Source organism: Protopterus annectens, chromosome 5.part0 (genome assembly GCF_019279795.1).
Source record: "Protopterus annectens isolate FY-2018-M chromosome 5.part0, PAN1.0, whole genome shotgun sequence".
Classification (NCBI taxonomy): domain Eukaryota; kingdom Metazoa; phylum Chordata; order Ceratodontiformes; family Protopteridae; genus Protopterus; species Protopterus annectens.
The window spans coordinates 108810018-108882106 of record NC_056735.1 but is presented as its reverse complement, the minus strand read 5'-3'; positions in this window follow the sequence as shown (position 1 = coordinate 108882106).

The window sequence follows — 72089 nt, the reverse complement described above, 5'->3', positions numbered from 1 at the left end:
TCTGTTATTGAAAGAGAATAGTGATCCCAAAAATCCAGACAATTATAGGCCCATATCATTGTTGAATATTGATATGAAAATCATGACATCTATTCTAGCTAGTAGATTAAAAAAAATAATAAACTTGATAATATCAGAAGAACAGGTGGGGTTTATAGATGGGAGACAGACTATAGACAATACATTAACTCTTCATACTTTAATATCTTATGCAAAGTATAAAAATATGAACATATATGCTTTAATAATTGATGCTCAAAAGCATTCGATAGAGTTAATTTGGCTTATTTATTTGAAACATTATCATATTTCAATATACCTCAGCTTTTTATTTCTATGTTAAGAAATTTATACAAGAATGCATACACTAGTTTATATATAAATCATGAATATTCCAAAAGGATTCAAATTAAAAATGGAACTCGACAGGGGTGCCCATTGTCTCCCATACTGTTTAATCTGTATTTAGAACCTTTATTTCTTCATATGAAACAAAAAGTTTTTTATAATTCTCCTGTACTTCTTGGGATAAAGGTTAGGATGGCTGCTTTTGCAGATGATTTAAATATATACAGTACCACACCGGTGTCAGATACGGAAAAAATACTAACAGCAATACAAACCTTTGAGAAAATTGCTAATTACAGACTAAATTTAAAAAAAAAACAAAATATTCCCTCTAAAGACACCTACACCTTTTTCAATGCTACCATTGATAGGACGAATAAGGACAGAAGAAAGAATAAAATATTTGGGGATTGACTTTTCAACTGAAAATAGAGAATTTTTTATCAACAATATTAAGGCAACTGGAGACCGAATAACAATGGATTTGAAAAGATGGAGTAAGTTGAAGCTACCGATGATGGCAAGAGCAGCGATAATAAAATGAGCGTTCTCCCAGAATGCTATATATTTTAGAGCAGCACAACTTAAAATCACGAAATCCTTTTCAAGCAATTTCAGATAGGACTGGGGAAATTTCTGTGGGGACCCGGAAAAACGAGAATATCCTATGAAAAACTGATGGCTCCTAAAATGAGGGGGGGTTGGATTTACCAGATTTTGAGATGTATTATACAGTGATTCAGGCCAATAGGATTTTAAGGGTGTCTTACTTGGATAGTGAAAATAGAAAATGGATACCCAAATGGGTACTGCTAAATTATAAACATATAAAAGGGAAGAGAATTAATGTTAAAGCTGTACCATTTTTGAATATAAAAACATTGAGTAAATATGAGTTAATGGAACACATCAAGGTATGGGCAGTGGCGACTCAAACTCTGTTTGCCTCCTTGAACCTTTTAAAATATATGATGATGTTTCAACCGTTTGATGGAAATCCTAATATAACTATTGGTAATCAACTGATAGACTTAAAGAAATATCCATTTATTAAGGAATTAACTGTAAGGGATTTATACCCCTTCCTAGGAGTAGCGGTACATGATATCTTAAAAGAGATGAATCTTCCCATCTCTTATTTAATTATAATGAGGCAGTTAAAAGATTTGGCCATAAATTATTTTACCAGTTCTGAAATAAAAAAAGAGGAACTAGTTATTTCAGGTCATCTGCGGGAAGCATTGCAACAAGATAGAAAATATATATCCTCAGCGTATAAAATGGCAAAAGAGAGAAAATATAATAATCATATTCTGTTATCCAAATACTGGAGAGAGAAATTGCCATCCCTAGACGACAGTAAAATAGTAGAGGCGTTTAACTTAACATTAAAATCCGTATCACTTCAAAAACTGGTCTTTACTCAACTGATGATATTTAACAATGCATATTATACCCATCTTACACTTCATAAATTTGATTCAAAAAAGTCACCTAAATGTCCACAGTGTGTAGATCAGACAGCAGACCTGTTACACATGTTCTGGAGTTGCAAGTGCATTTATAAATTATGGAATTCTTTAAAGTTACAACTACAAAAATGGGTTACCAAAACTCAACACTCTCCTGGGAATTTCTGATTTTACATATTCCACGGAGAATTTGGAAAAACAAAAAAGATTGTAATTATGAATATTAGTTTACTAATGAAATTATATATAGCCACAAATTGGTTGAACCCAGCACAGGTGTCGTGGCAAAATTTCAGGCTGTTCGCGATTAAGCATATATTAGCGCACAAATTGTTAATTAGAAATAATAAGAAAAGTATAAACAGCACAAAAATTTGGGAACAAATCTTTAATATTATTTTGGTGTAGCGGTTCCTATCCACTTTCCGTCAGGACATTCTGTATGTGTACCAACACATTCTTGGTTTAGATAGAAAATGTAGAAATAATACAAATTATTGGCTTGAGTTGGTTTATAATTGTCTATTGTAGATGCTTTTATGTTTATTTTTTTGTGATTTTAATTTCCTGTACTTGGTTAAAATGATATTTATTCTTAATGTATTATAGGGAAATTCAAAATGGAACTAAAACATTGGAAGCAATATTGTACATAATGTAAATAGTGTGTGAAATGTATAATGGTTTGGCAAAACAATAAAAATGAGTATTGAAAAAAAATAAACAGATTTTATTAGTCGTAATATGTTTCACATACATTATATACCTGCAAAATTCCCCATAATGATTTACACTGAATATTATCATAGGCTTTACTTATATCCCCTATCATAACCTTTGCTTCTACATTTTTATTTGATATCATCAACTATTTCTCTTATTATCCATAATAACTCTTGACTTCCTTTTCCTTTTCTTCCAATTACATTTGGTCATATATTCTATCCATTTTGTTTGTAACCTTTTTGTTATTATTCTCATAAAAAATTATAATCCATATTACTCAATGTTATAGGTCTCCAGTTTTTTATCTCCACTTTATTTCCTTTTTTTAGATAAAAATTTTATAACTCCTGTACATATCTCTTTCTCTTTAATTCCAGTTTCTAACCATTCATTCATAACTTTTATAAAAATATTTTTGCCACTCTTTCATTGATTTATATGTACAATATTCCATCCAATCCTGTTGCAGAATTCATGTTAATATATTTTAGAATTTTATTCAATTTTTTCATAGTTATTTTTATTCTTAATACCCATTATCTTCATTATTTATTTTTTCACCTTTATAAATTTGTTCTATGTTTTCTTCTATTTTAACAAATCATTTCAATACATATTCTTTAATTATTTTGTATATTCCTTCTTACTATCTTATTTGCTTACCTTCCTTATTTTTAATTATCTTATTATTTTCCTTCTTTTATCATTTTACTCAAATATGGTGCTACCTCTTCTTTCTTTCCTTGTAAACAACATTTTTGTTTATATAACAAGTTGCTGATTTTAATTTGATTTATTTCCTATATTTCTCTTTCTCTCTCATAAAAGGAATTTTTCTTCTCTACTAAGTCTCTAAATGTTTCTTGACTTAATATCTTGTATCTCTCTTTTTCTTTTCTTCTTTTCTTTCTTATACATTGTAAAATACATTTTTATATTTCTGTTTTAAATTAAGCCACCAAAGAGTCCAATTCTCATAAAACCTTCTCATATGATTTTTTCCATAATTCCATAAGTTTTTTCTCTTCTAAATCTAATTCCGTTTCATTAATTCTCTTTATTCCTTTTCCTATTCTTATATATTCTTCATTTTCCTGTACTTCAACTCATATAGCCCCATGACCTGAAAATGGAGCATACTTAATTCAATTTCTGTCCTAATTTAATTCTTTTTGTAGGTCCAGTGGTTATTCTCCGATACACTTAACTTTCCACTTCTCATAATTTCTTTAGCCATTTTAACATCCCAATTGCTCTTACCTTTTCTTAAATTACAGTTAAAATCACCCACCACCATATTGTCCATATTTACACAAATATATTCAAGAATATTTTAAAACATACTTTTTACCTCTTTTTTGCGTTACATATGGATATCAATTCTATATGCATATTTTTCCATCTCAAGTCTATTATTGTAATTCATCCTAGTTCCACTATGGTTAAATCTAATATTTGAATGCTTTCTTGACATATTATGCATATGCCTGATCACATTTCTTTCTCCATGTTCCAAACTATTGCACCATTCCAAAGTTTTTCAGTTTATGTTCTTTCTTCCTCTGTTAATAATCTATCTTCTAAAACAATATGTTCATCTACTGCAGCACACCATTGTAATATACCTATTCTACTCTTAAGATTTTCATACTGCTCATATTTAAAGCTAGTATTTTCAGCTTTTAAGAACAGTTAGTATAATAAAATGTTTACCCCTTTCCTTTCTTATTTTCTCTAAGCATTATATTTTTGAATTTTCTTTTTTTAACTCTTTTCCCTATCAAATTCATTTTATTTTTTTACTGTGTGCACATCAGCTTCTTCCTCACTTGTCTTCTCTGTTTCTTTTTCTTGTTACTTTCTTTAACTTCGTGTATAAGCTCTATATCAGTCACATCATTTTGTACATTTTCCATCTCTTTCTCCTTTATAACTTCATTTTTATTTTCATTTTCTTGTGCATTCATTTCAGCCACGAATGTCCAGCATTGCCACATTGTTTGCACTTTAAATCCCATGTTTTTACATTATGCCTTGTTTTACCACATAAATAACATATTTTTATCACATTCTTTGATTAAATTATCATTTTTTTCCACAAAAATAACAAGTCTTTGGTTGACCCCTGCATTTCACAAAACCCCTATTATCATGAACATTAATAATACTAGGTACGTGCATAACATTATCGTTTTCCATTTTCAATATTACTCTGCATTCCCATCCCCTAGTCCATAGCCATCTTTAATCATGTATTTTGTAGTGTCCATTACTTCTTTACATATAGTTAACAAATGTTCTTTCAGTTCTTTTTGCTTCAACTTCACTTCTAAACTGGATCATTATTCTTTTATTGTTTGTCTTAAAAACCTGAACCACATATTCTGACCATGGATAAATATTTTTCTTTTGTTCATATGCACCCTGCACAGTCTGAAATATAAAGTCACAAAAAGTCTCTTTATTAATTAAAATAAATGCTCTTACCTCTTTTACAAAGTCCTAAACCTCACACCTGACCAAACTTTCGCCTTTTTTACTGCTCACACATACCGTATACTTCTTTTTTGTTTCTTTTATTTCATCTTTCTTCTTTGCTCCTTCTCCAACATGAGTATGAGTTTTTGTCTCTGGAACTTTTCCTGGCATAGTCTCTTCTTCTCCCTTTTCTTCTTCTATTTTTTCCATGATTTTTCTCCATGAAATTACTGCTCCTCTTTCTGGCTCACTTAATCATCCCGTAACCCCACCCCCAATTGCAGGGTTGTAATTATGCATTTTTCATAGGTAACTGTTTCTCCTTCAAACAATATCCTCTGAAAGTTTTCCTCTGAATCCATCTCAGTTACAGCTACAGTCTCCTTTTCCTCCAATTTCACTGTTTTCTTCTGCACCGACATCATCAGAAGAAAAAAAAAAACTTATGGTAGCAATTCTACCATTTCAACTATATTTCAGCAACTTTCACTCCATTTTCAGCAAAAGCAGAATCAGCCATATTTTCTCCCTGTTCCTCCTGGCTGCCTCCACACCTGGACAGTAAACAGGAAGTCAAGATGTGTAACACACAAAGCCTTCCCTGACCACCAAGAGTAGGGGAAGTTCCCTGATGCCCTTGTGAAATCTCTCTTAACAGTATAAGTACCAACTCAGGTCTCCCCTGAAAAGAGCCTATTAACCTAGTGAGACTAACATGTTCAGCAAAGGATAAATAAGAAAAAATCACCCCAAAAATTTATTCCAAGTAAACAGTCTGTTTATCATCATACCTCCAGCATTTGCAACTACCTAAGGGGAATATTCTCTGAAGTCTGCTTGGGGTATAAAAATACCTATGCAAACACCGCCAAGCAAAAACCTTAAACTCTCTGGATTTTGTTTGTTCCTTTGTAAATTGCCTTTCCCATCTCTCTTCCCAATCTTTTCTAATCTCACCTGATTGGTTCTTATAGTTATCATGCCATGTTTATATGCCCCACTAATTATCCCTTTTTAACAGCAGCTTTTACTCCATACTTAATTAAAAACTCTGTCAGAGATGTTCTTTCACTTTGTACACGTAACATACCACTATGCCATTTTCTTTACTTATACCCTGATATCAGTTTGTAGAAAGGGAGGGAAGGCAGCATCTAACTTGCAGTCCAAACTTCTCTTGGGCCTTATCCCACTCTATTACCTTTTCCTTTCCAGTTATTTGCTTCCATTACCTTTGTTTCTTTGTTAATATCCTCCAATAAATTTCAGATGTATTTATGCTATAGTTTGCTCAGCTGAGTATGTTACTGTAAAGTGTAAGCCTGACTGTGATCCCTAATTCCTCCTTTTGATGATGGAATCACCATCCAAAACCTTCTTCTGTCTATAATTTTAAATATGTAATGCACATTAGAAAAAAGGGCAATTTCCCAGCAGGAGCATCAGATCATTGCTCTGCAGAGTTACAGTAGTCAATCTAAACACATTTTCAAGCACAGCAAATCCTTATCCTGCTAAACTGCCTTTGTGATATATGACTGTAGTGGATAACATCAGGCATTTGATGATTTCATCGTCTTTGCTGCCTGAGCAGGCATGAGAATACAGAGAATGTGAAGTAAAGTGGCAACACATGTTCCCAAGCACACTTCTATTTGGAAACTTCCAAATTAGGTCACATGCTAAAGCCCTAACATTTTGATGTAGCATTTTTAGCACTCCAGTAAGGTATTCTAAGCTGGCGCTGGAGATGTTTGAGCAATTTAAGAATGTAGTTAATAATGATTTAAAAGTTATTTACCATATATACACATTCTGAGTGCATTTTAAAGATTGTACCGCCACTGTAGTATAGTTATGATTCTCAGTAATGTTCAAGAATAACTGGTACTTGTGTTACACCCTGCCTGGTTTAATGTGCAAGAATAATGGGTACTGGTGTTACACCTTGCCTGTTTTAATGTGCAAAAACATTGGGTCTGGTGTTACACCCTGCCTGTTTTAATGTGCAAGAATAATGGGTGCTGGTGTTACACCCTGCCTGTTTTTATGTGCAAAAACATTGGCAAAATTAATGGGTACCCCCTGCCTGTTTTAATGTACAAAAATAATGGGTTCTGGTGTTACTCCCTGCCTGTTTTAATGTGCAAAAATAATGGGTACTGGTGTTACACCCTGCCTGTTTTAATGTACAACCAAAATGGGCACTGGTTTTACACCATGGATGTTTAATGTGCAAAGATAAGGGGTACTGGTGTAACACCCTACTTATTTTAATGTACAAGAATAAAGGGCACCACTAATGCACCCTGCCTGCTGTAATGTGCAAGATGTAATAGGTAGTAGTGGTGTTACACCCTGCCTGTTTTAATGTGAAACAGTAAGGGGTACTAGTGTTATCCCTTCCCTGTTTTAAAGTGCAAAAATAATGGGTACAGGTATTACACCTTACCTGTTTTAATGTGCAAGAATAACTGCTACTGGTGTTATACCCTGCCTGTTTTAGTGTACAAGAGTAAGTGGTACTGGTGTTACACCCTGCCTGTTTTAATGTACAAGAATAACAGGTATTGGTGTTTCACCCTGCCTGTTTTAATGAGCAAGAGTAAGGGGTACTGGTGTTATACCCTGCCTATTTTAATGAGCAACAATAAGGGGTACTGGTTTTACACCCTGCCTGTGTTAATGGGCAAGAATAATGGGTGCTGGTGTTACACCCTACCTGTTTTAATTTACAAGAAGAACAGGTACTGGTGATACACACTGCCTGTATTAATGTACAAGAATAACAGGTACTGGTGTTTCACCATGCCTGTTTTAATGTGCAAGAGTAAGGGGTACTGGTGTTATACCCTGCCTATTTTAATGTGCAACAATAAGGGGTACTGGTGTTACACCCTGCCTGTTTTAATGTAAAAGAATAACAGGTGCTGGTGTTACACCCTGCCTGTTTTAATATACAAGAATAACAGGTACTGGTGTTACACCCTGCCTGTTTTAATGTACAAGAATAACAGGTACTGGTGTTTCACCCTGCCTGTTTTAATGAGCAAGAGTAAAGGGTACTGGTGTTATACCCTGCCTATTTTAATGAGCAACAATAAGGGGTACTGGTTTTACACCCTGCCTGTGTTAATGTGCAAGAATAATGGGTGCTGGTGTTACACCCTACCTGTTTTAATTTACAAGAAGAACAGGTACTGGTGATACACACTGCCTGTATTAATGTACAAGAATAACAGGTACTGGTGTTTCACCATACATGTTTTAATGTGCAAGAGTAAGGGGTACTGGTGTTATACCCTGCCTATTTTAATGTGCAACAATAAGGGGTACTGGTTTTACACCCTGCCTGTGTTAATGTGCAAGAATAATGGGTGCTGGTGTTACACCCTACCTGTTTTAATTTACAAGAAGAACAGGTACTGGTGATACACACTGCCTGTATTAATGTACAAGAATAACAGGTACTGGTGTTTCACCCTGCCTGTTTTAATGTGCAAGAGTAAGGGGTACTGGTGTTATACCCTGCCTATTTTAATGTGCAACAATAAGGGGTACTGGTTTTACACCCTGCCTGTGTTAATGTGCAATAATAATGGGTGCTGGTGTTACACACTACCTGTTTTAATTTACAAGAAGAACAGGCACTGGTGATACACACTGCCTGTATTAATGTACAAGAATGGCAGAAATTGGTGTTACACCCTGCCTGTTTTAATGTGCAAAAACATTGGGTCTGGTGTTACACCCTGCCTGTTTTCATTTGCAACAATAATAGGCACTGGTTTTACTCCATGCATGATTAATGTGCAAGAGTAAGGGGTACTGGTGTTACACCCTGCCTGTTTTAATGTGCAAGAGTAATTAGTACTTGTGTTACGCCTTGCCTTTTTTAATGTACAACAATAATAGGTACCGGTATTGCACCCTGCCTTTTTTAATGTGCAAGATGTAATAGGTACTGGTATTACACATTGCCTGTTTTAATGCACAACAGTAAGTGGTACTGGTTTTACCCCTTCCCTGTTTAATGTGCAAGAATAATGGGTACTTGTATTATACCCTGTTTTAATGTGCAAGAATAACTGGTTCTGGTGTTACACCCTGCCTGTTTTAGTGTACAAGAATAACAGGTACTGGTTTTACACCCTGCCTGTTTTAATGTGCAAGATGGAGCAGGTACTAGCATTACACCCTGCCTGTTTTAATGAGCAGCCATAAAGGGTACTGGTGTTAACCCTTCCCTGATTTAATGTGCAAGAATAATGGGTACTGGTATTACACCCTACCTGTTTTTATGTACAAGAATAAAAGGTCCTGGTGTTTCATCCTGCCTTTTTTGATGTGCAAGAATAAGGGGTACTGGTGTTATACCCTGTATTTTTAATGTGAAAAAATAATAGGGACTGGTGTTACACCCTGCCCATTTTAATGTGCAACAGTAATGGGTACTGGTGTTACCCCCTGCCTGTTTTAATGTACAAAAATAATGGGTTCTGGTGTTACTCACTGCCTGTTTTAATGTGCAAAATGAATGGGCACTGGTGTTACACCTTGCCTATGTTAATGCGCAAGAATAATGGGTGTTGCTGTTACACCCTAACTGTGTTAATTTACAAGAAATATGGGTACCGGTGTTTCACCCTGCCTGTTTTAATGTACAAGAATAACAGGTACTGGTGTTATACCCTGCCTGTTTTAATGTACAAAAATAATGGGTACTGTTGTTACACCCTGCCTGTTTCAATGTTCAAGAATAACTGGTACTGGTTTTATACCCTGCCTGGATTAATGTACAAGAATAATGGGTACTGGTGTTACACCCTGCCTGTTTTAATGTGCAAAAAACCTTGGGTACTGGTGTTACACCCTACCTGTTTTCATGTGCAAAAACACTGGGTTCTGGTGTTACACCCTGCCGGTTTAAATGTGCAAGAATAATGGACACCCTGTCTGGTTTCATGTGCAAGAATAATGGGTGCTGGTGTTACACCCTGCCTGTTTTAATGTACAAGAATAGTAGGTACTGGTGTAACAACCTACCTGTTTTAATGTGTGAAAACATTGGGTACTGGTGTTACACCCTGCCTGTTTTTATGTGCAAGAGTAATGGGTACTGGTGTTACACCCTGCCTGGTTTAATGTGCAAGAATAATGGGTGCTGGTGTTACACCCTGTCTGTTTTAATGTACAAGAATAGTAGGTACTGGTGTTACAACCTACCTCTTTTAATGTGTAAAAACATTGGGTACTGGTGTTATACCCTGCCTGTTTTAATGTGCAGGAATAATGGGTACTGGTGTTACGCCCTGCTTGGTTTAATGTGCAAGAATAATGGGTGCTGGTGTTACACCCTGCCTGTTTTAATGTACAAGAATAGTAGGTACTGGTGTTACAACCTGCCTGTTTTAATGTGTAAAAACATTGGGTACTGGTGTTAGACCCTGCCTGTTCTAATGTGCAAGAATAATGGGTACTGGTGTTACACCCTACCTGGTTTAATGTGCAAGAATAATGGGTGCTGGTGTTACACCCTGCCTGTTTTAATGTACAAGAATAGTAGGTACTGGTGTTACAACCTACCTGTTTTAATGTGTAAAAACATTGGGTACTGGTGTTACACCCTGCTTGTTTTAATGTACAAGAATAGTAGGTACTGGTGTAACAACCTACCTGTTTTAATGTGTAAAAACATTGGGTACTGGTGTTACACCCTGCCTCTTTTAATGTGCAAGAATAATGGGTACTGGTGTTGCACCCTACCTGATTTAATGTGCAAGAATAATGGGCGCTGGTGTTACACCCTGCCTGTTTTAATGTACAAGAATAGTAGGTACTGGTGTTACAACCTACCTGTTTTAATGTGTAAAAACATTGGGTACTGGTGTTACACTCTGCCTGTTTTAAAGTGCAAGAATAATGGGTACTGGTGTTACACCCTACCTGGTTTAATGTGCAAGAATAATGGGTGCTGGTGTTACACCCTGCCTGTTTTAATGTAGAAGAATAGTAGGTACTGGTGTTACAACCTACCTGTTTTAATATGTAAAAACAATGGGTACTGGTGTTACACCTTGCCTGTTTTAATGTGCAAGACTAATGGGTGCTGGTGTTACACCCTGCCTGTTTTAATGTACAATAATAGTAGGTACTGGTGTTACAACCTACTTGTTTTAATGTGTAAAAGCATTGGGTACTGGTGTTACACCCTGCCTGTTTTAATGTATAAGAATAAGTGGCACTGGTGTTATATTCTGACTGTTTTAATTTACAAGAGTAACCGGTACTGGATTTACACCCTGCCTGTTTTAATGTTTAAGAATAACAGGTACTGGTGTTTCACCCTGCCTTTTTTAATGTGCAACAATAAGGGGTACTGGTGTTACACCCTACCTGTTTTACTGTATAAGAATAATGGCTACTGGTTTTACACTCTACCTGCTCCAATGTGCAACAATAATTGGTACAAGTTTTACACCCTGCCTTTTCTAATGTGCAAGAATAATGGGTGCTGGTGTTATACCCTGCCTGTTTTAATGTATAAGAATAATTGGTACTGGTGTTTCACCCTGCCCATTTTTAATGTGCAAGAATAATGGGTACTGGGTTTACACCCCACCTGTTCCAATGTGCAACAATAATTAGTACAAGTTTTACACCCTGCCTTTTCTAATGTGCAAGAATAATGGCTGCTGGTGTTACACCCTGCCTGTTTTAATGTGCAAAAACATTGGGTCTGGTGTTACACACTGCCTGCTTTAATGTGCAAGAATAATGGGTACTGGTGTTACACCCTGCCCATTTTAGTGTGTAACAATTATGGGTACTGGTGTTATACCCTGCCTGTTTTATTGTGCAAGCATAAGGGGTAATTGTGTTATACCCTACTTGTTTTTATGTGCAAACACATTGGGTACTGGTTTTACACTCTACTGGTTTAATCTGCAGGAAAAATGGGTACTGGTGTTACACCCTGTTTGTTTTAATGTGCAACAATAATGGGTACTGGAGTTACACCCTGCCTGTATTTATGTACAAGAATAAAAGGTACTGGTGTTACACTCTACCAGTTTTAATTTACAAGAATAACAGGTAATGGTTTTACACCCTGCCTGTTTTAATGTGCAAGAGTAAGGGGTACTTGTGTTATACCCTGGCTGTTTTAATGTATAAGAATAAGTGGCACTGGTGTTATATTCTGACTGTTTTAATTTACAAGAGTAACCGGTACTGGATTTACACCCTGCCTGTTTTAATGTTTAAGAATAACAGGTACTGGTGTTTCACCCTGCCTTTTTTAATGTGCAACAATAAGGGGTACTGGTGTTACACCCTGCCTGTGTTAATGTGCAAGAATAATGGGTGCTGGTGTTACACCCTACCTGTTTTAATTTACAAGAAGAACAGGTACTGGTGATACACACTGCCTGTATTAATGTACAAGAATAACAGGTACTGGTGTTTCACCCTGCCTGTTTTAATGTGCAAGAGTAAGGGGTACTGGTGTTATACCCTGCCTATTTTAATGTGCAACAATAAGGGGTACTGGTTTTACACCCTGCCTGTGTTAATGTGCAAGAATAATGGGTGCTGGTGTTACACCCTACCTGTTTTAATTTACAAGAAGAACAGGCACTGGTGATACACACTGCCTGTATTAATGTACAAGAATGGCAGAAACTGGTGTTACACCCTGCCTGTTTTAATTAATTGTTTCGCTAGCATTACTATAGCTGTAACACCCAGCTTATCTAGCCTCTCCTGTTCTCTTACTGTCTCCACTCTACCTCCCTGGCTGTTGCACTCCTTTCTCTCTTGTTTCCTACATTTTAATTTCACCAATTGACTGTATCCTAATACTCCTGCTTACTTACTTTTTAGTACCCCTCTCAGGGTCCCATTGCAAACTGTACACATCCTACACACACCCTGAGCCTGATTTACTCTTGTCTTTTACCTTCTCCTTTCCATCTTTCTCTACCTAACTCTCCCCAACTTCCACTTAAACTACATAGCTTAGGAAAATGTACTGTTCAGCTTCCCTGCTAAGCTGATTGACTCACTCTCTTCTCTGACTGTTTCTGCCCCGCTTCGCTCCCCTCCCTACCCCCTTATCCCACCCACCCCACGTACCCTTAGCCTTATACCTCACACACCACACCCCCTCTACATCTACACCTATCCAGTCCTCCTACCATACTAGCAACTCCCTACCATTTATACCTCCCACTCTTACCCCTCCTATCTTCCCTCCCCACCCTAAGTTAAATACTTACTCTAACTTATCCTGCCAACCTTTCTTACTTATTATATTATCTGAGTCTAATTCCTTTGATTCTTCCTTTCCTTCTCTCCACAACATGTCCATCAAAGCTTACAAATCATCTTCTAAGACCTCTGTAACAGAAACAACTCTTTTAAAGCTAACACTTCTACTGAGTATTTCTCTTGTTCTTACTCTACCTTACTTCCTGACCTGGTATGAATCACACCTTAACTGCCACCTTATCTACTCTCCCAAACATACAGCCTCTGACTTTGAAAGCCTAAACTTTACTCACGCAAATATTACATCTACCCCTAGCTACCTTCTAGCTAGATATCATAGGCTGTCTCATAATAAAACCCAGACTCCCTTGCTCAGGAAACTAAAATACTTACTGAACTCCTCTAACAAAGCCTACCTTGAATATCACCACTCCATCTTGGCAGATGGGGACATTCACCCAAACCCAGGACCCTTAGCCTCTATATCTGATGCTTTACCTGTTACACTAAACTCTTCCCTACTAATACCAACCTCCAATGCTAATACTCTACTTATAGGGCACCTTAATATACGAAGTGTCAATAACAAAATCACCCATCTCCACTCCCTTCTTGAACAACACTCCTTTGATATTCTCTGTTTAACTGAAACCTGGTTAAAACCCTTTACTACAGATAATGAAATCATTCCTCCAGGTTACAACATCTTAAGACTCGACCGCAAAACTAAAAAAGGAGGAGTGGCAATATTATTCAAAACTGAACTAAATGTAACATTAGTACCCTCTGAGAACCTAGACATTACCAAGACTGAACTTCTGATCTCAAAGCTTCAACTAAACCCAAAAAAATCCATCTATATTATCTGTATTTATCTACCTCCTGGAAATAACTCGTCTACCATTGAAAATATCCTCAGTTGGGCCACCTCCACCTACCCACAAGAAACCATAATACTTGGTGACCTTAACCTCGACTGGTCCTGGTTAAACACTAACAACCCAACCTCTCATATTAACCTCTATGGCTTCACACAGACAATAGACACCTCTACCAGGACAAACAAACTCAACAACAAAGAAAGTATTCTTGACTGGATTCTCGTTAACAAACCACTTCTAAAATATCAATCTGGAACTTTACCCGATGACTTTAGTGATCACAAACTAACCTACATTCTAAGACAAAAAAACGCCGCTAACAATACTCCCATCTATAGGACCCTCCGCGATCTGAAACGATTCAACCCTATTCAATTTAAAAGTGAACTAAATGCCTGCAACTGGAATCCTCTAAAGACACTTCCTCTTGAAGAAGCTGTCCTTTACTTCAATACCACATTCCTAACAATTCTAGATAATCATGCTCCAAAACGCTCCATCCGAATTAAATCTAAACCTGCCCCTTGGCTATCTAAAGATACAAGACAAAAAATGTTACTTAGAAACAAATCCTGGACGAAATGGTGAACTAGCAAATCTCCAATAGACCATCAGACATTTAGGCACCTAAGAAACACTACCAAAAAAGCTATCTTCTCTGATAAAAGGAGTTATTATAGTAATCTCCAGCAAGCAAATCACAATAACCCTCTAAAATTCAGGTCAACCCTAAATAAACTTCTTCACCCAGGACAGACTACCACTCCATCCCCTTCCGGGTCTGAAAAGTATTCCGCCCTTGATACAGCCAATACCTTCAACTCATTCTTTATTGATACTATTAATTCCTTGGCCTCTCATCTCTCTAGTGACAACACTAATATCCCTGACCTTCCATCCCTCAAACTACCAACCTTTAGGCTACAACCCATCCCTACTTCCTTTATTCTGAAATGTATCCACAAACTCAAACCTTGCTCCCCCTTAGCTGACCAACTGCCATCTGAATTCCTTCAAAAAGCAGCCTCTGAAATAGCCTATCCTATATCCATTCTCATTAATAGAACTGTTAATGAAGAAACCATACCTGATATCTGGAAAATCTCTCACATTATACCCTTACATAAAGGAGGGAACTCCTATGACTATTCTAATTATAGACCCATAGCTCTCTTATCCCCACTAGCTAAGATCATGGAAAAATGTGTTCACCATCAGTTAATGAACCACTTAATAAAAAACAACATTCTTACAAACTGTCAACATGGCTTTAGGCCTTTTCATAGCACAACCACCGCTCTCCTCTCCTTCACAGACTTTATTAACAAAAATCGCAATAATAACATCCTATCTTCAGCTCTCTTTATTGACCTGTCCAAGGCCTTTGACATGGTCAACCACTCTCTCCTCTTAAAAATTCTCGAATCTCTTTCCTTAGAACCTAACGCTGTCCATTGGTTTAGTTCCTATCTCACTAACAGGAAACAGGCCGTCCTCTGGAATAAGGAACTCTCATCTCTTCTCCCAATCTCACTCGGAGTCCCACAAGGCTCTATCCTTGGACCCCTTCTTTTCTCCCTCTTTATAAATGACCTACAAGTAGCTATTCCCCAGGCTACTTGTATACAATATGCTGATGATTCCACACTAATTTGCTCTGCTAAATCCATTTCTGAACTTCAAACAAATACTCAAACTGTATTTTCAAAAGTTGAAACTTGGTTCTTAAATCGTTGCCTACTCCTAAACGCAAAAAAAAAACAAACTCTTACTCTTTAAGCCTACTATCAGATCCCCAGCTTTAGATTTCACTATCTTATCTAACAATGGAACCATTATAACACCCGACCCTACTACCAAGCTGTTAGGTGTCACAATTGACAACAATCTTACCTTTGACTGTCATATCAACAACACCATTAAATGTGTAAATAGGAAACTCGGCTCTCTCTATAGAATTAAGACTTTCTTAACCTCCCCAGCCAAAACTACTCTTGCCCACTCTCATCTCATTTCCACTCTTCTCTACGCTTCTCCCATCTATACTAACCTCAAGAAAAACAATCTTTCCAAACTGTCTACTACCTACAATAACATAGCTAGATTTGTTACTGGGAAACCTTTCAGAACTCACCACTGTCTGAATCTGCAGCAACTGAACTGGCTTGAACTGTCAAACATGTTACTTCTTTCCCAACTTACATTTGTCCAAAGAGCTTTCTACCAATCTCTTAACACGCCTGTACTTTCTAACCTCTTAACCCCATATGCTAATCTAAACTCACTCCGCTCATCTAGCAAACTGCTAGTTACCCTAACCAAATCTAATAACCTAGCTGGTGACTCCCTCTTCTCAAACTCCATCGGTAAACACTGGAACCAACTTCCTACCGAACTTACTTCCATTCCAACTACTTTTCTGTTTAAACAAAAACTCAGAACATACCTCAAAAGCCACTGGATGTGTCCCTGCTCTAATCCTGACTAAATATTGTTTCCCCCCTCAACCCTCTTTTCTCTCCCTTCTGTTGTGCCTCCTCATTTCTCCCCTTAGCTTTCCTCCACCCTACATACCTCTCTCATATTTCTCTCCTCCCTATTTGGCTATGACTCTTTTCCTATATACCTGTATCTCTAATCTCTCTCTCTATTGTTGTCTCTCTCTCCTCCTTGGTCTTCCACTTTCTTCACCTGCTGTTAAACTTAAGCAAAAATGTTCAATATGATGTTATTTTAGATTATCCAGATAGTTAAACTCCTTTCCTTTTGGTAACAATGTACATTTCTCTGTCCTTGGTCTTTCAATTTTTGTTTCCTTGTTTTTAAACTATGTAATAATATTCATTATGATTGCATTTAGATTGTCTAGAAATTTTTAACTCCTACTCTTGTTTGGATAACAATATTCCTTGTCTAAGTACTACCAGTCTGTAATCTGTAATCTCTATATGTGGAGCTTTTCTCCCCGGGCCTCTACTGAAAATGGAAATATATCCAGCTAGACTAGCCCGGTTAACAAATGTAAAATAAAAATAAATAAATAAAAACATTGGGTCTGGTGTTACACCCTGCCTGTTTTCATTTGCAACAATAATAGGCACTGGTTTTACTCCATGCATGATTAATGTGCAAGAGTAAGGGGTACTGGTGTTACACCCTGCCTGTTTTAATGTGCAAGAGTAATTAGTACTTGTGTTACGCCTTGCCTTTTTTAATGTACAACAATAATAGGTACCGGTATTGCACCCTGCCTTTTTTAATGTGCAAGATGTAATAGGTACTGGTATTACACATTGCCTGTTTTAATGCACAACAGTAAGTGGTACTGGTTTTACCCCTTCCCTGTTTAATGTGCAAGAATAATGGGTACTTGTATTATACCCTGTTTTAATGTGCAAGAATAACTGGTTCTGGTGTTACACCCTGCCTGTTTTAGTGTACAAGAATAACAGGTACTGGTTTTACACCCTGCCTGTTTTAATGTGCAAGATGGAGCAGGTACTAGCATTACACCCTGCCTGTTTTAATGAGCAGCCATAAAGGGTACTGGTGTTAACCCTTCCCTGATTTAATGTGCAAGAATAATGGGTACTGGTATTACACCCTACCTGTTTTTATGTACAAGAATAAAAGGTCCTGGTGTTTCATCCTGCCTTTTTTGATGTGCAAGAATAAGGGGTACTGGTGTTATACCCTGTATTTTTAATGTGAAAAAATAATAGGGACTGGTGTTACACCCTGCCCATTTTAATGTGCAACAGTAATGGGTACTGGTGTTACCCCCTGCCTGTTTTAATGTACACAAATAATGGGTTCTGGTGTTACTCCCTGCCTGCTTTAATGTGCAAAATGAATGGGCACTGGTGTTACACCTTGCCTATGTTAATGCGCAAGAATAATGGGTGTTGCTGTTACACCCTAACTGTGTTAATTTACAAGAAATATGGGTACCAGTGTTTCACCCTGCCTGTTTTAATGTACAAGAATAACAGGTACTGGTGTTACACCCTGCCTGTTTTAATATGCAAGAATAAGGGTACTGGTGTTGCACCCTGCCCATTTTAATGTGAAACAGTAATGGGTTCTGGTGTTATACCCTGCCTGTTTTAATGTACAAAAATAATGGGTACTGTTGTTACACCCTGCTTGTTTAAATGTTCAAGAATAACTGGTACTGGTTTTATACCCTGCCTGGATTAATGTACAAGAATAATGGGTACTGGTGTTACACCCTGCCTGTTTTAATGTGCAAAAAACCTTGGGTACTGGTGTTATACCCTACCTGTTTTCATGTGCAAAAACACTGGGTTCTGGTGTTACACCCTGCTGGTTTAAATGTGCAAGAATAATGGACACCCTGTCTGGTTTCATGTGCAAGAATAATGGGTGCTGGTGTTACACCCTGCCTGTTTTAATGTACAAGAATAGTAGGTACTGGTGTAACAACCTACCTGTTTTAATGTGTGAAAACATTGGGTACTGGTGTTACACCCTGCCTGTTTTAATGTGCAGGAATAATGGGTACTGGTGTTACACCCTGCTTGGTTTAATGTGCAAGAATAATGGGTGCTGGTGTTACACCCTGCCTATTTTAATGTACAAGAATAGTAGGTACTGGTGTTACAACCTACCTCTTTTAATGTGTAAAAACATTGGGTACTGGTGTTACACCCTGCCTGTTCTAATGTGCAAGAATAATGGGTACTGGTGTTACACCCTACCTGGTTTAATGTGCAAGAATAATGGGTGCTGGTGTTACACCCTGCCTGTTTTAATGTACAAGAATAGTAGGTACTGGTTTTACAACCTACCTGTTTTAATGTGTAAAAACATTGGGTACTGGTGTTACACCCTGCTTGTTTTAATGTACAAGAATAGTAGGTACTGGTGTAACAACCTACCTGTTTTAATGTGTAAAAACATTGGGTACTGGTGTTACACCCTGCCTCTTTTAATGTGCAAGAATAATGGGTGCTGGTGTTACACCCTACCTGATTTAATGTGCAAGAATAATGGGTGCTGGTGTTACACCCTGCCTGTTTTAATGTACAAGAATAGTAGGTACTGGTGTTACAACCTACCTGTTTTAATGTGTAAAAACATTGGGTACTGGTGTTACACTCTGCCTGTTTTAATGTGCAAGAATAATGGGTACTGGTGTTACACCCTACCTGGTTTAATGTGTAAGACTAATGGGTGCTGGTGTTACACCCTGCCTGTTTTAATGTACAATAATAGTAGGTACTGGTGTTACAACCTACTTGTTTTAATGTGTAAAAACATTGGGTACTGGTGTTACACCCTGCCTGTTTTAATGTATAAGAATAAGTGGCACTGGTGTTATATTCTGACTGTTTTAATTTACAAGAGTAACCGGTACTGGATTTACACCCTGCCTGTTTTAATGTTTAAGAATAACAGGTACTGGTGTTTCACCCTGCCTTTTTTAATGTGCAACAATAAGGGGTACTGGTGTTACACCCTACCTGTTTTACTGTATAAGAATAATGGCTACTGGTTTTACACCCTACCTGTTCCAATGTGCAACAATAATTGGTACAAGTTTTACACCCTGCCTTTTCTAATGTGCAAGAATAATGGGTGCTGGTGTTACACCCTGCCTGTTTTAATGTATAAGAATAATTGGTACTGGTGTTTCACCCTGCCCATTTTTAATGTGCAAGAATAACGGGTACTGGGTTTACACCCCACCTGTTCCAATGTGCAACAATAATTAGTACAAGTTTTACACCCTGCCTTTTCTAATGTGCAAGAATAATGGCTGCTGGTGTTACACCCTGCCTGTTTTAATGTGCAAAAACATTGGGTCTGGTGTTACACACTGCCTGCTTTAATGTGCAAGAATAATGGGTACTGGTGTTACACCCTGCCCATTTTAGTGTGTAACAATTATGGGTACTGGTGTTATACCCTGCCTGTTTTATTGTGCAAGCATAAGGGGTAATTGTGTTATACCCTACTTGTTTTATGTGCAAACACATTGGGTACTGGTTTTACACTCTACTGGTTTAATCTGCAGGAAAAATGGGTACTGGTGTTACACCCTGTTTGTTTTAATGTGCAACAATAATGGGTACTGGAGTTACACCCTGCCTGTATTTATGTACAAGAATAAAAGGTACTGGTGTTACACTCTACCAGTTTTAATTTACAAGAATAACAGGTAATGGTTTTACACCCTGCCTGTTTTAATGTGCAAGAGTAAGGGGTACTTGTGTTATACCCTGGCTGTTTTAATGTGCAACAATAAGGGGTACTGGTTTTACACCCTGCCTGTGTTAATGTGCAAGAATAATGGGTGCTGGTGTTACACCCTACCTGTTTTAATTTACAAGAAGAACAGGTACTGGTGATACACACTGCCTGTATTAATGTACAAGAATAACAGGTACTGGTGTTTCACCCTGCCTGTTTTAATGTGCAAGAGTAAGGGGTACTGGTGTTATACCCTGGCTGTTTTAATGTGCAACAATAAGGGGTACTGGTTTTACACCCTGCCTGTGTTAATGTGCAAGAATAATGGGTGCTGGTGTTACACCCTACCTGTTTTAATTTACAAGAAGAACAGGTACTGGTGATACACACTGCCTGTATTAATGTACAAGAATGGCAGAAACTGGTGTTACACCCTGCCTGTTTTAATGTGCAAAAACATTGGGTCTGGTGTTACACCCTGCCTGTTTTCATTTGCAACAATAATAGGCACTGGTTTTACTCCATGCATGATTAATGTGCAAGAGTAAGGGGTACTGGTGTTACACCCTGCCTGTTTTAATGTGCAAGAGTAATTAGTACTTGTGTTACGCCTTGCCTTTTTTAATGTACAACAATAATAGGTACCGGTATTGCACCCTGCCTTTTTTAATGTGCAAGATGTAATAGGTACTGGTATTACACATTGCCTGTTTTAATGCACAACAGTAAGTGGTACTGGTTTTACCCCTTCCCTGTTTAATGTGCAAGAATAATGGGTACTTGTATTATACCCTGTTTTAATGTGCAATAATAACTGGTTCTGGTGTTACACCCTGCCTGTTTTAGTGTACAAGAATAACAGGTACTGGTTTTACACCCTGCCTGTTTTAATGTGCAAGATGGAGCAGGTACTAGCATTACACCCTGCCTGTTTTAATGAGCAGCCATAAAGGGTACTGGTGTTAACCCTTCCCTGATTTAATGTGCAAGAATAATGGGTACTGGTATTACACCCTACCTGTTTTTATGTACAAGAATAACAGGTACTGGTGTTACACCCTGCCTGTTTTAATATGCAAGAATAAGGGTACTGGTGTTACACCCTGCCCATTTTAATGTGAAACAGTAATGGGTTCTGGTGTTATACCCTGCCTGTTTTAATGTACAAAAATAATGGGTACTGTTGTTACACCCTGCCTGTTTAAATGTTCAAGAATAACTGGTACTGATTTTATACCCTGCCTGGATTAATGTACAAGAATAATGGGTACTGGTGTTACACCCTGCCTGTTTTAATGTGCAAAAAACCTTGGGTACTGGTGTTACACCCTACCTGTTTTCATGTGCAAAAACACTGGGTTCTGGTGTTACACCCTGCCGGGTTTAAATGTGCAAGAATAATGGACACCCTGTCTGGTTTCATGTGCAAGAATAATGGGTGCTGGTGTTACACCCTGCCTGTTTTAATGTACAAGAATAGTAGGTACTGGTGTAACAACCTACCTGTTTTAATGTGTGAAAACATTGGGTACTGGTGTTACACCCTGCCTGTTTTTATGTGCAAGAATAATGGGTACTGGTGTTACACCCTGCCTGGTTTAATGTGCAAGAATAATGGGTGCTGGTGTTACACCCTGTCTGTTTTAATGTACAAGAATAGTAGGTACTGGTGTTACAGTCTACCTCTTTTAATGTGTAAAAACATTGGGTACTGGTGTTATACCCTGCCTGTTTTAATGTGCAGGAATAATGGGTACTGGTGTTACACCCTGCTTGGTTTAATGTGCAAGAATAATGGGTGCTGGTGTTACACCCTGCCTGTTTTAATGTACAAGAATAGTAGGTACTGGTGTTGCAACCTGCCTGTTTTAATGTGTAAAAACATTGGGTACTGGTGTTACACCCTGCCTGTTCTAATGTGCAAGAATAATGGGTACTGGTGTTACACCCTACCTGGTTTAATGTGCAAGAATAATGGGTGCTGGTGTTACACCCTACCTGATTTAATGTGCAAGAATAGTGGGTGCTGGTGTTACACCCTGCCTGTTTTAATGTACAAGAATAGTAGGTACTGGTGTTACAACCTACCTGTTTTAATGTGTAAAAACATTGGGTACTGGTGTTACACTCTGCCTGTTTTAATGTGCAAGAATAATGGGTACTGGTGTTACACCCTACCTGGTTTAATGTGCAAGAATAATGGGTGCTGATGTTACACCCTGCCTGTTTTAATGTACAAGAATAGTAGGTACTGGTGTTACAACCTACCTGTTTTAATATGTAAAAACAATGGGTACTGGTGTTACACCTTGCCTGTTTTAATGTGCAAGACTAATGGGTGCTGGTGTTACACCCTGCCTGTTTTAATGTACAATAATAGTAGGTTCTGGTGTTACAACCTACTTGTTTTAATGTGTAAAAACATTGGGTACTGGTGTTACACCCTGCCTGTTTTAATGTATAAGAATAAGTGGCACTGGTGTTATATTCTGACTGTTTTAATTTACAAGAGTAACCGGTACTGGATTTACACCCTGCCTGTTTTAATGTTTAAGAATAACAGGTACTGGTGTTTCACCCTGCCTTTTTTAATGTGCAACAATAAGGGGTACTGGTGTTACACCCTACCTGTTTTACTGTATAAGAATAATGGCTACTGGTTTTACACCCTACCTGTTCCAATGTGCAACAATAATTGGTACAAGTTTTACACCCTGCCTTTTCTAATGTGCAAGAATAATGGGTGCTGGTGTTACACCCTGCCTGTTTTAATGTATAAGAATAATTGGTACTGGTGTTTCACCCTGCCCATTTTTAATGTGCAAGAATAACGGGTACTGGGTTTACACCCCACCTGTTCCAATGTGCAACAATAATTAGTACAAGTTTTACACCCTGCCTTTTCTAATGTGCAAGAATAATGGCTGCTGGTGTTACACCCTGCCTGTTTTAATGTGCAAAAACATTGGGTCTGGTGTTACACACTGCCTGCTTTAATGTGCAAGAATAATGGGTACTGGTGTTACACCCTGCCCATTTTAGTGTGTAACAATTATGGGTACTGGTGTTATACCCTGCCTGTTTTATTGTGCAAGCATAAGGGGTAATTGTGTTATACCCTACTTGTTTTTATGTGCAAACACATTGGGTACTGGTTTTACACTCTACTGGTTTAATCTGCAGGAAAAATGGGTACTGGTGTTACACCCTGTTTGTTTTAATGTGCAACAATAATGGGTACTGGAGTTACACCCTGCCTGTATTTATGTACAAGAATAAAAGGTACTGGTGTTACACTCTACCAGTTTTAATTTACAAGAATAACAGGTAATGGTTTTACACCCTGCCTGTTTTAATGTGCAAGAGTAAGGGGTACTTGTGTTATACCCTGGCTGTTTTAATGTGCAACAATAAGGGGTACTGGTTTTACACCCTGCCTGTGTTAATGTGCAAGAATAATGGGTGCTGGTGTTACACCCTACCTGTTTTAATTTACAAGAAGAACAGGTACTGGTGATACACACTGCCTGTATTAATGTACAAGAATAACAGGTACTGGTGTTTCACCCTGCCTGTTTTAATGTGCAAGAGTAAGGGGTACTGGTGTTATACCCTGCCTATTTTAATGTGCAACAATAAGGGGTACTGGTTTTACACCCTGCCTGTGTTAATGTGCAAGAATAATGGGTGCTGGTGTTACACCCTACCTGTTTTAATTTACAAGAAGAACAGGCACTGGTGATACACACTGCCTGTATTAATGTACAAGAATGGCAGAAACTGGTGTTACACCCTGCCTGTTTTAATGTGCAAAAACATTGGGTCTGGTGTTACACCCTGCCTGTTTTCATTTGCAACAATAATAGGCACTGGTTTTACTCCATGCATGATTAATGTGCAAGAGTAAGGGGTACTGGTGTTACACCCTGCCTGTTTTAATGTGCAAGAGTAATTAGTACTTGTGTTACGCCTTGCCTTTTTTAATGTACAACAATAATAGGTACCGGTATTGCACCCTGCCTTTTTTAATGTGCAAGATGTAATAGGTACTGGTATTACACATTGCCTGTTTTAATGCACAACAGTAAGTGGTACTGGTTTTACCCCTTCCCTGTTTAATGTGCAAGAATAATGGGTACTTGTATTATACCCTGTTTTAATGTGCAAGAATAACTGGTTCTGGTGTTACACCCTGCCAGTTTTAGTGTACAAGAATAACAGGTACTGGTTTTACACCCTGCCTGTTTTAATGTGCAAGATGGAGCAGGTACTAGCATTACACCCTGCCTGTTTTAATGAGCAGCCATAAAGGGTACTGGTGTTAACCCTTCCCTGATTTAATGTGCAAGAATAATGGGTACTGGTATTACACCCTACCTGTTTTTATGTACAAGAATAAAAGGTCCTGGTGTTTCATCCTGCCTTTTTTGATGTGCAAGAATAAGGGTACTGGTGTTATACCCTGTATTTTTAATGTGAAAAAATAATAGGGACTGGTGTTACACCCTGCCCATTTTAATGTGCAACAGTAATGGGTACTGGTGTTACCCCCTGCCTGTTTTAATGTACAAAAATAATGGGTTCTGGTGTTACTCCCTGCCTGTTTTAATGTGCAAAATGAATGGGCACTGGTGTTACACCTTGCCTATGTTAATGCGCAAGAATAATGGGTGTTGCTGTTACACCCTAACTGTGTTAATTTACAAGAAATATGGGTACCGGTGTTTCACCCTGCCTGTTTTAATGTACAAGAATAACAGGTACTGGTGTTACACCCTGCCTGTTTTAATATGCAAGAATAAGGGTACTGGTGTTACACCCTGCCCATTTTAATGTGAAACAGTAATGGGTTCTGGTGTTATACCCTGCCTGTTTTAATGTACAAAAATAATGGGTACTGTTGTTACACCCTGCCTGTTTAAATGTTCAAGAATAACTGGTACTGGTTTTATACCCTGCCTGGATTAATGTACAAGAATAATGGGTACTGGTGTTACACCCTGCCTGTTTTAATGTGCAAAAAACCTTGGGTACTGGTGTTACACCCTACCTGTTTTCATGTGCAAAAACACTGGGTTCTGGTGTTACACCCTGCCGGTTTAAATGTGCAAGAATAATGGACACCCTGTCTGGTTTCATGTGCAAGAATAATGGGTGCTGGTGTTACACCCTGCCTGTTTTAATGTACAAGAATAGTAGGTACTGGTGTAACAACCTACCTGTTTTAATGTGTGAAAACATTGGGTACTGGTGTTACACCCTGCCTGTTTTTATGTGCAAGAATAATGGGTACTGGTGTTACACCCTGCCTGGTTTAATGTGCAAGAATAATGGGTGCTGGTGTTACACCCTGTCTGTTTTAATGTACAAGAATAGTAGGTACTGGTGTTACAACCTACCTCTTTTAATGTGTAAAAACATTGGGTACTGGTGTTATACCCTGCCTGTTTTAATGTGCAGGAATAATGGGTACTGGTGTTACACCCTGCTTGGTTTAATGTGCAATAATAATGGGTGCTGGTGTTACACCCTGCCTGTTTTAATGTACAAGAATAGTAGGTACTGGTGTTACAACCTGCCTGTTTTAATGTGTAAAAACATTGGGTACTGGTGTTACACCCTGCCTGTTCTAATGTGCAAGAATAATGGGTACTGGTGTTACACCCTACCTGGTTTAATGTGCAAGAATAATGGGTGCTGGTGTTACACTCTGCCTGTTTTAATGTACAAGAATAGTAGGTACTGGTGTTACAACCTACCTGTTTTAATGTGTAAAAACATTGGGTACTGGTGTTACACCCTGCTTGTTTTAATGTACAAGAATAGTAGGTACTGGTGTAACAACCTACCTGTTTTAATGTGTAAAAACATTGGGTACTGGTGTTACACCCTGCCTCTTTTAATGTGCAAGAATAATGGGTACTGGTGTTACACCGTACCTGTTTTAATGTGCAAGAATAATGGGTGCTGGTGTTACACCCTGCCTGTTTTAATGTACAAGAATAGTAGGTACTGGTGTTACAACTTACCTGTTTTAATGTGTAAAAACATTGGGTACTGGTGTTACACTCTGCCTGTTTTAATGTGCAAAAATAATGGGTACTGGTGTTACACCCTACCTGGTTTAATGTGCAAGAATAATGGGTGCTGGTGTTACACCCTGCCTGTTTTATTGTACAAGAATAGTAGGTACTGGTGTTACAACCTACCTGTTTTAATATGTAAAAACAATGGGTACTGGTGTTACACCTTGCCTGTTTTAATGTGCAAGACTAATGGGTGCTGGTGTTACACCCTGCCTGTTTTAATGTACAATAATAGTAGGTACTGGTGTTACAACCTACTTGTTTTAATGTGTAAAAACATTGGGTACTGATGTTACACCCTGCCTGTTTTAATGTATAAGAATAAGTGGCACTGGTGTTATATTCTGACTGTTTTAATTTACAAGAGTAACCGGTACTGGATTTACACCCTGCCTGTTTTAATGTTTAAGAATAACAGGTACTGGTGTTTCACCCTGCCTTTTTTAATGTGCAACAATAAGGGGTACTGGTGTTACACCCTACCTGTTTTACTGTATAAGAATAATGGCTACTGGTTTTACACCCTACCTGTTCCAATGTGCAACAATAATTGGTACAAGTTTTACACCCTGCCTTTTCTAATGTGCAAGAATAATGGGTGCTGGTGTTACACCCTGCCTGTTTTAATGTATAAGAATAATTGGTACTGGTGTTTCACCCTGCCCATTTTTAATGTGCAAGAATAACGGGTACTGGGTTTACACCCCACCTGTTCCAATGTGCAACAATAATTAGTACAAGTTTTACACCCTGCCTTTTCTAATGTGCAAGAATAATGGCTGCTGGTGTTACACCCTGCCTGTTTTAATGTGCAAAAACATTGGGTCTGGTGTTACACACTGCCTGCTTTAATGTGCAAGAATAATGGGTACTGGTGTTACACCTGCCCATTTTAGTGTGTAACAATTATGGGTACTGGTGTTATACCCTGCCTGTTTTATTGTGCAAGCATAAGGGGTAATTGTGTTATACCCTGCTTGTTTTTATGTGCAAACACATTGGGTACTGGTTTTACACTCTACTGGTTTAATCTGCAGGAAAAATGGGTACTGGTGTTACACCCTGTTTGTTTTAATGTGCAACAATAATGGGTACTGGAGTTACACCCTGCCTGTATTTATGTACAAGAATAAAAGGTACTGGTGTTACACTCTACCAGTTTTAATTTACAAGAATAACAGGTAATGGTTTTACACCCTGCCTGTTTTAATGTGCAAGAGTAAGGGGTACTTGTGTTATACCCTGGCTGTTTTAATGTGAAAGAATAATGGGTGCTGGTGTTACACCATACCTAATCTAATGTACAAGAATAATGGCTACCAGCTGTACACCCTGCCTGTTTTAATGTACAAGAATAATGTGTTCTGGTGTTACACCCTGCCTGTTCTAATGTGCAAAAATAATGGCTACTGGTTTTACACCCTGCCTTTTCTAATGTGCAAGAATAAGGGGTACTGGTGTTACACGCTGCCTGCTTTAATGTATAAGAATAATGGGTACTGGTGTTACACCCTGCCTGTTTTAATGTGCAAATACATTGGGTATGGTGTTACACCCTGCCTAGTTTAATGTTCAAAAACATTGGGTACTGGTTTTACACTCTGCCTTGTTTATTCTGCAAGAATAATGGGTACTGGTGTTACACCCTGCCTGGTTTAAAGTGCAAGAATAATGGGTACTTGTGTTATACCCTGCCTGTTTTAGTATGCAAATATAAGGGGTACTAGTTTTACATCCTGCCTGTTTTCATGTGCAACAGTAATGGGCAGTGGTCTTACATCCTGCCTGTTTTTATGTGCAAAAACATTGAGTGCTGGTGTTACACCCTGCCTGGTTCACTCTGCAAGAATAACAGGTACTGGTGTTACACCCCGCCTTTTTAACGTACAAGAATAATGGGTATTGGTGTTACACCCGGCCTGTTTTAATGTGCAAGTGTAACTGGTACTGGTGTTACACTCTCACTGTTTTAATGTGCAACAATAATGTGTACTAGTGTTACAGCCTGCCTGTTTTAATATGCAAGTGTAACGGGTTCTGGTGTTACACCCTCACTGTTTTAATGTGCAATAATAATGGGTACTAGAGTTCTACCCTGCCTCTTTTAATGTGAGACAATAATGGGTACCGGTGTTACATCCTGCTGTTTTTAATGTGGAAGAGTAAAGGGTACTGGTGTTACACCCTGCCTGTTATAATGTGCAAGAATAACAGGTACTGGTGTTACACCCTGCCTGTTTTAATGTACAAGAATAACTGGTACTGGTGTTACACCCTGCCTATTTTAATGTACAAGAATAATGGGTAATGGTTTACACCCTGCCTGTTTTAATGTTGAAAATATTGGGTGTGATGTTAAACCCTGCCTGTTATAATGTGCAAAAACATTGAGTGTGGTGTTAAACCCTGCCTGGTTTAATGTGCAACAATAATGGGTACTGGTGTTACACCCTGCCTGGTTTAATGTGCAAGCATAGCGGGTACTTGTGTTATACCCTGCATGTCTTCCCGGATTTGTAAAGGGTTTTTTTTTAATCCTTTAACTATTAATGATATAGTATGTAAGGACAAGAAAATGTACGGAGTCTGGTTGGTATTCATTGTCCCAGGATTCACACTTGTGTTTCAGTTATCCACAATAATCACCACTATGCTTTTATCCAAATACTGTAAGTGCAGGTTATTCACCTTAAGTAAATGTGAAGGCATTTTAAGGATCATGTCCACTTATGGAAAAAGTGCAAAGTACCTGAAGTTAATCCTTAAATTTCTGTGAAGGACTAGGTGAAAACCTTAGGTTTTGCATGATTTTGTAGATACTCAGACACAGATGATAACCATGACAACATGCAGTCTCCCTTGAAAGACTTACAATGGGAGACTCTGCACTTTTCATTATTAATATTTAAATAATAAAGGGGTTAATATGTTTTATATAGGCAGCAGTTTGTTTATTGCTTTAAAAATGCGAAGGTGAGATAGGGAAGATCGAAAAGGGAATACATAAAGAGGGCCGTGCAGAAGAAAAAACATGAAGATGGTTGTGCTGGAGGATGTGGGCAATGAGGAATGCTTTGCTTTTGTCAGGACATAGCCCACTATTTTTTTATACAAGAGGGTGGTGTGTGTGTGTGTGTGTGTGTGTGTGTGTGTGTGTGTGTGTGTGTGTGTGTGTGTGTGTGTGTGTGGTGGGAATAGGTAATAGGGTGTAGGAAAAAGGATAAGGGAAGGAAGGGGGTAAAGAAGACTCCATCCCAACAACAATCCCCAATTCACTAGACCTCAAACATTTTCACTGGCTGATGGTGTTTCAGTGGAGGATGTGATGTTGAGGAAGCAGGGGTCTTTGTTGGCATGGAGTAGGTGCTGATAGGGGAAGCAAGTCTTCTACCTGTTGAGGAGAATCCTGGACTAGCTGAGCATGTCTGTCTACTACCTGTCCCACTACATCCTCAACCAAGTCCAAAAGCCCACATTCACTGAGGCTTGCCAGGCTATCTGCCAGGACATCTAAAGAATTGGTGCCACTGCCCTAATCCTGTATGAACATCCCTCCGTGGGCAGAGGGTGAATGCTAACTGATCTGGGAGGCAGGCAGCTGGGCTGCTCCAAAATATTTTGGACCTGTAGAAATGTAATCCACAAAAAATAAATACACAAATAAATAAATAAATAGATAAATAAATAAATAAAACACTCCAGGTGTGCTGAAAGTTACCAGTCTCAGAACAATTATTAGCACTCTCTTGAGAAAGCAACCACAGAGTAACAATGAAAAGTTTTTAATGGTTTGTTTTTCACAAAAAGTACAGATTTTTTCAGAACCAAATATTAGGTGATCTGTTAGATCATGTGACTACAAAACAAACCACATAGTACATTTAAAGGTACATGGACAAGAAAAATACATTGAATAGAAATACATTTCTAACTAAAATCAGTATCCTGGCAGGTAAACAAACTCTGCTGCCACTTCACCCTGTCTACTGCAGAAATGATGTTTTTTTTGTCACTGAGGCCACAAATTATTGTTTATAACTCTACTACTAGCCTGTAACCTATCTTCTCTCTCTTCCTTTACATTATTACTCTGCCAATAAATGTTGTAAATGTTATCTTCCACATTTTTATACCAATGGTTTACTTTAAAATGTTACTTTAATTCCTTCCTAATGGATGTGGCATTGCTTATTATTTTGCTTTTTTATATATTACTATTATTAAGTAAGTGGAGCTTTTCTCCCCGGGCCTCTACTGAAAATGGAAATATCTCCAGCTAGACTAGCCCGGTCAACAAATGTAAAATAAATAAAATAAATAAAAAATAAATAATATAACAAAATTAAATAGTCTGATGAGAATTACCTTAACAGAAGCATTAAATCAGTTAAAATTTGTAATAGCCAAAACTGAGGAAACATTGCATGATATGAAAAAAATATACATTTCCATTCAACTGCAAATAATTAATTCATTTTAAATACTGAAATAATAGTTTTTATTAAATGTATTATTTCACAAGATTCTGTACATGCATACTTAGGTACACCACCTCACCAGAATGTATTATGCAAAGCAGTTAAACATTTTTATTTTTCATCATCTGCTGCCATATAAAATCATTGAACAAGAGTCAATGAGCACCCTGGCATGACATTTACAAACAATAATATGAACACATGTTCTGAAATAAAACAAAATATTAATGAAAGCTGAGAGGGAATGTCAGATGAACAGTGACAGAAGGCCGTGAACCACACAGCATAGCACACATATATCACTACATGCATCAGTTTTACTCTATGTGTCTTTTGCAAGAAAGGAAACAATAACCTAAATGTCATGGTCCAGAGTTCTGGACTAGACACTGCTTCTTTACCTGTTCAGCCATATGCTGTGTACAACCCTGCCACATGTGGTCCTATACTACTGGTGCCAACTGGTCATCATTAGTCATGGTAGGACTGGAACTGGGAGCTGCAGTGACAGCATGAGTCACTTCACCACCAGATGGGTGCATAATCATATTGTGCAGAATATAAATAACATATATGTAGTAGGAATGGAACTGGGAGCTCCAGTGACAGCATGAGTCACTTCACCACCAGATGGGTGCATGATCAGGCTGTGTAGAATGTAAATAACATACATGTAGTCGGACTGGAACTGGGAGCTGCACTGACAGCATGAGTCACTTCAACACCAAACTGTTACATGATCATGTTGTGCAAAATGTAAATATCCTACATGTTGTAGGATTGGAACTGGGGGCTGCAGTGACAGCATGAGTCACTTCACCACCAGATGGGTGCATAATCATATTGTGCAGAATATAAATAACATATATGTAGTACGAATAGAATTGGGAGCTGCAGTGACAGCATGAGTCACTTCACCACCAGATGGGTGCATAATCATGTTGTGCAGAATATAAATAACCTACATGTAGTAGGAATGGAACTGGGAGCTCCAGTGACAGCATGAGTCACTTCACCACCAGATGGTGCAGGATCAGGCTGTGTAGAATGTAAATAACATACATGTAGTCGGACTGGAACTGGGAGCTGCACTGACAGCATGAGTCACTTCAACACCAAACTGTTACATGATCATGTTGTGCAAAATGTAAATATCCTACATGTTGTAGGACTGGAACTGGGAGCTGCAGTGACAGCATGAGTCACTTCACCACCAGATGGGTGCATGATCATGTTGTGCAGAATGTAAATGCCCTACATGGAGTAGGGCACCCCAAACTCATCCAGGCACCTAAAATGACTCTTCAAGTGTCAAAAGACCCTGTTGTTGACAATATGGGTCTGGGACAGGGCTGTGTTGTAATTGTCTTCAGCAAGTTCCACATAGATTTTTTGCTGGTGTCATGAACCATGACTCCATTGGATACCCAGAATTACCTGAAAGAATAAAAGAAAAGGGGTGAGACAAAACAAAGGAAAAAAATAATTACTTAAATAAAATAAAATTAAAAAAGACAGAAAAATATTTTTCTACTTACCAACAAGATGCCCATGGGGCATCCTACCATGCAAGATGAGGTGGCAGAGTGATCTAGTGTGCCAGATATGGGAATCATGTGCTCTGCCAGGAAATTGGCAGACACATTGGTGATGCACCCCATGAATCACATGCTATCTGGCAATTTATAGAATGGCAATCCTTCCTAATGCATAACTACTCACCCAGATGTGTCCTAATTGCAGTATGGGTGCAATCTATCACACTGAGTACCTCAAAAAATGAACCACCTCATAAAAGGCATGCATAGTCTTGCTTGGTCATGAGAAGACACCAAGAAATAGATGTACTGATCCAAATGTGTAAAGTGTATATCCGGGAACTGCCAACATATCCTCAAGGCAGAAGCCTGTGAGACACCCACTGTGTCCATCCTCATTTTGTCTCTGGAAGATCTATGTGGTGCATATAGTCAGGGCTATACATACTTTTGTACTGTGAAGGATAAGAAGCCACACATCCCGCCAGTCCCCCTGTGGAGACCATACATACTCATTAAGATCCTTACAATAGCCCTGCCCATGCTGAGCCTCTCAAGCATCTCTTGATTGTGAAAATTATGGTCAGTTATTCTCTGCCTGTATCACTGATTTCTTGCCTAATGAGTACTGCTGGGCAGAGATTGTTTCAGCTTGGCCAAGACAAACAGCTCACACCAAGAAATAGCAAGGTTAGCAAAAAATGACAGCATCATCATGGATTGCAAAATATATAGAAAACATATGACTCTGCCTTTTATAATAAATCTGCAGAAGGCACAACAATGTTCATAGGTTTGTAAAGTTGTGTAGTAGTTTCTAAATGAAGACAGATACATTTCTTTCTCTCTTTCAGTGGCTTTTATTAACTAAAGTGCACATGTGCGGGAGCCTCATGGAAAGTACCAGGGAGACTCCCAGAACAAAGAAATAAACAAGCTTATATACTGGTAATATTGCTGACAGTACAAAAATATAAAACTGAACCAATAAGATCATTACACAGCGCAATTAACCAAGCAAAGGTTTACCCATAAACATAAGACAATTCACATCATCATATCTCTAGGCAGAAGAGAAGATCGGATATACTTCCATAAAAGGCATATTTCCTGCTTTCAGGCAGACTCTTGTTTGTTCAGTATTTTTCCATTATTCACAGTTCAGAGTTCACAGTACTCAGTATATCTCAGTTTATACAAACTGTCACATACTCAATTCCCTTGAAACACATGCTTTGGCTGTTCATATTCTATAATCCCCCATTTGATGCTGTGTAAGCATCATCATTTAATCTGTCATACATTTGCCACAAATCTAGCATAACCATGCTACTAGTCTTTTCATCATTGAGAGACATTGCCATTTCATTATCTATAGTCATAGTTGCAGGCATATAAAATTTAGGCACTTTCTTCACAGTTTTTGAAGACATTAATTTCAAGACCAGTGCTTTGATTAGAAATAAGACAATGAAAGCAACAATTGCTAATACTGCAATTAACAAAATCAGTTTCAACAGTCCACCACCCCAACCTGAGAATAGGTTGGTTAACCAAGCCCATGTTGAGCTATCAGCCTCTTTGGCCTCTGAGAGGTTGGAAATTCTCTGAATCAGTTCAAGGTGGCTTTCAATTTCGTGCTGATTGTCAGGAATAAATGTACAGCACTCCTCCTGGATTAAAGTGCAAGTTCCCCCTTTCGCCACTAGGGTGAAATCGAGGGCCATACGGTTTTGGAGTACTACAGCCCTCATAGCAGTCAGTTCATCAGTTACTAGATCTAAGGCAGAAAATGTAGCATTGCTCAAAATTTCGAGCAGTTTAGATAACTTTCTCAGTTCCCAAATTGATTTCACTGCTCCGTATGATGGAATTATACCAGCCCATGATATTACATCATCACCCAAGTCCATATGAGACAGTCCTTTGGTACTAGCATGAGCCAAGTCATGATGATAAATCCATGAAGCATCAACTTTGCCTACCGGATTGGCAGGCTTCTTGACCTCTCGAACGTTCCGAATTTTTCCCTTAGGTAATGTAGATACATGTCGGATAGCTGGAACTAGGTAACCCAGGAAACAGCTGCCGGACCAGTTTCCTGGTAGCCATTTATATGCTTTTCTTCCGCACATAAAATAACAGTTCTCTACTTTGATGGTGATATTGATAGGCTTAAAGCGATTCTCAGCATTCTGCCACCCTTCAAATATTTTCCAGTAGACAGTTTCTATTTTCCGGGAAAAGTTAGCTATAGAGTTTTTTTACAATTCTTGATATATGTGAGAAATCGGTTACACAACCCCATGCAGTGCAGTTATATACCACTGTTTTGTTGCAATGGCACCACCCTACTCTGATTTTATCAAGTTTCTGGAAACACACAGTTTCATTTTGACGGACAGACAACTGTAATGCTACTTTGTTTTTCGAAATAACTCTTGATGTGTCGTAGATCAGATTCGTCCATGTCTCTTTAATCCCTAAAGGAACTATATTTAGCATCAATCCCCCATGAACCGTAGGAATGGCAGTGCAGATCCAGCAATTAGAGACATTAAGGGATGATGCATAAGTATATATTATAGCTTGGTAGGTATTGAATGGTGGATGCCATGCAGTTCTTTTGGCATGAGGTATTACTGTAGCGGAAAATAGGAATGGCTACAGTAGAAATATAAGAACAACAAAAATAACCACCAAGATTGTTTTACAGTACCTTAGTGGAAATGGTGGTTTCGGTGGTATTGTATTGGATTGGAGAAGTGTGCCAATTGTAGAAATGTCAGACATTATCAGGTGCAGGAACAGTATGGCTTTGAGTACGGGAGGCAATAGGTGGAGATTCTGGAGCTTGAAAGGTAGAGGTTTGATCTTCGGAAGGGACGACTTTCTTAACGTGTAATATATGAATCCAGGTTGGTGAGCCTTGTAATTGTACCGCTGAAGAGGTTGTCAGTAGAACCAGGTAAGGCCCCTTCCAACGAGGTTGCAGTGCTGTTTTTCAGGAGAAAGACTTGATGTACACCCAATCACCTGGTTGTAGTTCAGAAGACGTGAAAGGATCAGGGTTATGTTGTGCCACTGCTACTTGGCGGTGATAACACTGTAAGAAAGAAACAAGAGAAGTGCAGTATACAGTAACATCATGATCAAAGGCATCATACTCAGAAAAGGGTGGTGGCGGAGTCATGGGCATGCGCATAGGTCAGCCCATTAGAATTTCATGAGGAGAAAGACCTTTAGTAGGATGTACTTGCACTCTCATAGAGAGCAAAGCTAGTGGTAAGGCCTGTACCCAAGTGAGGCCTGTTTCAGTAGTAATTTTTGCTAGTCTAGTTTTCAGTGTTTGATTCATTCGTTCTACAATTCTGGATGCCTGAGGCCTATATGGACAGTAGAATTTCAGAGTGATACCCAACATAGTACACAGTGAGTCAATTAATTGAGCAGTAAAATGTGTTCCACGGTCTGAATATATATAACAAGGAACACCAAATCGAGGTATAAAGTCATAACAAAGTTTCTTAGCAACTGAGATAGCATCATTTTTCGCACAAGGGTATACTTCTAACCATCCAGAAAAAAACATCAACAACAGTTAAAACATATTTAAAACATGCACAAAGTGGCAATTCAATAAAATCCCATTGCAAAGCACAAAATGGTCCCAATGGTTTTGGTAAGGGTTGTACGGGAGCCATTGTGCCTTTGGAAATATTGTACTGTATACAAATGGAGCATTTGCTCACAAAGTGCTGTACAGAAACAGAAAGCTTTGGGGCAAACCAATCCTTTTGGATTTGTTTTATTAAAGTTTGTACCCCAACATGGGCTGGCAAATGATAAGCTTTAATGAGTGAATTTAGCATGGATAGGGGGCAGACCAATCTGCCATCTGGATGTTGCCAAATTAAATCAGATAGTTCAAAACAATTGTGAGCAAGCCATGTTTTTCTTTCTGATTCTGGGACCTCTTTCTGTAAAGCTTTTAGTATTGTTTCATCAAAAGTTTTTATAGATTGTAATGGCTGCAAAAAGTGACCCTGAACAGTTTGTGAGAAAGCAGCCTGTTTAGCAGCCCAGTCAGCAAAATTATTGTCCTTACTCTCGAAAGTGTCATTGGATTGATGGGCTGCACATTTAACAACAGCAATTTCAGAAGGTAACAATAAGTCTTGTAATAAATTATTGATATAAAAATGTTTTTTAATGGGTGTTCCAGAAGATGTTAAGAACCCTCGTTCTTTCCATAATATGCCAAAATCATGAACAACACCATGGGCATAACGGGAATCAGTATAAATAGTAACAGACTTGTCTTTAGCTAGTTTACATGCATGTGATAATGCCACTAATTCCGCGGCCTGTGTGGAGGCACCAGTAGGTAATCCAGCTTGGAATTTTCTGGAGTTTGTTCTTAAACAGGATCCATCAACGAAAAGAACTAAATCAGGATTTTGCAAAGGAGTATCAGATAAATTCAACCTAGGAGAAAGAACAGATTTAACTACTAACACACAATCATGTGGTTCACCCTCATCTGAGGTTGGTATTAAAGAGGCAGGGTTTAGTGGTGGGCAGCGTTTAATTTATAAAGCAGGATTTCCCATTAAACTTATTTCGTATTTAGTAAGGCATGCATTTGAAATATATTGTGTTTTAGTTTTCAAAAGTAAGGCTTGAACAGCATGCAGGACTGCTAGTACAGTGTCATGTCCCAGGGTTAGTGGAGCTGCCATGTCTACCAAGATGGCAGCAGCAGCCACAGCCCGTAAGCAAGCTAGATAACCGGAAGCAACCAGATCCAATTGAGTGCTATAGTAAGCAATTGGTCGGTATCCTCCAGTGCGTTGCTGGGTTAAGAGTCCCAGAGCAGTCTTATTTTGTTCGCAACAAAAGAAAACATAAGGTTTAGAATAGTCCGGTAATCCTAAGGCAGGAGGATTTACCAGGGCTGTTTTGATTGCCTGAAAAGCCTCATCATGCTGTGACGTCCAGGGTAGAAGCTCTGTAATGTCCTTTTTCAAGAGTTGCAACAGAGGGATGGTAATTTATGAAAAATTAGGCACCCACTGTCTGCAGTATCCTGTTAGACCAAGGAACCCTCTAAGTTGCCTCTGGGTTACAGGACGAGGTGCAGTTTGAATAGAACTGATATGATTTGGGAGTATCCGGTGAGAACCCATTTCAATTATGTGTCCTAAATACTGTACTTTATCTTGACAATATTGTAATTTCGATTTATTTACTTTATATCCATGTGCGGCTAGAAATTTTAACACTAAAAGAGAATTTTCCTTACAGACGTTACTGTCTGGGGAGGCTATAAGTATATCGTCCACATATTGGACTAGTACTGAACGTGACGGTAGCTGTAAATCTTGTAATTGCCTATGCATTTCCCTTGAAAATAAAGTTGGAGATTCTACATACCCCTGGGGCAATCGGGTCCAAGTATACTGTTGTCCTTTGTAGGTAAAAGCAAACAAATATTGACTATCAGAATGTACTGGGATAGAGAAAAAAGGTGATGAAATATCTATTACTGTAAAACATTTAGCTGTAGGTGGGATACAACTTAAAATAGTGGCAGAGTTTGGTACAATTGGGAAGACAGGCATAACTGCTTTGTTAACTTCCTGTAGATCCTGTAAAAATCTGTAAGCTTGTTTCCCAGGTTTCTTTAGTGGTAATATTGGAGTACTACACGGGCTTGTGGTGGGTACTATTATCCCTTGCTGTGCTAGTGCAGAAATAACAGGGGCTATACCAGAAATAGCCTCAGCCGGCAGTGAGTACTGTGGTACTCGTGGCAACTTTGCTCCAGGTTTTAGAGTTATTTTTACAGGGATAGCTAAAGTCAAAAATCCTACATCATTATCATGAGTTGTCCACAAGCAAGAGGGTAGGGAGTGTAAATCTTCATTTCTGTTAGAATCTGACTGAATAGACATTGATTGCAATGTAATAGCATCATCCAAGGCTGCTAAAATAATGTCCTGTTGGTCTGAAGGTACTTGGAGATAGACTCCGTCAGCTGTGCAAAAGATGGTGGCCCCCATTTTGCACAACAAGTCTCGTTCTAATAGATTTAAAGGCGCTAATGGGCCTACTAAAAAGGCACGGTTATCCTGCAATGGTCCCAAAGTTATTGGGACCGGGACGGTTTCAGAATACTCAATAGGTATACCGGAAACACCTACTCCTTTACTCATTTTATTAGAAAGTGGAATATTCATGGCTGTTCTGCTGGTTAGCATATATTTAGTTGCTCCGGTATCAATCAAAAATGGATATGGTTTATGTTTAACTAATAACATAACATGAGGCCTGTCCTGATCCACAGGAAGGAAGGGGTACAACTGCTGTTGTTTCTGTTCAGGGAACCTTCACTGTGGTTGTTGTCGAGGGTTTGGCGTCCAGTTAGAATTCCATTGTTGTTGGGCCTCAGTGTATGGTGCAGGTTGCTCTGCAAATATGGACACTCATTTTTCCAATGACCTGTCTGGCCACAATTGAAACATTCATTCTGATTACTTGGATTCTGGGCTTGGGTGGGTTGTGCACCTTGATAGTTTTGTTTATTGTGAGTAGCTGGACTGTGACCTCTACCTCTCCCCCATCCCTGCCCTCGCCCTCTACCTTGGTGACTGGGTTGGCCCAGAGTGTTACACATTTGAATTTGTGCTTGTACTAATTTTTCCTGTAAATCCTTCTTTTCTTTAGCCAAATGGTCATATAGGTATTGTACTTGCTGGACTAACTCATGCAGGCCCAGACTAGGCCAATTCAAACATACTTCTTTTAATTTATCTCTCACTTGAGGGCATAACCCATCCACAAAAGCAGCTGACAGCCCGCACTGTGCTGGCCCTTCAGTGGGCTCTGGGTATCCGGAATATGCCTCAAAGGCATTAGTAAGTCATTGTAAATATTCATCTATAGGTTCGTCCTCTCTCGTTATAATGACTTAATCTTAGATCAATTTGGGGTTGGTGACACTATGACGATAATAGCATCAACTATTCATTGTCTAACCGCTTCAAAACCGTTTTCCCCTTGTGTGTTATGCTTTGGTATTGGGGTGGGGACATTAGCATGATCCCATATACATTTCATCAGATCAGCTGGAACATCGTATTGGAGGACAGCTTTAATTCTTCTATAGTAGGATTTTGTAAACATATGTGTCCTGCTAATACACATTGAAACTTTGCTGGGTTATTACGAATGGGTGGAAGTGATTTAGTAATAGCGTGAAAATCAACTGCCGACCATGCCCTAGGCACGTCTACAGTAGTTGGTTGGTCCGCATCTCTGGCATGTGCTGGATTTGGAACCTCCCTCAGTGGAAATACTCCTGCTTCGTCTGACGAGCTTGTGCTCGAATTGGAAGTAAAGCTTTGATGAGATTTATCTGGACTAATGTAACCATCCTTCTCCTTAACCACAATTGGGCATTGCTCATAATATTTACCCTTGTGTGAATAAACCATTTTCCTGTGTTGAGATATTTTCGGCTGACTGGACCTAGGGTCAAAAAGCATCTGCATTTTTCTTTTGTGCTGTTTCTTAATCTTAGAGCGGGTCACTCTAGGGGATGATTTGCCTGTATCTATTTGGTTAGGTTGTTCTATAGCCAGGTGGCTAGGCTGGCCTCCTATCACCTGATCTCCCTGTCTGGGGTCCGGAATGATTTGCTCTTCCATCCGCCGGCCTTCACTCTGTATTGTGGAGCCAACAGTTCCATCCTGTAGTTGTGAAGGTAGATATTGTGGTGGAGGAGACGTAGGGTGTGGGGGGAACCATGGATTATCATCCTCAGATAATTCAGGTATCTGTAATTTATTTAATTCTTGTACCAGATATAATCCCTTAAAGGGTGGTTCTTTTAAACATTTACCATTAGCTATATCTAGATTCTTAGTAGTTTGTCGCAGTTCCTTTATCTGCTCTTTTAACTTTTGTTGACTATCCTTAAGACTACTAACGACCGAGTCCTTTTCCCGTTCTTTAGCCTCACACATCCAATCATTAAAAGCTGCCCAGCACAACCCTGGCATTTTTCCTTTCTTTTTTAATTTTGTTCGTAAATTAGTCAGAACATCTTTATTAAAACTACCATTTTCCAGAAAAGCAAGATCGCCGTCATCCTTAGTAAGGGCGATCCACTGATCTAAAAACATACAACTGTCCTGGGACACCCGATAAGACATATAACCAGCTGGTGTACCTTTTTCCTGGCTCATTTATTTTTTCCTGCACTCGCTCCCATTTTCACTCAGTACCCAACTATCACTCAATAAGCTATACCTGTTTAACACAGGTTTAGCTAAGGCGTTATGAAAACGTCCTGTTACCCCACTCTCATACAAGATGCTATACCTGTTTAACACAGGTTTAGCTAAGGCATTATAAAAATGTCTTTTTACCCCACTCTCATACAAGAAGCTATACCTGTTTAACACAGGTTTAGCTAAGGCGTTATGAAAACGTCTTATTACCCCACTATCATTCCTCCTTTCATACGCATGACGCCAGTATTTTCCGTATTAACCCCACTCTCATACTGCACATTCAAAGCAGAAAAGAAATGCATGCCACTTACCTTAAAACGACTGAAGGAGAGAAATCATAACTTTGTCAGAAGAAAAAAAAAATTGTTCATAAAACTTTAGAAGGCAGACAGGGACAGAAAAATGAAAGAAATACTACAGAAACAGAAAAATCTGTTGTGGGCCCTTTTAGCAGTATTTCGTTCAGTTCTCAACTGCTGCAGCTTGCTCTTAATTCAGATCCGAGTAAATGGCACCGATTGTAAAGTTGTGTAGTAGTTTCTAAATGAAGACAGATACATTTCTTTCTCTGTTTCAGTGGCTTTTATTAACTAAAGTACACACATGCGGGAGCCTCATGGAAAGTACCAGGGAGACTCCCAGAACAAAGAAATAAACAAGCTTATATACTGGTGATATTGCTGACAGTACAAAAATATAAAACTGAACCAATTAGATTATTACACAGGGCAATTAACCAATCAAAGGTTTACCCGTAAACATAAGACAATTCACATCATCATATCTCTAGGCAGAAGAGAAAATCGGATGCACTTCCATAAAAGGCACATTTCCTGCTTTCAGGCAGACTCTTGTTTGTTCAGTATTTTTCCATTACTCACAGTTCAGACTTCACAGTACTCAGTACATCTCAGTTTTATTTTTATTTATTTTATTTTTTTATTTTATTTTACATTTGTTGACCGGGCTAGTCTAGCTAGATAGATGTCCTTTTTCAGTAGAGGCCCGGGGAGATAAGCTCCAAGACATGGTCTAAATACAATAGTACAAGTTCAAACAACACAGAAAAATATCAATATACTAATAAAAATAGCAACTTTAAAAAGGAAATAAAAATCATCAACAATGGTATTAAGTAAGTATACTATATATAGTTATATATTTGTATATTGTACATTTATACAATTGTATATTTATACAAACTGTCACATACTCAATTCCCTTGAAACACATGCTTTGGCTTTTCATAATCTACAGGTTCATAGGTAGGTACTAAGCTATTGGCCCCAGGGCCTATATAAGCCTAGCCAAAGGTACCCTGGCTTTCGTCACCCAAGAAAATTATTTTCTTGTGCCACTGTCGAGCAGATCCACAGAAGTGATCCCCGGGGTGAGTTTCCTATCTCTGTCTCTGGGACAGGAATCTATCCCTCCAGCATGTTCTGTTTATTGTGGTGACAAGGTTTAGGTCCCTAGACCGTGTAGCTCGTAGGGATTGGGATTTCTTTAAGTGGAGCATGTCTAAAAGCTCTGGGTTTGACATAGCTTTGTGTGTTAGGCAGAGATCGCCTCTGAGTAGGCGATATGCAATGGAGTAAAGCTGCAGTTTTTTGAGACGGTCTGCATTGGGCATCTGTTTGAGGCTGGTAATCCTCTTTGTGAGGTATTTCTGTGGCCTTTCCAGTTGTTGTAGATGTCTTGTGAGGTACATACCAAAAGGGGCATTGCACTCTATAATGGGTCTAATGAGTGATGAGTAGAGGGGAACAATGACCTCTTTTTTCCTTGATGAGAAACCTTTTGTGATGAGGTGTGCCACGTAGAAGGATTTCCTGACTACTGTGGCGATGTGATTATCAAAGGAGAGACTACTGTCCACCTGTGTCCCAAGGTCTGTTATCACACTTTCAGTGTTAAGTAGACTACCGCCTATGTGGTAGTTCATTGGTACTGAGTTTTTACCAAAAGGGATGACAATGCACTTTTTGGCATTGAGCTTGAGGCCATGGCTTTGACACCAGGCATCTGTCTCAGCGAAGCCCTTTTGTAGGATGTCCACATCTTTTGGAGTTTTGATTATGGCTACTAGTTTGCAGTCATCTGTGAACTTCATTAGCCAAAGACCTTCTGTGTTGGCCTGTACTTCAGAGAAGTAGATATCAAACAGGAGAGGATCCAGGACTGAACCCTGTGGTACTCCACTTGTCACTGGTCTGAAGTTGGATTTGGAGTCTGCTACTTTCACAGTGTGGGTTATGTCAGTGAGCCAGTTGGCAACCCATCTTGTGACATAGGGATTTATACCTAGTTTAGTGAGTTTATCTATACTTCCAGAGTCGGGGATGATGTTGAAAGCCTTGGCGAGATCTAGATAGGCTGTGTGAACCACCTTACCCTCATCTACAGCTTTGGTGACTGCTTCAAAGAAGTCTATCAGGTTTAGGAGACATGATCTGCCTTTTACAAACCCAAACTGGGTAGGGTCCTGAGTTTGGTGATTACCAATGTCATTGTTTATAAGTCCCATGATGATATGTTCCATAGCCTTGCAGACCAGGCTCGTTAGGCTAATGGGGCAGTAGTTTCCGGGGTCTGTGGTGGCTCCCCCTTTGTGGAGTGAGATAACTGTCACTGTGTGCCATTCAGTGGGCACATAGCCCGAGGTGAGGCTATGATTGAACATGGTACTTAGGTGGGGTGCCAGTTCATTTTGTAGTTCATGTAGAACACAGCCTGGGATGTCCCCAGGTCCCATGGATGCTGTGTTCTTGGCTTTGGATAGTGTGTTTTTTACCTGTGCAGCCGTGATTACAGGAACTTTGCATTCTTCTGGTATAGAGATGGGCCCTTTAGGGGATGACAGGGGGGTAAAGTTAGCACTGAACCTATCTGCCAGGATGTTGGCAATATTAGTTGGTTCTGTATATTTAGTGCCATTGTGCTGTAACACAGAGCAGATCTGGGTGTTGCCATTGAGATTCTTGACATAGCTATAGAATGCTTTGTGGTTGTCTTTAGAGTCAGTGGTGATTTTGTTTTCATAACTAGCTTTGGAGGATTTTATGAGGGATCTCAGCTTCTTACTGAGGCTGACCAGGGAGTTCCTCCAATCATGGGATTTTACTCTTTTTTGCAACAGTTTCTTTCTTTTGTTGTAGAGTTTGTTTATGGCAGGGGACCACCAGATTGGCTTCCTTTTTTTGGAGGATAGCATCTTGGTTCTGTTAGGGATTGCACGATCCATGCATTCGTGTAAGTGCTTATAAAGTGCATTTGTGTAGGATTCAGCAGTCATACCTTTATTGTCCGTCAGCATGAGTGCCGTGAAGTTTGCCATTTCTGTCTTAAGAAGCGTGAAGTTGGCTTTGGAGAAATTTTTTTACTGTGGTTTCCCTAATGGGGGGTAGGGGAGGAATGTGGATGTCTAGGGTGATTAGCTTGTGGTCGGATCTGACCAACGAGGAATTGACTTCTGGTGTGGAGCACCAGTTGCCCATGTTGGTAATAACCAGGTCTAGGATATTGCTGCCCCTGGTGGGGGTGTGGATAAGTTGATCCATGGCATTGGAATTTATGAATTCCAGAAAATGTTGAGCACAAGAGTTGGTACATGAGTAGTTTTCCCAGTTAATGGTAGGGTAGTTGAAATCACCATTATTAGGGTGTTAGGTTGTACCCTAATATTTTCCAGTGTATTAAGAAATGAGGAGTGGGAATCCTGGGGCATGGTGAGGGATCTGTAGCAAGCTACAATTTGGATTGCCGTCTTGCCCGAGTTAGTTGCACTTGGATAATCTTGGATACATTATGCTGAGCAACTAGCCTGGAGGTGTGGATATCCTTAATGAATATGGACATGCCTCCTCCTTTAGTGTTTTGGTCCAGGTTAGGTGGCCGAAAGGTGTGGTATGAATTATAGACTGGTAATGCAGGGGTACTCTCTGGAGCCTTGAACCAGGTCTCTGTCACTGCACAGATGTTGATGTTCTCCATTTTAAGGAGTGCCTCGAGTGAGTGCATTTTGAGGTTTAGACTTCTAGCATTGAGTAGCAATACCCTCAGATTCTTCTTGCCTGTACCTGTTAAGGTGGTGAATTTGTCATTTGAACCTTGCCTAAAAAAGGCACTATAGGGGTGGCTAGAGCCTTAGCCAGTATCCAGAATCCCAGGGGCGACAGGTGCAGGCCATCTCTGGCAAAGCATCGTGGTTTGTCTATCATGTCATCCTAGGCAAACCGATACTGGATCCCCTTAGAATGACACCAGAAGCTTAGCCAATTGTTGAAGTCAATCATTTTGTCCTTGTTCTGTGGTATCATTCTGGGTGATGGCAGGATGCTACTCAGGGCTAGGGTCATACCTGCCTAGGCTACAAGATCAGACAGCTCCTCCATGTCCCTTTTCATGTTGTCCAAGGAGGTACGTCTCAGCTCATTCACACCAACATGGACAATGACAGAGTCATATTTGTACTTGTTGTGGAGCGACCTGAGTGCATGCGTTATGTGGCGGATCCTGGCACCCGACAGGCAGCTGACAGTAACTTTCTACTTGTTTAGCCTGGTGAGTGGAACATCAGTGTGCCTGACTATAGAGTCACCTATGACTAGAGTGTTGGGTACGTTGTTATGCCTTATGGGCTGTGGTTGAGTGGCACACTGAGTTTGTGGGCTATGTGTCATTGGGTTGTGTTGGGGGGTGGAGGTTGCTTGTGTTTCTGATTTGGAGGTTCCTGTTGCTTGGGCAGGTATTTACTGAGAGCCTCCGTGAATGTAGGTGTGTGTTTTGGTTTTTATGTGTTTGTTTTGGTGGTGTAGGTTTTGAGGGGCTATGTGCTGAGTGTGGTGTGGTGCAAGTGTTTACCTTTTCCTCTTGACTGTCTAGTCCAGTCTTGGGTGAAGAGAGCTTTGCTTTCAGTTTGGCTATATAAGTGCATCTCTCACAGGTTGTAGTGTTGGGTGGTAGGAGGAGAGGGCTGTCTGTGTACATGAGGCAATTACTGCATTGCTCCAGGATGCCCAGATTCATCAGGTAGACAGGAGAAAACACTGGGAGCTGACCCTTAGACATACCTGGATAGGTTCTTATTTGTTAAGTACTAGAAACTGTTTTCCTCTAGACAGTGCAGAAAGTTGAGTGCTGTAGTAATTTGTAGCTTATTTAGTGCTTACAGTAAGTTCTGAACAAGTGCTGAGCTCAAAGAAACAGACTTGAGTGCTGAAACAAAAAACTGGCTAGTTGTAAGAAACAAAATTAAGCTAGAAGGCTTCCCTGCAACACAGAAAGGCTTGGGGGGCTAGAAGCCTACAAATAGACCTAGATACAGCAAATCTATATCCAGACTAGACTACCCACAGGAAAGGCAGGAAATAAGCTTAGAATTTTTTTTTTTTTTTGGTGGAAAGAGAGAATGAATGGAGTAGCAGAAACTAAGCTGATTGGCCTTCTCAAATGTTCTCCCTGTATTAGGTAGAATGAGGTAATGACACTAGACTGGGAGGAGGGTCCCAGATCAAATTTACAGTAGGGGCAGACAACTGCAAAGCCACCAACTATAAGAACACCATACCAATAGAGGTGCTGCGGTAGAGTTGTTGTCTCATAGCAAGACGTTATCCCGTTCGATTCTCAGCTAGAGCGTCTTCTGTGTGGAGGCATACGTGAATGGGGTGTGCCTTCGTTGAAGGTTGTGCGTCAGGGCTAGTAACCCGATACGTAAAAATCCACTACCAATCTTTAGCAGACTGGAGTTCCGCTGTGGCGACCCCTAACCGGGAAAAAGCCGAAAGACACAAACAAACCAATAGAGAGGGAGGGTAGGAAACAAACTGCAGAAATGTTTCTCACAGCAGAAAAGCAGCAGTGAGCCTTTAAATGAAAGTTTTAAACAGCTAAGGAGCCTCTAGAGAAAGTGTTTAACTGCAACAAGTTATCAGAAACAAACAACCCAACAGATGCTTAATAAAAGTGGACAATTTCCAGTTAATACCTCACACACAGTGAAACTAGCTAGAAAAATATACAGTAGACAAAGTGTTATAAATAACTCAAAAAAATAAGCAAAAAAACAGGATACTTAATGTTATATATTATAGATCTGAGTTTGCTCAGTGTCCTTCCTTTGATTAGCTCAGTGTGAACTGGCAGAAACACTCACAACTTAACTTCTTAGGTAACAGAAAGTGTAACATTTGTAATACTGTTAATAAAATGTGTAACATTTTGCAATAGGCAAGAAAAGGCCTCATTAGCTTATGTCTTTTTACATCATTTCTCATTTGCATCTCATTATGACTTTATTTGCTTAAGTTTATTTTCAGTTATAGCATGTTAGCTTAAATGGCCTCCATGAGCCTTGCCTTTGGTATAGAAACATGAGGATAGCCTTTACGAGTTTACATAATAGTTGCAAACACCATGAACACCACCCACTGATTATGATATTTCTTTTCTTTGTAGTGAAAATAAAATATTATTTGCAGAAGTAAAAATCATCGCTACAGCTGTCAAAATGTTCAATATTCATAATATTCTACATAATTACTCATTTTTGCCATTTAGAATGTCAGTTTCTGCCATTTGTAATGTTGCTACAAAGCCAGTTTGAAATACTAAATATTTATTTTAGGTCAGTTATGCAGCTGAGGACTTGGCATTAAGTAACATTCATCAGTTTCCATCATTTTTGCAAAGTATTCCAAGCACTACAGATGTATTAGATGGACTTATCAGGCTACTCCTTCACTTCCACTGGACATGGGTTTCTGTTTTTGCTCCACAGGAAGTTGGTTTAATCTTAAAAAGGAAGCTGAGTAATGCTGGTATTTGCACAGAATTACTTTACACTATCTCACCTGACTTTAAAGAAACAGCTCTACTAACAGATAAGGTTACTGAGTTAACTTCCAACATCTTCATCATTTCTGCATCTTTTGGATTAAACATGATGTTGTTTGCCTTGGCAAGTACGCTTTTAAAAGAAATTACTTTCATTGCACTGGATGCCTGGCCAAGTGCACAACTGCTTTCTTCTGATGTCAGATTCCTTAAACCTCTACAGGGGGCTCTTTGGTTTTCAATAAGAGTAAAGAATTTACCTGGCTATAAATTTTTCCAGTTAAGTCTTCATCCATGGAAGGACCGTAATAATATATTCCTGATCGAGTTCTGGGAAATTATGTTTAAGTGTGTGTGGCCTTATTATACCTCTGGAGCATTATATACTGGTAACGTCACATTTTGTACTGGAAAAGAGAATCTAACCGACAGCAAAACTGTCAGCTCCACATACTTTACAGACATGCCCAGTATACTTGGTTACACAACGTATAACGCAGCATGTGCTGTTGTGAATTCACTGAAGGAAATGCAGGCATGCAAGACTGGGGAAGGGCCCTTTGCAAATGGATCATGTGCAAGATTTCCAAATTTTCAGCCATGGCAGGTAGGTGGGATCTAATATTTTTGGGCTGTGGCTTTAAACAGTCTGTGATCTCATAATGACATGCATTTTCCAAGGCTGGTTTCCCTTTGTTATTTAAGTAATAAATGTATTTATAAATGCATATTCTTTTGAATAGGGTTTCTGTTTCATCAGCCTGTAGTAGTGGTAATTATATAACAAATGAGTGTGCCTTCTCATTGCAGAATATTGCACCTTGAATGTAATGATTCTGTACAAATTATCATCCTATAGAAATGCATGGTTATGTTGCTATGGTGACAGTTGTGCTACAGTGGCCTGGGTTGGATTAATAGGCCATGGTGCTAGATGATGCAGTAAATGTAAACGACTGGAAGGTAACTGCTAACAGCAATTCATCTCTCTTGTGGGGGAGGTGGTGGCTAGAAGCCTCTGTTCAAGTTCTTATTCAAAACATTTTCTAAATAATACAAAACTGAAAAATAATGGGGAAAATAAACATGATAAAATTGTGTGGAAACAATGATTTTTTTTCCTGCAACTTAACCTGTTGTCCTGTGCTTGTGTGCCTTCAATGGGTTACAGAGTCACTATGATGAAGACAATACATAGAGAATTAAAAACAAAGTCAGGTAAGATACTGCATAAGCCAATATAAACATATCAGCTTGAAAAAGACTGAATATCTTACAGTGCTATAATAAAATGCATACCTCAAACATCTATACTAAATAAAACCACTCTAGATTAACATTTATGCCAAATGGAGCAAGTGTATAGTATTTGAATATCAAATGTGCTTCCACTCATAATATTTCATGCTCTGAGTTATCCCCATATTGATCGGATACTTTATTTAACATCAGGTACACAGTTTAAATTAACTGCTACTGAGATAAGTGGTGATATACTATTCACCTCACAAATGTGTTCTTAGAATAAGCACACGCTTGCTTATAGTTTAGCAGTGTACCATAGTCCAAGAGTAAATGTACATTAAATCACATAAATAACATTCCATGTATTACAGACACATCTGTCACACAAACAATGCAAATCCTTATGTGTAATTCAAGAGGTTCCAGATCCCATATAATAATGGGTATTGCAATGCTGACATTAGTACATGCCCTTTATTAAATTTTCATATTAGGATAATTAATTCTTAAACAATATGTATCATGTAAACTTCTAGCTTTCTAATTAAAAAAATAAATAATAATAAATTTCCTGGTATGATTCCTGCAAAAGTAGAATTGCTCTTAAGAATGTACCAGTTTCTCAATAACAAATCCTTAGAAATGCATGAAAACCCACTATAAGAGTTTATTGCATAAGTGTATACTAGGCTAAAGACCATTAGGCTCATTAAAGACCTAGCTGAGCAACCCAAAATTGACCCACACATTTGATTTATATTTGATTTATAGGAGGTGATTTACTGACTGCCTCCATCACAGACAAAGAAGCCAGACCAGGGGTGAAGTTCTCATTTCTTATCCATATGTCCAAATTGCACATAAACAAGGATAGAGAAGACCTCTACATCACATAGATGGGGAGCGTGTTCCAGAGAATGGGAATTTTCTGAGAAACATATATGTCTCTCCAACATGTCCTATTTGTGTTGCAAGCAAATTTTAAGCCTTTTAAGCTAGTAGTTCTGATGCTGTTTCCTTTGTGGATGTGCAAAAGATTCATCAAAACTGGGTCCAGGGATGTCTTCTATGCCAGGCAAAGTTACTGAGTAATGGGACAGGACTTTGAGATGAACAGAGTAGGACATTGTGTTTACTCCTTGTATTTTTTTTTTTTATGAAACCTTTGTGGACATTTGAGTTGCTGCATGTGTCTGGTTAGGTACTTACCACTGCAGGGGAAATTATATTCTATGATTGGTCTAATGAGGGGCGAGCACACTGGTATGGTGACTGGACCTAGATGTCATGCCCTTTGCTTATAAGTTGGGCAACATAGAAGGATTTTCTTACTACCTTGGACATATGTTGGTCAAAAGTTAGGCTATTATCTACATGAGTTCCCAGATCCCTGACTAGTGAGTCTACTTTTAATGTTGCTTTATTAAAAATGTAATAACCTGGGTGGCAGACTTCACAAAAGATACAATAATGCATTTATTGTTAATGAGATTTAAGCCATGGCTTTGGCACCAAAGAATTGAGGGTGTTATTATCATGGGGGTTTAATGACTGCTGACAGTTTGCAATCATCTGCAGTGTTTGAGACCATTGGCATAATGGTCATGCTGTTTACCTTATAGACACAAGGTACATGGTTTGATTCTCACATCAGATAATTGGCTAGGCTTAAAGTAGTCCACAAGGGCAGTTAGCCTAGTACTAATCCATGAACTTATACACATTTTGTACTGGAGATAGCGCCCACAACCCTCCCTGACATGGGAAGTCATTACTAAATACAGTCCTGGGTATTGACTAGAGTATCTCTGGTATTACATTGGGATGACATAGCTAGGCTTGAAATGACTTCCGGGTCGATAGACTAGTAACCTCCTATGATCCTATGAACCTTTTTACCAGAGGCCTCTGACATTGGTCTTGACATCTGAGAAGCAGATGCCAAAGAGGAGTGGGCCTAGCACAGAGCCCTCAAGGACTCCATTGGTGGCTGGCCTCTTTGTGGATGTGGCCTCACCAATCCTAACCTTATGGGTCCTTTCTCTGAGCCAGCTAGCTACTCATCATGTTATGAAGGGGTTATACCTAGTTCTGTAAGTTTGTTGACAATGCCCGCATGATGTTTTGTATCAAATGCCTTAGCCAGATCTAGGTAGGCTGTTTTCCACTGCCTTAGGGAACTTTTCAAAGAAGTCTACCAGATTTAGTAAGTGTGATCTTCCTCTGACAAAGCCACACTGGGATTGATTCAGTGTATGGAGGGCTCCTATGTCCATACTGATAACTGCCATGATAATTCTTTCCATGGCTTTGTAAATGAGACTAGTCAGATTAATGGGTCTGTAGTTTCCAGGATCTCTTCTACGTCCTACCTTATGAACGGGGATGACCATCGCTGTTCTCCATTCATGTGGCACTAAGCCTCTTTTAAGACTATAGTTACATAATGACTCCAGAAATCTTCATAAGTCATATTTTAGACTAGTCAGGAGGCATCCTGGGATGTTACCTAGGCCCACTGAGGCTTTGTTCTTGGCTTTCATGAGTGCAGCCATTACATGCTCCCTAGTTATAGTTAGATGGGTTATGTTTGAGGGTATTATGAGGTGGTGGTTGACAGTGACAGGTAATTAAAGTTAGAACTGAATTTGTCAGCTAACAGGTTTGCTATATCACCAGGCTCGGTGAATGTGGCACCATTAACCACCATTTCAGTACATTGCTGTTTTCTGTCATTGAGGTTTCTGACATAGATCTAGAAGGTCTTATGGTTATCTTTCAACTGGGAGGATATCTTAACCTGAAAGGTGGCTGTGCTTGAACTAATTAGCCCTCTTAGTTGCCTATTTACTTTGATGAGGTAGTTTTTATCTTTATGGGAATTAAACTTCCTGATTTTTGCCATATTTTTCCTGTTGTTGTATATTTATTTATTTACTTACTGGCATTTGTTTACCGGGAAAGTCCACTGGGTCAAGCACAGCCCATCTTCAGTGGAGGCCTGGGGAGAAAAGCTCCACAAGAAACACAAATAGAATGTATAGTACATCACAAGGTACATATTTTGAGTAACTTCATCATACAGGGAGGAAAAAAATTCTTAAACAATAGTACATGTAGAATATATACACACACTTGCTACACACTTAATAAACTAATTACAGTGTAGTACAACTATCTGCCACCAGGGCATTTTCTTTCTGGGACTAGTTCTGGGCTTACCTCTGATGGGTACGGCAGCCTCTATGCAGTCACTGACATGGTTGTACAAAGTTTTTGAGAGAAATTCAGCATAGGCTGGTGTGTACTTGTGGTTTGGAAGGACACTGAATTTGAACAAACTATCACTTAATAACAGGTAATTTGCCTTGGAATAGTTCCTAACTGTTACTGTTTTTTCATTGGATTTACTGAGTGACTCTGTCCATCAGAGACATAGGAGCCAGAATAGGGGCAAATTTCTGATTACCCATCCATTGGTCCAAGTTGTGCTTAAATAGGGATAAGTGGTTGAGTTTGATTTCAAAGGAAACAGCTTTATAGTTGGACCTTACCAGACAGGATGAGATATGGAGGAGTGCAGCATTCTCCCATTTTTGTGAGCACAAGGTCCAGTATGTTGGGACCTCTAGTGGGTTTATTCACTATTTGTTCAAAGGTGTTTGCATATACAAACTCCAGGAATCTCTGTGCCTATATATCTGAGACCATGTTGTATTCCTAGTCCATACCAAGGTAATTAAAGTCTCCCATGAGTAGGGTGTTAGGTTGGTTGGCAAGGGTCTTCAGTAGGCCCAAATATGCATTGTAAGCTTTTTGGAACATGGAGGGTGACCTGTCACTGGCTAGGATATGGTACAGGATTTTGCCTATTATGATCTGCATGTGCAGGAACTCCATCACTTCATCCTGACTGACCACCCTAGAGGTCTGCTTGTTATTGATGTATATTGAGACAGCTCCACCTTTAGCCCTTCTCTGAGTGGCTATTGATTTAACAGTGTGGAAGGCACTGAAACCTTACACTGCTGGAGTACTCTCTGCTAATTTAAACCATGTCTTGGTAAATGCACAGATGTCTACATTCTCAAGTGTTCGGAAGGCTTGGATGGAATGTAGTTTTTCTTTTTTGTTTTAATTTATGCTCCTGGAATTGAGCAGTAACACTTTGAGGTTCTGTTGAGTTGATTTTGAAAAGTTGTTAGGTTTGTTCATAGGTTCATAGGTTGGTAGTAGACTATCGGCCCTAGGGCCTATACAAGCCTAGCCAAACAATTCCCCGGATATTTCTTCCCACAATATTTACTTTCCCAGACCCCTGTCTAGAAGGGAGACTGACTTAATCCCCAGGGTGAATTTCCTATCTTCCATCCAAACATCAAGGTTCCTTTTGAAGAGGGCCAAGGAGGCACTCTGCTTGACATGTATGGGCAGTCTATTCCAGAGTATGGGGAGTCTCTGGGTTAGGAACCTATCCCTCCAGCATGTTTTGTTCATTGTGATGACAAGGTTTAGATCCCTGGAGTGTGTGGCTCTGAGGGATTGGGATTTCTTTAATTGGAGCATGTCCAATAGCTCAGGGTTTGACATGGCCTTGTATGTTAACCAGAGATCACCTCTGAGTAGACAATATGCCACAGAGTATAGCTGAAGTTTTTTTAGACTGTCAGCATAGGGCATCTGCTTTATGCCTGCGATTCTTTTAGTGAGGTATTTCTGCGGCCTTTCCAGCTGTTGCAGATGTCCTGTGAGGTACATACCAAATGGGGCATTGTATTCTATAATGGGTCTAATGAAGGATGAGTACAATGGGACAATGACCTCCTTTTTTCTGGATGAAAAGCCCTTAGTGATGAGTTGTGCTACATACAAGGATTTCCTGACTGTTGAGGCGATGTGGTTATCAAAGGTGAAACCACTGTCCACCTGTGTCCCTAAGTCTCTCATCACACTTTCGGTGTTTAGTGTACCGCCACCTATGTGGTAATTCATGGGTACATGGTTTTTCCCAAAGGGGATAACTATACATTTCTTGGCATTTAGCTTGAGCCCATGGCTCTGGCACCAAGCATCTGTTTCTGTAAGGCCCTTTTGTAGAATATCCACATCATTTGGGGATTCAATAATTTCCCCCAGTTTCCAGTCATCTGCAAACTTTGTTAGCCATAGTCCCTTAGTGTTGGCTTGTACTTCAGAAAAGTAGATGCTAAATAAGAGCGGTCCCAGGACTGAACCCTGAGGTACTCCACTTGTCACTTGTCTGGAGCTGGATTGGAGCCGGCTGATTTTACAGTCTGGGTTCTGTCAGTAAGCCAGTTACTAACCCATTGAGTGATGCAGGGATTTATGCCCAGCTTAGTATGTTTATCTATGATTGGAGGGTGGTGTCTAAGGCCTTGTGAGGTACAGATAGGCTGTGTGGACCGCCTTACCCTCATCCACAGCTCCGGAGACTGATTCAAAGAAGTCAATCAGGTTCAGTTGACAAGATTGGCCCTTCACAAACCCAAACTGGGTGGGGTCCAGTGTTTGAAGGTTGTCAATGTCTTTGTTTATACGTTCCATGATAATGTGTTCCATGCCCTTGCAGATCAGGCTTGGCAGACTGATGGGACAGCAGTGCTCTGGATCCAAGTTGGATCCCCCCTTGTGGAGTGGGATAACTGTAGTTGTGTGCCACTCAGTGGGCATGAAGCCTGAGGCGAGGCTATGATTAAACATGACACTTAGGTGAGGTGCCAATTCATTTTGTAATTCATGTAGTACACAGCCTGGGATGTCATCTGGTCCCATGGATGCTGTATTCTTAGCTTTGGAGAGTGCGGTTTCTACCTGTGTGGTCATAATTACCAGAATTTGGCAATCTTTTGATATTGAGATGGGCACTTTAGGAGGTGAGAGGGGGTGAAATTGGCACTAAATCAATCTGCCAGGGTATTGGCAATATCCTTGGGATCAGTATATTTAATGCCATTCTGTTGTAGCTCAGAACAGATCTGAACATTGCCATTTACATTCTTGACATAACTATAGAATGCCTTGTGGTTGTCTTTGGAACTCTGGCAATTTTATTTTCATAACTAGCTTTGGAGGATTTTATAAGGGATCTCAACTTCATACTGAGGTTGGTAAGGGAATTTTTTGCATCCTGGGATTTTCCTCTTTTCTGCAACAATTTCTTCCTTCTGTAGTATAATTTGTTTATGGCAGGGGACCACCAGATTAGCTTCCTTTTTTTGGAGGAGAGCGTCTTGGTTCTATTTGGGATGGCACGATTCATGCACGAGTGGATGTGCTCGTACAGTGCCTTAGTGTAGGATTCAGCATTCGAACTTTCAGCTCCCGTCTGCATGGGTGCTATGAAGTATGTCACTTCTGACTTAAGTGGCATGACGTTGGTTTTGGAGAAGTTTTTTACAGAGGTTTCCTTACTGGGGGGTGGGGGTGGGGTGTTGATGTCAAGGGTGATTTGCTTATGGTCAGACCTGACCAATGAGGGGGTGACCACTGGTGTGGAGCATCTATCTCCCATGTTGGCAATGACCAGGTCTAGGATATTGGAGCCCATGGTGGGACAATGGATTAGTTGATCCAGGGCGTTGGAATTTATGAATTCCAAGAACCGTTTGGAAAAGGTGTTGGTACCCAAGTAGCTTTCCCAGTTAATGGCAGGGTAGTTGAAATCACCCAGTATTAGGGTTTTGGTTGTATCTTAATATTTTCCAGTATGTTTAGAAAGGTGTAGTGAGAATCTTGGGGCAGGTGGGGGATTTATAACAAGCTACAATTTGGATTGCAGTCTTACCTAGTGTTAGTTGCACCTGGAGAATTTCAGATGCATTGTGATGGGGAACTAGCCTGGAGGTGTGAATATCCTTGGTGAATATTGGTGAATATGGACACTCCTCCACTTTTAGTGTTTCGGTCTTGGTTTGGTGGCTGAAAAGTGTGGTAAGAGTTATAGCTTGGTATTTGGCATTTCCTAAAAAGGGCACTATGGAGGCAGACAAAGTCTTAGCCAGTATTTAAAAGCATTGAGGGAAAAGGTCCAGATCAACCTTGGCAAAGCAACATGGTCTGTTCACCATGTCCTCCCAAGCTGACAAGTATTAAGTTCTCTTAGAATGACATCAGAAGGCAGACAGACGTTGAAACCAATAATATTTTGCTCAAATTGTGACATAATTCTCAGAGATGGTAATGTGCTGCCCAATGCCAGGTGAATGCCAACCTGAGACACATAGTCTAAAAGATCTGTAATGTCTCTGTTCATATAGTCCTGAGAGGTACATCTCAGGTCATTTACACACACATGGATTATGAGGGAATCATACTGGTACCTGTGATGTAATGACTTGAGAGTATCTATGATTTGGTGAATCCTGGCTCAAGAGAAGCAACTAAATGATCTTTTCCTTGTTCATCCTGATTAGAGGGGCAACAGTATATTTTACAAAGGAGTCCCCTATGATGAGAGTCCTGGGAAGTGGGTCTGCTTGCTTTAGGGGCTTAGTGTTTGGACTCCACTAAGAGTAACAGTATGTGAGGTGTTACGTGGCATTTTTTCTGACTGCCTTTGGGGTCTCCGAGGCATAGCTTTGACAGTGGGTAGTCTAGGTGATCTTTGTTGTTTAGAAAGATTGGTTTTAAGTGCCTCAGCATATATTAGTCTATGTGTGTGTTGTGTTACATGTGAAGTGGGTGCTGTGTATGTTTTGACAACCTGATATGGACTTGTATGTAAGAGTTTAGCCTCCAGTCTCATCATGTGACTGCACCTCTCACATACTATATTTGATTCTTTAAGGATTAAGTAGTTGTCAGCAAACATGAGACAACTGCTGCATTGTGTCAAGATGCCCATATTAAGAAAGCTGGCTATAGAAAGATTAGGAAATTGCATATTCATACTGTCCAGTCCTTTGATTTATGAGCTACAAGGAGGTAGTGTATTGGGTTAGGAGGTTATTAAGGCTGCTTTGTTTGTGCAGACTAATAAGGGTGCTTTATTGGGAGCTGATTATGCTAAACAGTACTAAATTCTCCTAACTTTAATGTTTACTCAGTACTGAATTCTATTAAATACATAGATATTGCCACTCAAGGTCCTACTAACTGCTCTAAGTTTGTTGGCTCACAAGGTATTTGCACAATACTACTGCTTTACAGGTTACAGTTTTGTGGACCGTTCCACAAAGAAAAAATTCTTTTTAGGTGTTTGCTACTGTACAAGGCATTGCTAACCCATGCAGACATGCAAAATTTATAGCAGCACAGGAAAAAAATAGAAAAACTGACCAGTGAGCTCTCTGTCTAATAAAATCACTGCACTATGAGTCCTTTTGTGTATTCTGCAACTCAAATAGATCAGACAAACACCTCCTGACACAAAATGAAGAAAACCAGTCATCTTGATGTAAAAACACTGTGCAAGAGCCCCACAAGTGCAATGCTAACACAAACTACTTAAACAACTAGATGGAAATCCTTTGCTAAAGGTAATTTCAAGACTAACCGTGAAAGGAAGAGCATTTTTTTTACAAAAAAAAAAAAAATCAGTGAAATGCAGACATAAAAGCAGGAATCAGAAGTAATTGCTCAAAAATAAAGTGTGATTTAGCAATCAAAATACTTAACTTTGCCTGGATGGCACTGGAAACAAGTAGAACACTTTTGGAATGCAGGCTAGGATTCCAACCTTTGCTGAGCTCCAGGTCAATGAGCAGAAGGCAAAATGTACTAAAGGAGGTTTACTGATGACCAATACTGGTTTGCTGGGTGGGCACTCAGTGTCATGGACCTATGGAAAACAATGGGTGGGAGGAGTACATTAATCTGGGTGGGCACTCAGTGTCATGGACCTATGGAAAACAATGGGTGGGAGGAGTACATTAATCTGGGTGGGCACTCAGTGTCATGGACCTATGGAAAACAATGGGTGGGAGGAGTACATTAATAGCTTATACAACAGGCAATAGCGATGAAAGAGGGGAGGGAGGGACTTTGGAAATCACATTATCATAAGGGGTGGAGACCAGAGAAACAGCCTAGGCTAGATAGAGAGGAACAAATACAGCTCGCCCTACTCTCTCCAATATCTAAAATTCTAGAAAAATGTGTCCACCACCATCTTTTACCTTATCTAATTCAAAATCACCTCCTAATACCCACCCAGCATGGCTTCCGTCCTGGCCTCAGTACCATAACTGCCCTGCTATCCTTCCTAGAAACTGTCAATCAAGCAAGAGACTCTGGACTCATTGTATCCACAGTACTGCTAGATCTTTCAAAAGCCTTTGACACCATCTCCCACACTCACCTTCTTCATCATCTGGCTAATCTCAATCTCTCCCTAAATACTCTTTCCTGGTTCTCCAGTTACCTATCTGATAGATCTCAAGCAGTCAAATGGAAGAACTCCTTGTCTTCCTTCTTGCCTACACCTACTGGCATTCCTCAGGGGTCCATCCTTGGACCCATGCTTTTCAACATCTTTATAAATAACCTTCACACCTTCATCCCTGACACCACAGTCAACCAATACGCTGATAACTCTACCTTGGTCTGCTCTGCCCCAAACTTTCCTGAACTACTGACCAAAACCCAATTAGCCTTTACCACTACAGAGAACTGGATGCACCAAAACCACCTTTCTCTCAACTCCAGTAAATCCAAAATACTAATTTTTATCCCCTCCAAGGTTTCCTCTTTGGACAAAAACACTTTCAATGTCCTAAGCCAAACTAACACTGCCATTGAAGTGGTCCCCTCTGCAAAACCCTTGGCATTACCATAGATGAACACCTCAAATTTGATCTTCACATACAACAAAACATAAAGAAAACCCACCAAAAGCTAGGTATGCTATATAGGAACAATCACTTTCTTTCCATCTCCACTAGGCATACCCTGGCAACCACCTACCTCCTACCTTCCCTTCTATATGGAGCCTCTCTCCTAACCAATTTGTCTGTTACCAACACCTCTAAGCTCAAAGCTTGCTATAATAAGATCTCTAAATTTGCCACCACATCCAAAACATCAACTCACCACTGCCTCAGCCTTCACTCTCTGAACTGGTTATAACTTCCTAACCACCTAGACTATCTACAACTAACCACTGCTCACAAACTAATATTCTCCCCTGATAAATGCCCAGCCTTAAAGGACATCCTTCCTCCATACATCCCTAACAGATCACTGAGATCTGAACACCAAAACCTAATCTCCATTCTTAAACCCAAATGACCCGCTGGCCAGCTTTTACTCTCCTTTTCTCTAGGTAAAAAATGGAACTGTCTGCCTCCTTCACTTAGGACTATACCCAACACAGAATCCTTCAAAACTCAACTTTTAAAAATGGAACTCTCTGCCTCCTTCACTTAGGACTATACCCAACACTGAATCCTTCAAAACTCAACGTTTAAAAATGGAACTCTCTGCCTCCTTCACTTAGGACTATACCCAACACTGAATCCTTCAAAACTCAACTTTTAACAATGGAACTCCCTCCCTCCTTCACTTAGGACTACACCCAACACTGAATCCTTCAAAACTCAACTTTTAAAAATGGAACTCTCTGCCGCCTTCACTTAGGACTATACCCAACACTGAATCCTTCAAAACTCAATGTTTAAAAATGGAACTCTCCGCCTCCTTCACTTAGGACTATACCCAACACTGAATCCTTCAAAACTCAACTTTTAAAAATGGAACTCTCTGCCTCCTTCACGTAGGACTATACCCAACACTGAATCCTTCAAAACTCAACTTTTAAAATGGAATTCTCCGCCTCCTTCACTTAGGACTATACCCAACATTGAATCCTTCAAAACTCAATGTTTAAAAATGGAACTCTCTGCCTCCTTCACTTAGGACTATACCCAACACTGAATCCTTCAAAACTCAACGTTTAAAAATGGAACTCTCTGCCTCCTTCACTTAGGGCTATACCCAACACTGAATCCTTCAAAACTCAACTTTTAAAAATGGAACTCTCTGCCTCCTTCACTTAGGACTATACCCAACACTGAATCCTTTAAAACTCAACGTTTAAAAATGGAACTCTCTGCCTCCTTCACTTAGGACTATACCCAACACTGAATCCTTCAAAACTCAACGTTTAAAAATGGAACTCTATACCTCCTTCACTTAGGACTATACCCAACACTGAATCCTTCAAAACTCAACGTTTAAAAATGGAACTCTCTGCCTCCTTCACTTAGGACTATACCCAACACTGAATCCTTCAAAACTCAACTTTTAAAAATGGAACTCTCTGCCTCCTTCACTTAGGACTATACCCAACACTGAATCCTTCAAAACTCAACGTTTAAAAATGGAACTCTGCCTCCTTCACTTAGGACTATACCCAACACTGAATCCTTCAAAACTCAACGTTTAAAAATGGAACTCTCTGCCTCCTTCACTTAGGACTATACCCAACACTGAATCCTTCAAAACTCAACTTTTAAAAATGAAACTCTCTGCCTCCTTCACTTAGGACTATACCCAACACTGAATCCTTTAAAATTCTACTTTTTCTTCACCTATCTTCCAAATGGAAATGCTCCTGCTTTCACCCCACTTAAATTCTAGAGACTCCCCACTAAGCTCTCCTTACCCCCACTCCACTATACTCTCATACTTATTCTTATTTCTCAAAAGATCCAGAACTAGCAGACTTTAATTGACTCCAAGCATGCAAATATTGTTTCATCAATAAAAAAAAAAAAAAAAAAACACTCTGTCGTCAAGTTGTTAAACTGTCTCATAATGTATATTACACTCTGCAACTCTCGAATGTATGAATCCTACTCTTGTATTTCACTTTGTAACCTTTATTTTCTATATTGCAACCAATACTGTATGGTATTTCACTTTGCAAACTTTATTTGCATTTTGTAACCTATATTGTATTATACTGTTCATGGAGCTTTTCTCCCCGGGCCTCCACTGAAAATGGGCACTTCTTGGCCCAGTGGACTTCCCCGGAAATCAAACTGAAAATAAATAAATAAATAAGTAGACTAGCTAGAGAGACATCCAATCAAATAAAGCCAATATTGGAGGTCTTTCAAATACATTGGCTTAATGTCTTAGGGGGTGGTACAGACACAGAATGCAAGCAGGAGAATGATAAACAGAATATAAAAGCTTTGAAGTACAAACTGGAGCAGAGACAATTCTCCTACTATTGAACTTCCACTACAGTTTAAGGCATCAGACTATGCAGATATTCACCAGCACTGTTTATGGAAAAAATGCAACAATAAATTACTAAGGCACAAATCTGGTAGTAGTATACAGTTATGCCACAATGGTAAATTAAACTACAAGGCTTTAGCCTAGCAGGGTTTTAAATACATGCAGATAGCCTTTAAAAGTAATTCTACTTGTGGAAATAGAAGTGCAGAGTAATGCATAGGTTAGGGTTGCCACCTTTGCAAATGCCCAAAGTGGGACATTTTTTGGTACAAACGTCAGATTTTGAAGCCGAAACATACCCATGGCCAGAACAAAGGACTGAACTTAATTTTTTGCCTAAATAAACACTTATTCATGTAGCATTTTAGTTGCTTATTCTGTTTCTTATAACATTTAGGTGTTTCAGATACAGAATAACTGTATTCTGCAACCATTACATAAAATATAGGAAATAATTTTGTCCTAAAATCTCAGGACATTTGCCATTTTTTCATTTTTTTTTTTGCAGGACACAACTGCCCAAAGAGGGACTGTCCCTCGCAAAGTGGGACAGGTGGTAATCCTAGCATAGGTTCATAGGTAGGTACTAGGCTATTGGCCCTAGGGTCTATATAAACCTAGCTAAAAAGGTACCCTGGCTTTCGCCACACAAGAAAATTATTTTCCTGTGCCCCTGTCGAGCAGAGCCACAGAGGTGATCTCCGGGGTGAATTTCCTATTTCCCATACAATCATCAAGATTTTTCTTGAAGAGTGCTAACGAGGAGCTTTGTTTTGTATAGACAGGTAGTTTGTTCCAGAGTATGGGAAGTCTCTAGGACAAGAATCTATTCTTCCAGCATGTTCTGTTAATTGTGGTGACAAGGTTTACGTCCCTAGAGCATGTAGCTTGGAGGGATGGGGATTTCTTTAAGTGGAGCATGTCCAACAGCTCTGGGTTTGACATAGCTTTGTATATTAGGTAGAGATCACCTCTGAGTAGGCAATATGTGACAGATCAAAGCTGGAGTTTTTTGAGATGGTCTGAGTAGGGCATCTGTTTGAGGCCAGTAATCCTCTTTGTGAGGTATTTCTGTGGCCTTTCCATTTGTTGTAGATGTCTTGTGAGGTGCATACCAAAAAAGGTGTTGTACTCTATAATGGGTGTAATGAGTGATGAGTAGAGGGGAACAATTACCTCTTTTTTCCTGGATGAGAAACCTTTTGTGATGAGGTGTGCCATGTAGAAGGATTTCCTGACTACTGTGGCGATGTGATTATCATTGGAGAGACTACTGTCCACCTATGTCCCAAGGTCTCTTATCATACTTTCAATGTTAAGTAGACTACCACCTATGTGGTAGCTCATGGGTACAGAGTTTTTTTACCAAAGGGGATGACAATGCACTTTTTAGCATTGAGCTTGAGGCCATGGCTTTTACACCAAGCATCTGTCGCAGTGAGGCCTTTTTGTAGGATGTCCACATTGTTAGGAGTTTCGATTATGGCTCCTAATTTGCAGTCATCTGTGAACATCATTAGCCAAAGACCTTCTGTGTTAGCCTGTACTTCAGAAACGTAGATACCAAACAAGAGAGGACCCAGGACTAAACCCTGTGGTACACCACTTGTCTCTGGTCTGAAGTCGGATTTGGAGTCTGCTACTTTCACAGTGTGGGTTCTGTCAGTGAGCCAGTTGGCAACCTGTCTTTTGACATAAGAATTTATAACTAGTTTAGTGAGTTTATCTATAATTCCAGAGTGGGGAGATGGTGTCAAAAGCCTTGGTGAGGTCAAGATAGGCTGTGTCAACCACCTTACCCTTGTCTACAGCTTTGGTGACTGCTTCAAAGAAGTCTATCAAGTTTAGGAGACATGATCTGCCTTTTATAAACCCAAACTGGGTGGAGTCCAGAGCTTGAAGATTACCAATGTCTTTGTTTATAAGTTCCATTGCCTTGCAGACCAGGCTCATTAGGCTAATGGAGTGGTAGTTCCTGGGGTACTTGGTGGCTCCCCCTTTGTGGAGTGGGATAACCATCGCTGTGCACCATTCAGTGGGCACAAAGCCTGAGGTGAGGCTATGATTGAACATGGTGCTTAGATGGGGAGCCACTTCATTCTGTAGTTCATGTAGAATGTAGCCTGGGATGTTGTCAGGTCCCATGGATGCTTTCTGGCTTTGGAGAGTCTGTTTTTTACCTGTGGAGCCATGATTACAGGAACTTTGCATTCTTCCGGTATAAAGATGGGCCCTGTAAAGGATGAGGGGGGGGGGGTAAAGTTAGCACTGAACCTATCTGCCAGGATGTTGGCAGTATCAGTTGGTTCTGTATAATTAGTGCCATTGTGCAGTAACTCAGAGCAGATCTGAGTGTTGCCATTGAGATTCTTGATATAGCTGTAGAATGCTTTGTGGTTGTCTTTAGAATCTGTGATGATTTTGTTTTCATAGCTAGCTTTGGAGGATTTTATGAGGGATCTCAGCTTCTTACTGAAGCTGACCATGGAGTTCCTCCAATCATGGGATTTTACTCTTTTTGCAACAGTTTCCTTCTTCTGTTGTACAGTTTGTTTATGACAGGGGGTCACCAGATTGGCTTCCTTTTTTTGGAGGATAGCATCTTGGTTCTGTTAGGGATAGCATGATCCATGCACTCGTGTAAGTGCTTATAAAGTGCATTTGTTTAGGATTCAGCAATCATACCTCTATTGTCCGTCTGCATGGGTGTCGTGAAGTTTGCCACTTCTGTCTTAAGAAGCGTGAAATTGGCTTTGGAGAAATTTTTTACAGTTGTTTCCCTAATGGGGGGTGGGAGTGGCATGTGGCTGTCTAGGGTGATTAGCTTGTGGACGGATCTGACCAACGAGGAATTGACGTCTGGTGTGGAACACCAGTCACCCATGTTGGTCATGACCAGGTCTAGGATATTGCTGCCCTTGGTGGGGGTGTGGATAAGTTGATCTAAGGTGTTACAATTTATGAATTTCAGAAAACGTTGAGCAAAAGAGTTGGTACATGAGTAGTTTTCCGAGATAATGGTGGGGTAGTTGAAATCACCCATTATTAGGGTGCTGGGTTGTGCCCTAATATTTTCAAGTGTATCAAGAAATAAGGAGTGGAAATCCTGGGCATGGTGGGGTATCTGTAGCAAGTTACAATTTGGATTGCAGACTTGCCCACAGTTAGTTGCACTTAGATAATCTCGGATGCATTATGCTGAGCAGCTAGCCTGGAGGTGTGGATATCCTTAATGAATATGGACACGCCTCGCCTTTAGTGTTTCAGTCCAGGATAGGTGGCTGAAAGGTGTGGTATGAATTATAGCCTGGTAATGCAGGGGTGCTCTCTGGAGCCTTGAACCAGGCCTCCGTCACTGCACTGATGTCGATTTTCTCCATTTTAAGGAGTGCCTTGAGTGAGTGCATTTTGAGGTTTAGACTTCTAGCATTGAGTAGCATTACTCTCAGATTTTGATAGCTTGTACCTGCAGAAACAATCTTCCCACAACTGCCATTTAAAATACAAGACTATATTCCCAGAATAAACTTAAAAAATACATTCAGATGGAACAGAGGAGAAAAGTACAAAGTAGTATTACCATACAGGCTTGTGATTCAAACATTTGTTTATCTGTGCAGTCTGTATAGCATTCTCTTGACACTCTCTCAAAAGCTGTTGAAAATAACCACACATAATCACTCTATCAAATGCCAGTTCAGAGATAAAAGACCTTCCCTGAGCCCTACTGGTGTTTCTTTTTCCAGACAGAAATTCCCCATAGGAAAGTGCAAAGAAGATGTATTTCAAACAACAAGAAAATTATTTACTGCAGAATGCTTAGAAGATATGATGATTAATTTGTTCAGTTCAACACCACCATGCAAACATACATCTAAAAATCATACTGGTTTGCTGTCAACATGTTAAATAAAAGAAAACCTAAACCTGTTAAGTTGTAAATAATTAAAGAATATATCAAAATCTGACACAACCAATATAAATTACTAACACATCGTCTATAACATACAAATAGACAAATAAATACATCATCATCTTTTGCAGCTGTTCCCATTAGGGGTCACCACAGTGGATCATCTGTTTCAATTTCTTCCTGTCCTCTGCATCTTGCTCAGTTACACCAACCACCTGCATGTCCTCTCTCACCACATCCATAAACCTTATCTTAGGCCTTCCTCTTTCCCTGTTACCTGGTAGCTTCATCCTTAGCATCTTTTTCCCAATATACTCTGCATCCCTCCTCAGCACATGTCCAAACCAACATACTCTTGCCTCTCTAGCTTTGTCTCCAAACCTTCCAACCTGGGCTGACCCTCTAATATACTTATTCCTAATCCTGTCCACCCTCGTCACACCCAGTGCAAATCTTAACATCTTTAACTCTGCCACATCCAGCTCTAACTTCTGCCTTTTTTTCAATGCCACTGTCTCCAACCCATATAACATAGCTGGTCTCACTACCCTCTTGTAGACCTTCCCTTTCGCTCTTACTGGTACTCATCTGTCACAAATCACTCCTGATACTCTTCTCCGCCCACTCCATCCTGCATGCACTCTCTTCTTCACCTCTCTTCCACACTGACCATTACTCTGAACTATTGATCCCAAATATTTAAACTCATCCACCTTCGCCACCACTACTCCTTGCATCCTCACCATTCCTCTATCCTCCCTCTCATTCACACACATATATTCTGAATTAGTCCTGCTGACCTTCATTCCTCTTCTCTCTAGAGCATATCTCCATCTCTCCAGGGTCTCCTCCACCTGTTCCCTACTCTCACTACAGATCACAATGTCATCTGCAAACATCATAGTCCACGCGGACTCCTGTCTGATCTCATCTGTCAACCTGTCCATCACCATTGCAAATAAGAATGGGCCCAGAGCTGATCCTTGATGTAATCCCACCTCCACCTTAAACGCATCTGTCACTCCCACTGCAGACCTCACCACTGTCACACTACCCTCGTACATATCCTGACCACTCTTACATACTTTTCTGACACTCCCGACTTCCACATACAATACCACAACTCCTCTCTAGGCACCCTGTCATATGCTTTCTCTAAGTCTACAGAAACACAATGCAACTCCTTCTGACCTTCCCTGTACTTTTCCATCAACAATCTGAGAGCAAACATCGCATCTGTAGTACTCTTTCCTGGCATGAAACCATACTGCTGATCACTAATCATCACGTCCCTCATTAACCTAGCTTCCAGTACTCTTTCCCATAACTTCATGCTGTGACTGATCAATTTAATCCCTCTGTAGTTACTACAGCGCTGTACATCACCCTTATTCTTAAAAATCGGTACCAAAACACTTTTTCTCCATTCCTCAGGCATCCTCTCACTTTCCAAGATTTCATTAAACAGTCTGGTCAAAAACTCCACTACCATTTCACCTAAACACCTCCATGCTTCCACAGGTATATCATCTGGACCAACAGCCTTTCCATTCTTCATCCTCTTCATAGCTATCCTTACTTCCTCCTTGCTAATCCATTGTACTTTGAGTCACTATCCCCACATCATCCACCTTCTCTCCCTCTCATTCTCTTCATTCATCAACCCCTCAAAGTACTCTTTCCATCTCCTCAACACACTCTCCTTGCTTGTGAGTATGTTTTCCTCATTTTCCTTTATCACCTTAACCTGCTGCACATCTTTCCTAGCTCAGTTCCTCTGTCTAGCCAATTGGAACAGGTCCTTTTCTCCCTCCTTAGTGTCCAACCTTTCATACAACTCTTCATATGCCTTATCCTTAGCCTTTGCCACCTCTCTCTTTGCCATGCACCTCATCTCCTTATACGCCTGTCTACTTTCTTCATCTCTCTGACAATCCCACTTCTTTGCCAACCTCTTTCCCTGTATACTCTCCTGTAATTCCTCATTCCACTGCCATGTGTCCTTGTCATCCTTCCTCTGTCCAGATGTCATACCAAGCAGACAAATAAATACATAACATCTCAAAATAAAACATAGAAACATAAGCATAAAACCGAATAAAGTATACTGCCATTGCTACAATAAAAGCAATTGTGAGTTAGACAGAAATACACTTACAACATAACTCACATATGGACCAAGTTTCCCTTTCTATCTGGTATTGATGGAAGATATTGGCTGGTTAGGCAAATGGGTCTATAGTTCTCAGGGTCAGTGGATGCACCCCCTTGTGCAAAGGGATGAAGGTAGCTGTTTTCCATTCATCGGGGACAAAACCAGTGCTTATGCTGTGGTTGAAAAGAGTACCAAATGGTGTTGCTAACTCCTGTTTTAAACCATTGAGAATACAGAGATGTTATCAGGTCGAGGCTGTGTTTTTGGCCTTGGAGAGAGCAGTTAAGACCTGTTCTTTAGAGTTACTAGGTGGAGAATGGGTGATAGGAATGTTTTGGGGTATATGTGTCGGGGACGCGGGGGGAGAAGTTTTCACTGAGCCTGTCCACTAGCATGTTGGCTGTTTCTACTGGTTCAGTATATGTGGTACCATTCACTACCAGTTCAGCGCAAATCTGGGCTTTTCCTTTAAGCTTTCGGATGTAGCTAAAGAATGCCTTATTAACCATAAGGCATTCTTAGCTAGGGATGCTAATCTAGATTCATAATTAGTTAGTCTTAGTTGCTTGTTCAAGGTGAGAAGAGTGTGCTTCCAGTTTTGAGATCATTCCTTCTTGCTCTTAGACAGCAGTTTCTTCCTCTTATTATATAACCTGATTATGGCGGATGTCCACGCGGTAGGGTTGTTTTTTCTTGAGGATCTTGCTTTGGTCCGATCAGGAATAGCTGATCAATACAATTGTAGAGATGCTTATACAATGCACTGATGTATATCCCAGTATAGGTATCCTTGCAGTCAGTGGGAACAGGAGCTTTGAAGCTATTAATACCTTCTTGTAAGAGGCTGTAACTGACTTCGGAGATGTTTTTAGCCTATTTTCTCCTGAGGGGTGCATCTAATGCTATAGCTACTTTGAAAGAGACTGATTTATGATCAGACTTCACCAGGATGGGCTGCACATGTGTGGTGGTGCACCATTCTACCATGTTGGTGAGTACCAAATCTAGAATGTTTGGGCCCCTTGTGGGGTGCCAACTATCTGCTCCAAGGCATTTGAGTTAACAAAGTCTAAGAACCTTTGGGTGAGTGTGTTTGTACACATATAATTTACCCAGTCTATGGATGGGTAGTTAAAGTCATCCATAACCAGGGTGTTTTGTTGTATTTTGGTTGAATCAAATAGATCCAAGTAGGCAATGTGCATATCGTGGTTCATGGAGGGGGCTCTATAGCCGACTATAAATTGGAGAGGAGTCTTTCCTACAGTTATTTGCACATGGAGTAACTCTAGTGAATCATTCTGTTTAATCAATCTAGAGATATATTTTCTTTGACGGATATTGATACTCGTCCTCCTTTAGGTTTCATGGGTACATTTTGTGATCTGAATGTGTGGAAGGCATTATATTCTGGTATGGATGGGGTGCTCTCCATGACCTTGAAGCAGGTCTCTGTGACTGCATAAATATCACCATCTTCCAAGGTGAGGAGTGCTTCCAGTGAGTGCAGCTTCAGATTTAGACTCCTAGTGCTTAGCAGCATAATCTTAAGGTTGTTTTTTTTTGAGGATATTTTTACGTTGGGAATTTTGTTTTTGTGACATTGTCTAAAAAATGGCACTAAGGGGAGGCTAGAGCCTTAGCCAGTAGCTGAAAGCCCACAGATGACAGGTGGGGGCAATCTCTGGCAAAGCATCATGGTCTATCAACCATATCATCTCAGGCTGACAGGTACTGCATCCCCTTAGAATGACACATGACACTAAGACAATTGTTGAAGTCAATCATTTTTTTGTCTGGTTTGAGGCATCATCCTAGGTGAAGGCAGAATGCTGCTTAAGGCTAGGGACATACCCACCTCAGACACATAATCAGAGAGCTCAGTCACCTGTGTCTTCATATAGTCCAGTGAGGTATGTCTCAAGTCATTCACACCAATATGGACTATGACAGAGTCATAACAGTGCCTGTTGTTGAGAGCCTTGAGTGCATGCCTGATTTGGTGGTTCCATGCACCTGACAGACAGCTGACTGTGACCTTTTCCTTCTCCAACCTGGTAAGAGGGACATTTGTGTGTTTCACAATGGAGTCACCTATGACTAAAACATTTGATTTTGTGTTTTGCCTTAGGCGCATGTTTGTTGAGACACTTAAGTGTGTGTTTGTATGTGCACTGTGATTTGCTGGGAATGTGTTAAAGAAATGTGTTTATGTTTGGGAGGTCTCTGATCTTTAAGTAGGCTTCTAGTGAGAACTTCTGCATATGTAGGTTTAGGTGTTGTATGTGTGGATAGTGCAGGAGGTGAAGTGTATGAGCTAACAACTTGCTTAGTGTCTGATATACTGATTTGTGAGCAAGACAGCCTAGATTCTAGATTCTTATTATAGATGCATCTCTCACATATTGAATTTGTGTGAATTAGGATAAGTGGGTTGTCAGTGTACATGAGGCAATTGCTACATTGCCTAAGGAAACCCATGTCAATCAGGTTGGCTGGAGAAATGGTGGGAAATTGTCTATTTATGATGCCAGATGAAGTACTGCTGTCACAAACAGGGAGGGGACTAGAAGGACCGGGTATGGCTAAGGGACAAGAAAAGTTCTAAACTGTGAGGGGGTTAATGGGCAAGACTTTTGACAGAACCTCAGAGGCTCATCTGTGTGTCTAACTCAGAAATGAAGCACAACAGCGAAAAACCTCCAATGGAGCACGAGCAGGTGACTAAAAGAAAATTATATAAGAGTTTGTGTCTATAACCGCCAATGGTATCCTCCACTGCGCAGTACTGTGTGGTTATACAGGTGGTGCATGCCACGTAAGCCCTCACTATTGTGGGCAACAAGTAGCAATGAAATTCAACTGATTTCAAACACTCTAACTAATAGTAGCACACTAGGGTCCTGGGCTAAAATCACAACTCAGATAGGTCCTTAGTTACACTCTACACTCATTGGGGTGGAGGGGAGACCCTCTTTTGTGGAGGAAAGCTGGATTAGTGCGCAGAAACTGTAAAAACAGATTGGGTCCAGCAAATCTAAACCGAGTTTATGCTAGGCTAAAAGTGCAGGAAACAGCAAAATATAGTAAAATACCGTTCAAAAATAGCACACAGTAAAATACAATGCAAGAAGTGCAGATTAAGATCAAGAAAATAGTTTGCATGCAGACAGGTTTGAATAGTATTTTATGGTAACTGGGGAGACACAACCAAGTGAAGAGATATTGTATGGTTGGTGGAGGCCCCTGTTAATTACCCTGCATCAGCCCCCAACTGACCCTGATCCAGCTGTGCATCGTATATCAGTGAAACGGGCCTGTCATAGAACAACTGCATGGTGTTAGTTCTTTCCTCTGTGGTATCGTACATCAGTGAAACGGGCCTGTCATAGAACAACTGCATGGTGTTAGTTCTTTCCTCTGTGGTATCGTACATCAGTGAAACAGGCCTGTCATAGAACAACTGCATGGTGTTAGTTCTTTCCTCTGTGGTATCATATATCAGTGAAATGGGCCTGTCATAGAACAACTGCATGGTGTTAGTTCTTTCCTCTGTGGTGCACAGAAACCATAAGTTCATAAGTACTTGCTAAGTTAATGACAACAAGGGCCTTTTTAAGCCAAGCCAAACATCCCAAATCTCTGACAAATTCTGGTACCCTTGATAAGTGTAAGCAGGGGCTTAGGAGATGAAAGATTTATAAGCAGAGGTCTGGGAGATGAATTATTTACAGGCTGCCTGTGCCCATTAGAGTACTAGGTGCCAAACCAGGGATGAATTTTCAGTTCTCATGCAACTGTCCAACTTATACCTGAATTGTGTTTGGGAGGCAATCTGTTTCACATGGATGGAGAGCCTGTTCAGAGATGGGGTAGTCTCTGGGATACATACCTATCCCTCCAGCAGATCCTATTTATATCGTAGGCAAGGTTTAAGTCTTTAGAACGGGTAACTCTGGTGCTGTTTGTTTTGTGGATATGCAGGAGGTCCATCAGAGTGGGTTCTGACAATGTTTGAATGCCATTCATAGATCTCCCTTCAACAGCCTGTATGAGACAGAATACAGGGATAGGGGCTTGAGGCAGTCTGTAGTGGTCATGTTATTTATGAACTGTATTCGTGGATGTTCAAATTGTTGGAAATGCCTTGTTATATACATACCAAAAAGGGGAATTGTACTCAATGGTATGTCTAATGAATGTGGGATACAGTGGAACAATGATTTCTTTGGACATAGATGCTATACCTTTGTTTATAAATTGCACAACATAGAATTATTTTCTCACCACTGTAGGCACATGATTGTCAAATGCTAGATTACTGTCTGTATGTGTTACTAAGTCCCTGACTACTGGGTCATATCTTAGGGGTGTGTTGTCAATATGAGAGTTACCAAGGATGGATGACTTCCCAAGGGATACTATTATACATTTCTTGGCATGTAGTTTTAGTTCATGACTCTGGAACCAGCTATTTCTCTATGTCAGCCCTTCCTGGAGAACATTTGTGTCAGTGGGGGATTCTGTGAATGCTTCTAATTTGCAATCATCTGGAAATGTAGTCAGCCAAAAGCCATTGACATTGGCCTTGACTTCTGGGACATAAATGACAAAAAGGATCAGTCCCAGGACTAATCCCTGAGGGTCTCCACTTATGACTGGCCTCTATATAGAGGTGGACTCCCCAGTTCTAACGTCCTTAGTCCTGTCTCTGAGCCATCTGGCTATCCACTGGATGATATAATGGGTTTTACCTAACCTTTTGAGTTTGTCAACAATGTTTGAGAGGCGTATTGTGTGAAATGACTTGTCCAGGTCAAGGTAGGCAGTGTGAATGATTTTTGCCCTTATCCATTGCTTTGGTGAACTTCTCAAAGAAGTCCACCAGGTTGAGTAGGCATGATCTACCCTTGATGAATGTAAATTGAGTTGGATCCA